The sequence below is a fragment of the Conger conger genome, chromosome 19 (genome assembly GCF_963514075.1).
Source record: "Conger conger chromosome 19, fConCon1.1, whole genome shotgun sequence".
In the NCBI taxonomy this organism is placed as follows: Eukaryota; Metazoa; Chordata; class Actinopteri; order Anguilliformes; family Congridae; genus Conger; species Conger conger.
The window spans coordinates 12,567,296-12,639,384 of NC_083778.1; the positions used below are offsets into that span (position 1 = coordinate 12,567,296).

The 72,089-nt window shown below is 46.8% G+C and overlaps 1 protein-coding gene across 2 annotated transcripts; it reads left to right on the top strand.

The window, feature by feature from the left end:
* The first annotated feature begins 10,848 nt into the window (after positions 1–10,848).
* Positions 10,849–42,421, top strand: LOC133119102 (kit ligand-like). Of its 2 annotated transcripts, none has more exons than XM_061229519.1 (10): positions 10,849–10,982; positions 28,615–28,722; positions 29,149–29,205; positions 29,626–29,781; positions 30,103–30,274; positions 32,556–32,618; positions 38,883–38,980; positions 39,233–39,339; positions 39,747–39,797; positions 40,516–42,421. In XM_061229519.1, exons 1-9 carry the CDS (start codon positions 10,956–10,958, stop codon positions 39,775–39,777), a joined length of 819 nt encoding a protein of 272 aa, XP_061085503.1. In that variant the 5' UTR covers positions 10,849–10,955; the 3' UTR covers positions 39,778–39,797; positions 40,516–42,421. The 2 variants fall into 2 exon arrangements, with proteins under 2 accessions (XP_061085503.1, XP_061085504.1); XM_061229520.1 differs by having other exon boundaries at positions 10,850–11,048.
* The last annotated feature ends 29,668 nt before the right edge of the window (positions 42,422–72,089 follow it).

Consider the following 72,089-nt stretch of genomic DNA (forward strand, 5'->3'; position numbering starts at 1 on the left):
GGTGGGTTAATGGGTCCTGATAAGGCAGCAGACGGACGTAGAGATAGGGACCGAGCTGCCCTCAGGGCTGAATCGGCACGTGCTCCAGGCCCTTACAGCGCAGGGCTGCTCGTTTTCTCCTCTGTGCTGCAATGGAAACACACCAGGTCCCTCACACCGGGAAAATCTCCCTGCCTGGACTGTGGGACACTCATCACATTACACTACATTAGGGGCATTACATTAAATTATGGGCATTACATTATATTCTGGGCATTACACTACATTAGGGGCATTACACTACATTAGGGGCATTACATTATATTATGGACATTATACTACATTATGGACCTTACATTACATTATGGGCATTACACTACATTATGGACCTTACATTATATTATGGGCATTACATTATATTCTGGGCATTACACTACATTAGGGGCATAACATTATATTATGGGCATTACATAAAATTATGGACATTATACTACATTATGGACCTTACATTACATTATGGGCATTACACTACATTATGGACCTTACATTATATTATGGGCATTACATTATATTCTGGGCATTACACTACATTAGGGGCATAACATTATATTATGGGCATTACATAAAATTATGGGCATTACATTATATTATGGGCATTACACTACATTAGGGGCATTACACTACATTAGGGGCATTACATTATATTATGGGCATTACATTAAATTATGGACATTATACTACATTATGGACCTTATATTACATTATGGGCATTACATTAAATTATGGGCATTACATTAAATTATGGGCATTACACTACATTATGGGCAATACATTAAATTATGGGCATTACATTATGAGCATTACATTACAGTTTAGTTGAGGGATAGCATTTGCTCTCCCTGTTATTTTCCTGTTTCATAATAAAAGTCTCAGCCCTCCAAATTTCATAATAAAATATGTAATTTGGTTAGTTTTGTTTGTTTTTTTGTGATTGATATAACTTTGTTAATTCTGCTGGGTTCTGGCGTAGTCTGCCCTACTAATTAGCAGCTCTGCCCTAGCTGTTGAGTGAGGTGTGGCTTTGTTAGGGTTGGAGTGAAAACCTACAGGATGGTAGATCTCCAGGAACAGGGTTGGGTAGCCCTGCTCTAGCTGTTGAATGAGGTGTGCTTTGTTAGGGTTGGAGTGAAAACCTACAAGATGGTAGATCTCCAGGAACAGTGTCGGGTAGCCCTGCTCTAGCAGTTGAATGAGGTGTGCTTTGTTAGGGTCGGAGTGAAAACCTACAGGATGGTCGATCTCCAGGAACAGGGTTGGACAGCCCTGCATTACAGGAATTAAATGATGGGCATTACACTAGATCACAGGAATTTAAGACTGACTAAGTTTTACATAATGTCACTTTATACAGCCGTACATTGAAGCTGGATAAGTATGCAGCTCAAGGGTACCACAGCAGTCTCCTACCAGAGAATCAGCCCACAGCCTTTCAGGCTACAGGGCCACTTTCCTCCCCATCATGCTCCATCGCTACCCAAACACTAGAGAGCTGCTTTGAAATCATCCATGAAAATTTCCCTGAAGGTTCTTGTTGGAGTGGCTCGCCGGGCCTGAACCCTGTCCAATAACCTCTCTCCTGTCTTTAATGGGCCAGGACAGCTGTGTGATGCAGACCAGACGCAGGGCGTACGTCCCCTGGGCCCTCCGGAAGGCCCTCCCGGGAGGAAGTGCTGCCGAACGAGACGCAGGCCCGAAGGGAGCGTGCCGGGCGTGGCCGCAGACGGACGGAGACGCACTGAGCGTGTGCGGGAGTGCTGGGGAGCCGAGCGCATGCGCAATCATCGCAAACGCGTGCTCACACACACACACCAGAGACACACACACACACACACACCAGAGACACACACACACACACACACACACACACCAGAGACACACACACACACACACCAGAGACAAACACACACACACGCACACACACACACACCAGAGACACACATGCACACACACACCAGAGACACACACACACCAGAGACACACATGCACACACACACGAGACACACACACACACACACACACACGCACACACACACACACACACACACACACACACACCAGAGACACACACACACGAGACACACACACACACACACACACCAGAGACACACACACACACACACACACACACACACACACACCAGAGACACACACACACACACACCAGAGACACACACACACACACACACCAGAGACACACACACACACACACACACACACACACCAGAGACACACACACTCACACACCAGAGACACACACACACACACACGCACGCACACGCACACACACACACACACCAGAGACACACATGCACACACACACCAGAGACACACACACACCAGAGACACACATGCACACACACACGAGACACACACACACACACACACACACGCACACACACACACACACACACACACACACACACCAGAGACACACACACACGCAGACACACACCAGAGACACACACACACACACACACACACGCACACAGGAAGACACGGACACACACACACACACACACACCAGAGACACACATGCACACACACACCAGAGACACACACACACACACACACACACACACACACACCAGAGCAACTGTACGTTGCCCTGGATAAGAACATCTGCCAAATGGCAGTAATGTAATATAATGTAACATGTACACACACAACAGAGACGCACAGACACTGACACACACACACACACACACCAGAGACACACATACATGCAGACACACACCAGAGACACAGACACACACATCAGCGACACACAGACAGACACACACACACACACACACCAGACACACACACACACGCAGACACACACCAGAGACACACACACACACACACACACACACACACAGGAAGACACAGACACACACACACACACACACACACAGAAAGACACTGACACACACAAACACCAGAGACACACACACATGCAGACACACACCAGAGACACACAGACAAACACACACATCAGCGACACACACACACACACACACACACACACACACACACCAGAGACACACACACACACACAGAAAGGCTCTGACACACACACACACACTCTCTCTCTCTCTGACGTCCATGAGGCAGGCTAGACCACAGCCCAGCAGAGTTAATTGCCTGATTAACTGGCTTGGCAGAGTGCTTCCATTCTCCCTTGTGCAGATACAGATATGAAGACCAATCAGGCTTTCACCAACCGCAGGCAAATACACACACACACACACACACACACACACACGTGCACCACACAATCACAACAGCAGTAGTCCCCAAACTGTCAGTCAAGCCCTGACTTTAAAGCGTCCATATGCATATTACATGATAACTACATTATTCAAATGAAAAAAACTGAACATGCTACATGCAGTGCATTAATGCTACTGTACATTTCTCACTGGTGGGTAGACTGAGCTTCTCCCTTTTACCATAATCCCCTGAAAGGTGTCATCATCCCCTTTGAGTAAGATTACAAATATGTAATCTACTGAATGATTCAAATTTTTGGAATGTTTCTTTTTCAAAATTCCAAGTCAGCGTTCCAGAACTCCGTAGCATTCAGTCAATTCTGACGTCATACATTACATTACATTAATGTCATTTGGCAGAGGCTCTTATCCAGAGCGACGTACAGTTGATTAGACTAAGCAGGGAACAATCCTCCCCTGGAGCAATGCAGGGTTAAGGGCCTTGCTCAAGGGCCCAACGGCTGTGTGGATCTCATTGTGGCTACAACGGGGAATCGAACCACCGACCTTGCGGGTCCCAGTCATGCACCTTAGCCACTACGCAACTCCAAATGAAACCAAAGTGCGAACGAGACGCGAACCAAACGAAACAACAGCGAACACGCTGCTTCAACGCTCAGCCATTCGCCTCTCTCAGAAGACCTGGGAGTGCCCGCTCGACGTCACGCCCGACACCGCAGCTCCGCGTGACTCACGTCAGTCGAGCGCGAGGTGTGCTAGCATGCGATTCGCATGAGTCACGATGCCTCCCAGTCGCGAAAGTGAAATCTGCGATCCGCAGTCGCTCTTAAACAAACAGCCGGGCCCGCTGGCGCAGTGTCGCCGTGATTTACACGGGGGGGGGGGGGGGAATATAGCGCCTCTACCGCCGACGGCGTACCCGCCTGTCCCGCTGGTATTTGCATACAGCGCGCGTGGAAAGAGGGAGAAACTCAACGGCCTGTTCCTCCAGTGGAGGTTTCTCCATGCAAATGCGATCGCCGGGTTATGAAACTGAACATGGCACTGATGAGAGCCGTGCGCAGCATGCCGAGAGCTTTATCCAAAACTTCAAAGCCCAGAATGAAATGAAAGGCAGCCGTTTTCCATGCGGATTGGCAAATAACTGCTCGCTAACGCCAGTTGAGCCCAGTTGAACATCCACGTAGCGATGGGATTTAGCACGTTAGCATCATGGGCTTTTTACCTCGTTTGACGCAAACTGAGCCTGCGAGGGAGCTGTTTCCATAGAAACTATCGCGGTAATCTCAAATGGAAATGAATGCTCGCCGCAATGAATTATCACACTGTGTCATTCGATAGTAAGAGGTGCAAAGTCCAGGTGTCAGAACCTAAAACTTCTGCAATTCTGATTTCACTTAGTTCTACCACCTAGCTGAAGAATTTTGCTACTTAGCGTATACAGGCGCTTGGAACGAAACCCTGGGGAGGACTTTTACGTTCTGAACCTGGATTTGACACCTCTTGCTTCGTTTCGTTTCCAATGCGGGACACGGTGCGTCCTTCAAGGGTAGGGAAGAAGGGCAGGACCGTCCGAAACGATGTGGACCGTTCAGAAGCGTCGGTGGAACATGACTTGGGGAAATAAACGCCGTAAAAGTGAGCTCTCCATCTCATGATGGTCAACACTGAGCAAGCCTTGGGTCTCCATCTGCAAGCCATTGAGGTGGCTTCTAACGTATCAACAGCAGGCCTGATCAGAACCCACAAGGTCAGTGCAGTGTCCTTAAGCACCGTTTAACCCTTTCGGTCCCAAGCCCAGTATGAAATGGCTCCACCCAAATCCCAAGGGGTTTTGACTTCGGTTGAGAAAATCGAGAAAATTGAGTTGGGTTTTAATAGGGGCTCAAAACAATACTATAGCAGCCATTTTTATTGGTAGAAAAGGTATAAGGACAAGAGAGCAGTATGGCACTCTTGGGATTGTATGGTAGTTACGCTATGATCGAGGCTTATTAATGAATGAAACGGTATTGAAAAAACAGCTTGGTTGTGTCCGCTTTATGTTGGTAAAATGTCCAGTTTACCAAAGTAAAACGTCCAGTGTTAATTCAACTCTAACAGAGTACGTATGCGTCAAATAGGGACCAGAGGAGAACCGTATGTACCCTGAAAGAGTTTAACACAGAACATTTTGCTGTGTACAAGGCGTGTTGGCTATCTGCCCAACCCTCTATATCATACTTTTTTTTTTTTTTTATGATTCAGAGGATACAGAGCTGCTAATAACGCCAAACCAGTTCAACAAGCTGACAACAATTTTGAATTATTATCACCCCGCAGAGATATGGCTCGACGCGGTCTGTAGAAGCACCTCTCTTCTCACACACCCCTCTCTGCCCGGTTCTGCCCGTCCGGCGCAAATCCCGCCATGTTCAGTCAAACTCAAGTCTCTTTGGGTCATCTCCATAGGAGAAGCCATCTTACACTGGCTTCAGAATGTACTCAGGCCTCTTCACTTTGCTTTGTCGTAGATTTTATTTTAAATGCTCATACCTGCCCATCAATCTACACTCAATTACCCAGAATGTCAAAGTGAAAACATGTTTTTACAAATTTGTGCTAATTAAAAAAAGAAAAAAAAAAAAAAAAAATTCTAACCGAAATCCCTAATTTACAAAAGTACTCAGACCCATTGCTGTGGCAATCCAAAATGGCCGCCCCGTTTGCTTTCATTATCCCCCATGCGGTAGTTCTTTTACAGACCCGTCTACGGTTGGTCAGATGCCCGACACAGAACCCTTGAACAGGACGCGGTTCCTGCTCTTCCGAGAGTGTACGTCACGCGCTGTTCTCGTGTGGGCGAGACACACGGCCAGGTCAAAGCGCAAAGGAGAGACACGCTCGGTCTCCCGCGCTGCCTCGGGCCAGATGTGAGACAGCTTAGCGGAGCCAAGTGAAAACTCAATTCTAATTTAAAAAAAAATAATTCTAAAGATGAAAAGTATCAAAGGCTGAAAGGGTTAAGCCTTTGCTGCCAAAAAGAAGAACATTCTCAGAATATACGCTGACAATTTGGACAGAACATTTTTATTATAAAAATGATTCACATTGAACTAATTACTCACCTGGGACTGATTTTAGTTTCTCCCGGGTCGCACAGAAGACTTTATTTTCATTCCTAATCAATCCCTCACATTTAGTTACCCAGGGTGCAAGCTCTGGTGTGAAAAAACATGGCCGCCTCCGTGAACTGGCTTCATGCACCGCTGAGCAGCTGCTGTCGGAGAATCCATGGAGACGGTGAGCAGAAACCGACTGCGGTTCTTATGTATCGATGCTGTGAGCCAGAGGCACAGTGAGACACAGTCAGGAGATCTGAGATTGTGCAACTGGGTCCATATCTATTGTGCAGCCAAGGGCATCAGCCCAGCAATTAAAACGCTTTATGTTTTACATGCCTTGTAACACGGCCATTTTGGTTTTGAATCCATTGTTTCAAATAGTCAGAAATGCAAGTTTTTCCAAAGGACGTATGTTCATTTTTTTTTCGACGAAAAACAGAAATGCCAAAGTGAGTCGGTGAGTGAAAAGCGTAACAGTTCCTTTTACTTGCAAATCAAAGGTAAGGATTTGATGTTTTCATCTATCCAAGCGCTCCTCTATCCAAGCACTCATCCATCAAAATTCGTCCACCACTCAACACCTCTCTCACAGCAAAACACAATGACTAAAAAAGTCATAACAAGCAGGCCTTCTACAAACGCGATGGAAAGGGTGAGTGAATCAAACACCCGTGAGAAAGCTCCTGCCACTCCGGCCGCTAACCGCACGCATTCCAGTCGCGTTCCAGTCAGGTTCCAGTTACGTTCCAGTCGCGTTCCAGTCAGGTTCCAGTTACGTTCCAGGTACGTTCCAGTCGTGTTCCAGTCAGGTTTCAGTCGTGTTCCAGTCAGGTTCCAGTCACGTTCCAGTCACGTTCCAGTCACGTTCCAGTCGTGTTCCAGTCAGGTTCCAGTCGTGTTCCAGTCAGGTTCCAGTCACGTTCCAGTCGCGTTCCAGTCAGGTTCCAGTCGCGTTCCAGTCACGTTCCAGTCACGTTCCAGTCACGTTCGAGTCACGTTCCAGTCGTGTTCCAGTCAGGTTCCAGTCGCGTTCCAGTCACGTTCCAGTCGCGTTCCAGTCACGTTCCAGGTACGTTCCAGTCGTGTTCCAGTCAGGTTTCAGTCGTGTTCCAGTCAGGTTCCAGTCAGGTTCCAGTCACGTTCCAGTCACGTTCCAGTCGTGTTCCAGTCAGGTTCCAGTCGTGTTCCAGTCAGGTTCCAGTCACGTTCCAGTCGCGTTCCAGTCAGGTTCCAGTCGCGTTCCAGTCACGTTCCAGTCGCGTTCCAGTCACGTTCCAGTCACGTTCCAGTCGCGTTCCAGTCACGTTCCAGTCGCGTTCCAGTCAGGTTCCAGTCGCGTTCCAGTCACGTTCCAGTCGCGTTCCAGTCACGTTCCAGTCACGTTCCAGTCGCGTTCCAGTCACGTTCCAGTCGCGTTCCAGATGCGCGGGATCCGGTCGCCTCCGATCAGAGCTGAGGCTCTGATTGGATAAATCAGTAAATAAACTGTGTTTGGGATGACTTCCTGGGCAGACAGGCTGAATCGCCGCGGGAGGCCAGGGTTGCGTCACCGTCGCCGGTTGCCGCGGGGACACGGCGGTAACGGAACCTGGGTCTCCCGCGGCGATTCAGCCTGTCTGCCCAGAAAGTCATCCCAAACACAGTTTATTTATTTATATATTTATGTTTTTATCAGGGACGGTGCACATTAATCAACATGAGCACAGTTTCGGCATTGATGTAAATGAGCCAGAGTTTTCATCTGCAGTCCCTACCCTGCGTGTCTGTGGACCGCTTGGGCCACTCGGCCTGGCGGTAGGCCCAGAAAACTCACTCCGCCCCCATGCGCCTCACCTCACCGCACAGGTCCACACGGTTAAGGCTCATAATCATTCCCTGCTGGATTAACAGAAAACAGGGAAATAACACTGAGGGGGTTTCCCAGGTTACAAAACACCAGACAGGGTCAGCAAAGCGCAGAAAAGTATTTAACGAGATAATTACGTGTTTGACCCAGGGTCTGGAACACTGAAACTCCCCTTTATCTCCCCTCCTAAGGTACATGACGGGGACCTGGATGGTCAGTAGTTCAAGCCCAGGTGCAGCCACAATAAGATCCATGCAGCTGTTGGGCCCTTGAGCAAAGCTCTTAATCCCGTATTCTTCAGGATTTAATTACCCAAATGTACCTTGAGAGTAGAGCAATGTTCTCTTTGGGTACAAATGAGTACATTTTCCAAGCAAAAAAGGTACAAATTAGTTAGGTGGCTCATTTTATGCACCCATAGCAACAAGCTTTTGTACCTTCTGAGACACGTTTTATACTTTTATTTCTGAGAGTGGATGCTGAGACCAGATTCAGCCACAAAGATTACATTGCATCGATGGCATTTGGCAGACGCTCTTATCCAGAGCGACGTACAGTTGATTAGACTAAGCAGGAGACAATCCTCCCCTGGAGCAATGCAGGGTTAAGGGCCTTGCTCAAGGGCCCAACGGCGGATCTTATTGTGGCTACACCGGGCATCGAACCACCGACCTTGCAGGTCCCAGTCATGTACCTTAACCACTACGCTACAGGCCTCCCCAGAGATGACGTGAGATAAACAGAGACGGGACGGCCATCTTCCATCTCCGCGTTCACAATCACTTCCTCTGATCTGCACTGCTCTGCTCAGAAACACTGCAGGTCCCAATTTAGCACGTTTCCAGAAGCTTCCGAGACCTTGATATCACCGCGACCCAAACGCACGACGCCCTCGTCCCGGAGCAGACAAACCAGCCTGTCGGCAAACCAACTCGATTAAGACCGAAGAACAAACCTCGCAAGATCGCTTCCTTCCATGATGTCATCCATGACATCATCCCTCAAGAGCCCCTGTTCTGAAAGGCTGGAAATCTTCACGGCGATAAGGCCACTCGGATTACCTTTGAAAATTATTTTTTAATCGTTTTATTTCATCAACTTTTTTTATTTATTCCATTTCCAAAATTGGGAACTTACTGGCGCCAATGCATACAGAGGCTTGGCTGGAGAGACAGATTTGTTTGTGTATCCATTTCCCCACGAGTTCCGACAACACGGCACACTGAAATCTACAGTTACACTGTTGAGAGTATATCTTTAACAGGATGCGTGCCATACAGGGGGCCACCGGCGATGTTGGGGCCCCACGAAATCATCTCAAATTGAGTCCAAGAAAATCTGATGTTCAAATATTTTTTGAGCACACCATGTCATAGCCAGGGAACTCTCTGAGAATTGCCCAACACACACCTCACTGTGCCTGATGTTATGCATCTCTGAAATAATCATTTCCATAACCCCCCCCCCCCCCCCTCTTCTGATCATGTTTTCATCACTGCTGGGGAGAATTATGGCTCTTACTAGTCGAGGTTCCAAGGGAATGCGAGAATTATTTTTCAAAAATTGAATTGATTGAATATTCTCTGAAAAGAATGGCGAGGCAGCCTTCTGAAAAGAACGCCAGAACACGCCAGGATTCACAGCATTTTTTATGAAGGACGTATATATTCAAAGCGAAGAGAGGGAGATGCATCAATCATTAATACGCGATGATGGCAAATGATTCATTAATCATTGTAGCTATTCTCGCAAAAACGCTTTCCTGAAAGGCGGGCTGAACGCGATGCGATTCTCCCGTGCTCGGCCGTCCTTTAACTCGCCGCTTCTGCTGGCAGTAAGTCTGTTGATTAAACGAATCGGCTTCGCTTCCAACTGAATGCATGATGTTAAAGCCCCAAACAAACTCCATCAAAGCAAACAGGGTTGCCAAAAGATTTTTAGCCATGTGACTGATTCGGCAGCATGTTCCAGGGTCAGGGGACCTGCCTTGTTGACGTGCAAGCGCTGACACATGCCACTCAAAACGTATGGTAACCATGCCAACCACCATTATCGTAAATGTGGTCTTGCAGTGGGCCGACTGCTGTTCGGATTATTAAAGACAATTATTGTTTATAACATCAAACTCAAATGCCCAGTCTCAGGTCAACTGAATTAATAAAATGAATAATATGCTGCATAATAATAATAATTGGCCTAATATTATTATGATTATGATTACTGTTATAATAATAATAATAATAATAATAATAATAATAATAATAATAATAATAACGGATTCTTCGGATGATAAGTCGCAGCTTTTGATCAAAAGCCGTAATTTAGTTATTCCTGAACAGGCTGTATGGTCAAATCAGTGCCTAGATAATTGGAGGATGCAACGACACGTTCTGTAAAGCGAGCGCTTTGTGACCGTTTCTGTGCTTTTTGTATTTATTAAGCGGTGCACTTAAACTCTGCGACTACATACGAAACGAGTCGGAATGATTCGTTTGGCACGACGGCCGCGCGCTCACTCCGGCTGCTACTGGGGAGTGACTCCTGATCCCTGGACTTCGGTGGCAGTATGCTGCTCGTGTGGGCGGCTCCTGCGAGGCGGATAAAAAGGGCGCTGCGGTCTGAAAATCCGTTTTCTGGAACCTTAAGAATTACCGACAGCCGTCGTCCGCGCTCACGGTCTACGTGTCTGCTGATCTGGATATTTTTCTGCTTGGAATCAGTTGCCGAGAACGTTGGACATGTGCACGTGGAACTATGAGAACTCCTTTCCTTCCAACCGAAGTAAGATCAAATAGGATTTTGTGCACATTGGATTAACCCCTCTCTTTCCTTATGAAGAAGTCAAAAGTAAGTCAACGCAGGGTTACACGCCTTTTGCAGGGTCCTTGCGTCTTGGTATGCATCAACCAACTCTGCAATGGGACCTTTAGTCACATAATTCTCACGGGTTGTCGCGCAAATATTTAAAAGTAGGAATGATTGAAATTGTAGTAGGCTACTTGCGCAAACGTTCATCTGGGAATGAAAACGAGGTTATGTTATTTACTTGTTGATGCTGAAAATCCCCGCACCAGCAAAAAAAAAAGAGAATAAAACAACAAGCATATTCTCAGTTGAAGTGAACATGCGTTGTTAACCTACATGACAACACATTCCAAAACATATGCTAAATGAGATTCAAATGTTATAAAAAGGAAACCCTATCAATTCTGCTTGCAAAAATGGAATGTATGCGTATTTATTTCATAACTTATGGCACGCGTGGACACAGAACACTGTGCAACGTAATATCAGAACTGGAAATTGCAATATGCCTCAACATTCCGGCTTAATCAACTATTTTTTTAATTTTTACTACGCAGCTCATGGTCAGCTGTATCGTATCCTACGCGCTGACAGTAACGATTTCACGGTGCATATTTCACCTTGGCATGGTTTTGCCTACCATGCGTGCAACTGACGACATGTCATCAAATTCAATTTTGAAACCGCGATCCACCTAATGCAACGCTGTCTCTCCCTTGCTGAATGGTGCTTTGTGGAGACCGTGTAGAGGAAAGCGACTTCTTCAGAAAGCATGCGTTCTTCGCCTTTAGCGTTTATCTCTTCTTGTAGATCTATTTCGCCAGAGGGATACCCCAGGTGAGCGCTGAAGGAGCGAAACTGCGCTCGGGAACAATCTCAGCTACATTAGCTCCCGAGCGCCCGGGGGTGACAAACGCTCCTTCTTTCGACGAGGCGCGGCTGCCGTCTATCTTGTCCAAATTGGGTTTTTTTGTGGGGTTTTTTGCAACACTTGTATCCAGGTAAAAAACATTTTTCTCAGTGACGGAGGCGTTTTGGTAGTATAATTTTGTTGAATTACCTGAAGGAAACAAATTCATGGAAACGTGAAATTTTCATTCACGTGAAAATCAATCGGTACACTATAGATCATACATGTTAAGTTAATAAAATATATTCTGCATAGTTATTCTGCATAGTTTGGTGGTATTTTAAAAGTTCTATCCAGTGTGCATTTTCATTAACTGTATCAGTGACGGCATGGGTGTGTGGAGGCGATTGGGGGGCGTTTGGCAAGCGTATGTGCGGAAACCTTTATGATGCATTAATAAAGCCTGGATTTTCTCGTGCATTGTGTCAGAGGAAATCTAACACAGGTACAGCCTGCACGGATTGCTTACACACAGATTTGCGCAACAAGCGCTCGCTTTCCTTGTAAGAGTATTTCCTTGGTTTATTTGTAGCCTCGCTGTGACCTTTCTGTTCTCGTCGCCACTAATGCTTTCTCTCTGGACGGTAGTTTGGACAACAAGACTACGGCTACATTATGTCTTTAACTGTGGCTGACATAAGCAAAAAACAAAAATATTTCCCTCCCTTCACAAACATAGTCACAGCAATTGCCAAGACAAACTCGCTGCGCGTAAGTCAAATACAAATATTGATAGAACACAGTCCTGGTGTTTTTCGACCGAGGTTTAGAGAGACGTGCATATTTATCAAACACACGAAGTCACTCCAACAAACTATCAACACTTGCAATTCGCTGTTAGCTTTGTGACAACTTGCGCGTTAGCGGACACGTCGCTGAAACGTCAAAAAGCAAAAAGCTTATCACTTGCAGCGAGTCACGGTATGAAGGGCTGGCAGAATGGTTGAAATGTCATACCTTAATCATACCCTCTACACAACATCCACTGCCATAAGGAGAAAACACACACACATACAGAAGGGCTGTGTTTCAGCACACAGCCACACACAGACACACACACATAGAAGGGCTGAGTTTGAACACACACACACACACACACACACACACACACACACACACACACACACTAAAGGGCTGAGTTTGAGCACATACACAAACCTTGCTCCAGTTTAAAAGCCTGGGAAGCTTCCAGAGAAAAGTGCATGGTGAGGTCTCCTCACCTTTACCTCAGGAATACTACCTCTCAGAAGCCAGCAGCTCCTGACTGTATTACCACCCGCATAAACCAGTGCCATGAGAAAGAATCTGACCTGAGTTCAGCTGCTGACCAATTTAGAATGCATTACCCACATGCTTAAAAGCAGAGACATTGTACGGAACTGACCACAGATCAGTTGCTGACCAGCTCCAGAACGTATTACCCGTACAGCATAGCAGCAATACGGCAATATGCATTAATGGATATACTGGTCCCTCACATTTTACACTGTTGATGTGTTTAAGTGAAGCTCTTGCTAAACAAAGTGAGACATAACAGTAAAATACAGTAAAACAGTTTATAGTGAACGAAATGACAACCTACAGCATATGATCCAACAAACCTTCTCTCATACGGACTGCTGAACCTTACGTTGTAAGCCTAATTTGAGGCCTACAACAAAGCTGAAGATTATCAGTGTAAAGACAGACATTTGGAGTGATTTGCCTAATTATATGCCAAATTTGTCTATTTGTTTTTGTGTCAGGCATCTGCCAGAAGTCCAACGAGCGATTTTGAGAGAGAGAGAAATGAGAAAGAAACCCATTAAAAGGAGCCAGTCCCTTATTATCTCCATAATGCACACAACAGGAACACTTTTAGCCTGTGCTAGGAGTGATAAACCATTAAAGCGAGAGTGAGATATAACGCAAGATTGAAATTCTGTTTGGTACGGGCTGCCTTGCATAGAGTACGGTTCAGTAACATATACGGCCATCTGTCACCTGTCACCTGTCACCTGAACATCAAGGAAATATTGTCTCTCAGCGCCATTATTCTTTTTGACGTACACTTCCTCGTTCCGGAAATTACATCCAGGTACATCGTGGTATTTTATTATTTTTTTGAAACAGAGAGCGGTACGCCTTATCTGACTTATAATCTCATAATTAACGACAGCTGTCATCAATAGAAAGGTGGTGAATTAGCTGTCTGTCTGCGGAGGGGGTTGGGATAGCAGACGATGCGTAGAGACAGTATGGGCAGAGGTGAGATTCGGGCAGCGTTGGAAACCGGAGCGCGAGTAGTACGCCAAATATGCGCCGTCAAACTCGGTCTGGCGGAGAAGCACATCGCCTCGGCCCCGCCTACCGGTGGAGAGGGCACACCCACCTGGGCTGCGTTGACCAATCAGCAGAGGTGCTTTAAGTGAGCTCGTGTCCACAGTACAGGGCTGAGCACTCTAGAGCGGCAGGTTTCTGGTGGAATTTTGATTTAATTTAATTTTTAAAATAAAATTTCGCTTCTCATTTGGGACGAAGATGCTGTTGAAAAGTGCCCGGCTCTCGCTCGGTTTTGACTTTCTTTTGCCTTTTTTTATTTTACTTTATTGTGTTTGTTTATTATTTTTGCCGTAACCCGTGAGGGGGGGAAGGGCGAATACTTTTTATCATTTGTTTTGTGTTTTGGCGCTCTCCCTCCGTGTGGCAAAAACATCCCGGAAGGGCCTCATAGCCTCATACCCACGGCGTGTGACAGCGACGTAAATCGGGTCAAAGGACTGTCAATCACCTTGGATTGAGGACTCAGTTTTGGGGCATGTCAGATGTTATCATTACTTCCATCATTACACCCTCGAGAAAACGATAGCCTCATCGTAGAGCTCCCAGCATTTCCAGAGGAAAGCGATGCTGAAGTCCACGGGCACGCAGAGTGGACAAATGTTGGGCGAGTGTTTTTGAAAAAGCTGAAGCTCAGGTGTTGCAGTGCTGCTGAAAGCTTAGACGGGGACGCAGAAGTTCAGGACCGACCGGCCGACACGTCAGGGTGTGAACTGTGAACTAGCAGCTATTTTCAAGCTCCATATTGCACGATGCATTAGATCTTTGTTATCTTTGTTAATAATCACTTTTGCAAGGGCGTGAGCATTGAGACAAACCACTACATCCATTTATAGAAAAACTTGAGAAATGCCTTTCTCGCTCTGACAAAACATTGTGTACGTCTAAAAATAAATGAGTCTGGTCAATGTTTCTGTGTTCATGGGTCTGGTCTCTGTTAAGGCACTGTTCCAGTGTGTGGTTTGGTCTCTGTTCAGACTCTGTTCCAGTGTGTGGTTTGGTCTCTGTTCAGGCTCTGTTCCTGTGTGTGGTTTGGTCTCTGTTCAGGCTCTGTTCCAGTGTGTGGTTTGGTCTCTGTTAAGGCACTGTTCCAGTGTGTGGTTTGGTCTCTGTTCAGACTCTGTTCCAGTGTGTGGTTTGGTCTCTGTTAAAGCTCTGTTCCAGTGTGTGGTTTGGTCTCTGTTCAGACTCTGTTCCAGTGTGCGGTTTGGTCTCTGTTAAAGCTCTGTTCCAGTGTGTGGTTTGGTCTCTGTTAAAGCTATGTTCCAGTGTGTGGTTTAGTCTCTGTTCAGGCTCTGTTCCAGCATGTGGTTTGGTCTCTGTTCAGGCTCTGTTCCAGCGTGTGGTTTGCTCCCTGTTCAGGCTCTGTTCCAGTGTGTGGCACGGATACACAGATACAGCTCCAGCCTGAAGGCTTGGCGTAATGCTGAGATAAAAATCCCATTTGGTTAATAGAGGAGAGACATACACCAGGCAGACTCCAGCGTGACCCTCAAAATAGCCAACATGTCCTCAATCCAAGGGCAAACAAGGTAATTTCATTGAGGGCTGTGTCCACAGGCTTTTATCAAGCCAGTTCCTGAAAATAGAATCAGTCCAATTAGCCAATTCTGTATACGTGTACACAGACAGATATGCGTTCAGAGGAAGACTTCATCCCATTTGGTTGGAGGCATGCGCCCTTACTTACGGTTTCTCCGATACCCGGCAGCTCTGGCTTGTTCGTTTTCATAAGCTTTTTAATGAAATTGTTTTGACAGCTGTCATGTGAGACAGAACACATTTGTGCATTATAATCCAATTCCCATGAAGCATTTCGCCGGCCTCTTGTTGACGTCATAGACCGAGACCGCAATGAACTATGGGAGAAACTCGGGGCTCTCCTTTTTAAAAAAATTTTTTTTTACTTCCGCTGACGATGCGTTGATGTTTTCTTGCTCAAAGGAAAGATTGGGAGTTCCTCACGTCCACTTCTAGTGCCTAGAAGATACGTTTAATGGGTTGAAACTAGACCTCTAGATCGATTTCTGTGTCAGGAGCCAGTAGAATTAAAAAAAAAAACATGAGGCTAGGCCATATTTTTATTGAGTGCAGGCCATGACCCCTGCTGTCTGGCTATGATTTTAGCATGTAGAAAAATAGGTGAGACCGCATATAACTGGTTGAATTATGAGGTTTCAGAGTAGAGGTTAGAGTGAGGTGCAGGTTTTGGGGGCAGTGTTGGTTCTCCAAGGAGGGGCTTCCCAGGAGGCAGGGGAACTGGAAGTTTTTCCTACTGAGGGGCAGGAAAAGGCAGGGATTGCTGGGCGGTATGGCCTGTAAGGTGTCGGCCTTATGTTGAGCTCACGACCCTCAGACAGGAAGGACGTCCGTTAGGCTCTCCGGTCGTGGCTGCCAGGGGCGGTCGTTCCCCGGTTGAAACCTCGCAGTCCGGAGACCGTCCCCCGACCGGGTCTCTGACCCTGCGGCCCTCCATTTGGGCGTGGCTGCTCACAGGCTCTCCGGCACGGGGGGCAGGTAGTCCGAGCTCCCCGTCATTCTGAACTCACTGTCATTCTGAACTCACTGTCATTCTGAACCCACTGTAATTCTGAACCCACTGTCGTTCTGAACTCACTGTCGTTCTGAACTCACTGTCGTTCTGAACTCACCGTCGTTCTGAACTCACCGTCGTTCTGAACTCACCGTCGTTCTGAACTCACCGTCGTTCTGAACTCACTGCTGTTCTGAACTCACTGCTGTTCTGAACTCACTGCTGTTCTGAACTCACTGCCGTTCTGAACTCACTGTCATTCTGAACTCACTGCTGTTCTGAACTCACTGCCGTTCTGAACTCACTGTCATTCTGAACTCACTGCTGTTCTGAACTCACTGTCATTCTGAACTCACTGCTGTTCTGAACTCACTGCTGTTTGAACTCACTGTCGTTCTGAACTCACTGCTGTTCTGAACTCACTGTCATTCTGAACTCACTGTCGTTCTGAACTCACTGCTGTTCTGAACTCACTGCTGTTCTGAACTCACTGCTGTTCTGAACTCACTGCTGTTCTGAACTCACTGTCGTTCTGAACTCACGTGAACTGTTGCGCCACGCCAGGCCCATGCGACGGGCTGTGACCCGCTCCCCAGCCTGGTGCCGCGATCTTTCCCCGCAGACGATCCGCGGCTTTGTGTGGTCATTTCACCAGATGACCACACACCTTCTGTTCCGGTTGGGCTGAACGCCCTGTTCACCTCGTTGTGTAGTCTTATGTTTTATATGGGCTGAATGACCTGTTCTTATTACATGTACAAATGTTATTGATGGGCTGAAAGGCCTGTTATCATCATTAAGTGATCTAGTTCAACATTACATTACATAACATGAATGGCATTTGGCAGACGCTCTTATCCAGAGTGACGTACAACAAAGTGCAAAGTGCATACCCATAACCAGGGATAAGTGCGCTGAAAGACACTAGAGGGAAGTACAATTTCAACTGCTAACAGTACAGAGGGAAGTACAATTTCAACTGCTAACAGTATAACAAAGATAAGGACCTGGGCCTATTTGATCATCAGATTATTTGTTATTTTATTTTTTATTTTTAAAAACATTTTTAATATAATAAAAAACAACCTCATATATCGTAATACCGCAACACGCAAATGTATGAACAAACCGCTCGCCTAGCCAAACCAAACATCCTAATACACAAGTAAATATCACAGAAAGACAACAATGAAGGTTTACATGGAGGTAGGGAGGGACAGGGAGAGGTGCTGCTTGAAGATGGGGGGAGAACAGACAGTAGTCGTGAGCGGGAGGTGGAAGTTCGGAGAGGGGGAGGCGCCAAGCGGCCTGTGGAGGCCGAACAAAGAGGTCTGGCAGGGGTGCAGGGTCTGATGATTTTTTTGGAGGTAAGCTGGGGCAGACCCCTTACCTGACAATTAAATAAAATTAACATTTCCAGCAGTCTTCCTGCCTCATCCTAAATGAGATTCATGGCAGTTACCACCAACTAACTGCAAACAGAAAGTTTGCTAAAACACTCACACTGATAGTGGTTTCTTTAAAAACGGTCAGTCCTTGCAATTAGCCATTCCATCTAAATGGTTGGTAAATGTCTGCATTTATAAAGCGCCTTTATCCAAAGCGCTGTACAATTGATGCTTCTCATTCACCCATTCATACACACACTCACACACACCGACGGCGATTGGCTGCCATGCAAGGCGCCGACCAGCTCGTCAGGAGCATTTGGGGGTTAGGTGTCTTGCTCAGGGACACTTCGACACAGCCGGGCGGGGGATCGAACCGGCAACCCTCCGACTGCCAGACGACTGCTCTTACTGCCTGAGCCATGTCGCCCCGTCTCAGGGCATAATAGACTCACAAAGAAAATGAATTACATTACATTACATTACATGGCATTTAGCAGACGCTCTTATCCAGAGCGACGTACAATGAAGTGCAAATCAAACACAAGTATGAGTGGAATTGCGTGTACAGTTTGTGAAGAGTGTGTTTGCACAAGCGGTGAGTCGGCAGATTCTGAAACACCCGGGCCTGTTAACTTAAGGAAAGCAAACACTGGTTAACTGTTTTCTAAGGCCCTTGCCGTTTATGGTGAATTGTAAATGGTTGGCATTTATATTGCGCCTTTATCCAAAGTGCTGTACAATTGATGCTTCTCATTCACGCACTCACACACCGATGGTGACTAACTGCCATACAAGGCACCGGCCAGCTTGCGAGGAGCATTTAGGGGTTGGGTTTCTCGCGTGCTTTTATGAGCCTGGTCGTGCTTGCGCTTTTAAAATGTGACCCGGGCGAAGTCGTAAGGCCGAAGCGCGTGTGTTTTTTCGATCCAATAAGCCTACATTTTTAATAGTTTTTACCGCGAGCGTTATCGCTCCGTGTTTTCCTGCTCGCTTCAGCAGCTCATTACCACCGAGTTCGCACTCTTCAGGATTGTAAAAACAGAGGCCTGCACCCAATTAGCCTCCTCGCAAAACCCACGCAAACCTCACGCTTTATCCTCGCCTCTTCCTTCTGCAAAGAAGAAGGGTTCCCGCCAGTGGAAAGTTAGGGACGGGCGGCGATCGAAGCGCCTGACCTGGGCACGGATTCGCGTGCGTTTGGCGGAGTGCGTTGAGCGAGGCGGAGCGATTCTGCAGTATTCAGGTCAAGTCCATTCTCTGTTCAGGCCTGGCTGCAGGGTACACGCCCACGCGCACGCTCCCTCGAGTAGAGAAGCGCCTCTCTCATTCTCCTTCCTCTGAGCCAGCGCTGGGCTCAAGCAGAAGGGCTTAAACGCGCCTTGTGGCTGCGACGGGCAATGCCGTGGAGCCGAGGCGGATTTTACTGTCGTATGGCGTAACGCAGGGAGTCCGCTGGCATGAATTCATCAGTGCGCCAGGTACGGTGCACTTAATGACTCCCTGATGCTTTTACAAGGGGTTTATTCCTGTCCCGCTGAAACTACACTCAGTGAGCACTTTATTAGGAATTTATTACTTATTGGTCTTCTGCTGCTGTAGTCTATCCACTTAGACGTTTAATGCATTGTGTCAGAGATGCTCTTCTGCACACCACTGTTGTAATGTGTGGTGATTTGTGTTACTGTCAACTTTGACCAGTCTGGCCCTTCTCCTCTGACCTGTCTCATTCATTAACAAGGCTTTTTTTTGCCCGCAGAACCTTTTTGTACCATTCTCTGCAAACTCCAGAGACACTTGTGAGTGAAAATCCCAGCTCAGCATTTTCTGAGATACCCAACCCACCGTGTCTGGCACCAACAATCATTCCATGGTCAAAGTCACTTGGAGCTCATCTCTTACTCATTCTGACATTTTCTTTTATGCATTTAGTTGCTGCCGCATGATTGGCTGATTAAATATTTGCATTAACAAGCTGATGTACAGGTCTACGGAATAAAGTGCTCAGTTGAGTGTACACTTTTCTGTCTCATAAATGCCTTCAGATCCCCAACGGCTAAGCATTAGCATGCCACCCTGCAGTTGATGTCTGTTACAGAGCTAAGCTAAGCTCCAGGGAAGTGCCGGTCAAACGCATCAAGCCAAACCTGAGATAATGGCCCCTGACAGATGCGATTTATAATCAAATCGCGCAACTGCCCCAATCAAAAGAAACTGTTTTATATGAGAGAAGTACAAGCAGTGTTCTCATAGAACCACGCACGCTGGCTTCAATTACCTTTTCATTTTTGATAATTTTTTCCTGGAAATGGACTCTCTAAAAAGGCACTTCTTTGTGTGGGAAAAGCAGTTCTCTGTGAGGCAGGAAAACATGACGTTGCCCTTAATGAATGACGTACGGCAAAAAGAAAACAGACAACTACCTACTGTTTGTTTTGGACAAGAAAATGTGGTGGAGACTTCGGCATTTTGTGAATGCGTGTTTCCTTGGTTATTTGGTGTCAAGAGCCTGTGGTTGGGCTCCACATGTGTTCCTCGCCACAGCCGTCCCAGATCCCGATGATTAAAGTCAAATACTAATTATTTGTTTTGAAGCACATTTTAATTGCGGAGTCAGGCCTGCAGATGGGAGAGCGGGGGCAATGGGGACACTTTGTCCTTGGCCAGGATACGGGGCTTACCCGTTCAATTTGTCAATAGATATATCGGGGGAGGGCTCCCGGGGCCTGAGAATTCATAACTGTAGCTGTACGTGTGGTTTGGCTATTTATGCGTCCGTGGCGATTGGTTCCCTGGCCTGTGATTGGTCCTCCTCCCCGGATTGAAGTTATTGCATAGTCGTCCCCAATCACAGATAAAAACTTTTTGTGCTCAGGCCGAATAAAATATCGACATCCTGCGCGTGTAGAGGAATATTAATACGGATGAAGAGTTCTATTGATTTGTGCAAAATCAAGAATTCAGAATCACAAGCTCAGGGGGACTCACACAACTGTGGATCCAGATATGGATATTTAGATTATTGTATTGTCATAAAAGGATGTTAATAGACAGTGATAAAGATTTAATCGCAGTGATTGCCTCGCAATACACTGCACTAAACAACCTGTAATTGCTGTATTTTGCCGCCTTGAAACTCAGTTTATTAGGTATTACATTAGTTCCTAACTGTAGCGATTCCTTTTATCAGTTGATTAGACTCAGCACAGGCCAATCAGCCGATCTCATTTCCACTACACTGGGGGCTTGACGCACCCACCTTCCAGGTCCCAGTCAAGCACCTTGGCCGCGAGGCTACAGGCTGCCCTGAGTTGGTGAATCCAAATCGGGTCAAGCAGATGGTTCTGACGCATGCTGATGACACAGAGCCGCAGGGCTATGTGTTGGCCTGTTCTCCCACAGTCAGAAGCACTGAGTCATTCAAATCACATTCCATTACAGTTCATCAGACGAAGCAGGGGACAATCCTCCCCTGGTGCAATGCAGGTTTAAGGGCCCAACAGCTGCGTGTTATCGTGGCTTCACCGGGGCTTGAACCACCAACCGTCCGGCTCCCAGTCATGTACCTCCGCCACTTTGCCACAATCGTATTTTTGCGACCTCACACCTTAAAGGGTTGGTGGAATCGGATCCCCGTCCGCCACGCGTGATTGGCCGCCCACGGGGAAGGAAAGGCACATTTTCGGGTGGCGGGGAAACGGGACGGGGCGTCCCTCTGGTCGGACCCCGCCCCCGGCCGCGGCTGTTCCGATTGGCCGCCGGCGTTTCCTGCCGCTCTGTCCAGCGATGTGAATGAGGCCATTGAGCCGAGCGGCAAAAGGCTCTGGACTCTCCCCGCTGCTGGGGCGGCTCCAAACTGCCAACCCGCTGCAGCCAGAAGAAGCACTTTGATCTCCAGGAGCGGTGACAAGGAGGGAGATGATGCAGGAACACGGCCAGATTTTGAATTCGAAACATAGGAGCGTGGCTCCGGGGCATGACGAGAAGACAGCTCGTAAACGTCCCGCAATAACCGCAGGTGTGGCGTAGGCCAGAGCGGAGATTTACCCCCCTTGTCAAACGGTAAAGGCGGAACCCCCGGAACGTGACGGACCTACCGAGCGGCGCGTCCGATAGGCTGTGATTTACGGCGCCTTCCCGCGGAGCGGGAGGCGAAACCCCGCTTTCGGCACGTCTCCCCGGCGAAGGCATTTCCGGCTCTTCAGCAGGCAGGCCTGGGCCAGTGAGGATGGCAGCAGGGAGGATTACGGCGATGTGTCTGAAGGCGATAACCACTACTGACAGTGTGTTCATATAGCCGACGCCAAAGGTAGATGAACCTGGGTCGAGGGTACAGTAAGAACATAACACAGCGGAGATGTGCGAGTTCGAGAGTGTGACCACCTGGGTGCGGAAACGGAACCCGATGTGCAGAGAGGACGTTGAGTTCAAAGGCGAAACATGTGTGCGGCAGCCCGACACGTGCTGCGTTGCTAAACGGTTTGCAAGGGGTGAAAAATTCCGAAAGAATGTCGAACGTGCATTCTGCGCGAGCTCGTTTTACTTAGCGCCTCGTTTTATTATTTTTTTTGGGAAGTCAAGAGTTCTGGAGCGCCACTGCTTTCAGTTAGCGGCTAAGAACACTCTGATCACATATTTGCGATCTTAAAGCCTCTTAAAAATCGCGGGCCCTTTCATGTGGCCCGATGCGGTCGTCGCCGTCTTCGCCCTCCTCCGAAAGAAGCCTGACTCACAGAGCGCTGCCGGGTATCCGCCCGTCGCCACACGCAGCAGTTCTAAGGCCATAAAGCTTTGAGAGAGGGCAGCGTCTTGTTGAATAGAGGCCTTTATGTCTGACAGTCCCCCTCCGCCGGATCGGACGTCCGTGAGGGCAGGGGTTTAACGCTGCGGCCGCTGCACAAGCGGGGCGGTTCGCCGTCGGGACGAGTCGGCTTCCTTTCTGGTGAGGAAGCGGTTCAGGACGCGCACGCGGAACGCATTACCGCCGCGTGCCGTGACGGCGTCCGGGGCCAAAACAGGAGTCTGGAATTCCAGCCAGGAACGTTCACGGGGCTGATTGCTGATGGTTGACTAGAAAAAGCCAAACAAAACAAAACAAAACAAAACAGACTGGAGTCCTTTTGGTTGAGGTGTAATTACCCTGCGCTGGGGGTGGCGGAAATTCTGTAAAGGGGGCGTGACAGAAGGAGTTGATTGGCCCTTCATATTTTTAGGCCTAAACGCAAGTCCACCAGGAACTGTGGACATAGACATTTACATTACATTTACATTTACATTTACATAGACCACTGAAATCAAACTGCCCTGTGGTAAATGGTCAATGTTCTGCATTTATATAGCGCCATTATCCAAAGTGCTGTACAACTGAGGCTTCTCATTCACCCATACACACACACACACACACACACACACACACACACACACACCAACAGAAATTGGCTGCCATGCAACTGTGACTACCAGACGACTGCTTTGTGCCAATATCACCCCTGTGAAATGGACTGAATTTACAATCCGTCAGAAGTAGGCTACAAAAAAGTAGACTTCTGAATCAGTGGTCTGTAACCCTGGCCCTGGAGAGCTACAGGGTCTGGTGGTTTTCATCGTTACCCTGTACTTAAATCAACCAATTAGTGCAGTTGATTTACACATTTAACTCGCCTGGTTACCTGGGTCTCAACAGGGTGCTGATCTTAACATGAAAACTAAATCCAGCAGACCTTTGTGACTCTCCAGGACTAGGCCTGGAGACAACAGGTCTGGATAAACCACATGTGTCACCTGGAATATAAACAAAATTGGTAACTTTATCAGAAAATGGAAACAAGTTTGTCAGTGCTATGTAGAACCAAAATAGGATTTGCATGTGCCATCAACACTGGTGGCTGAATTTGAATAATCTGATAAAGGCTGAGCCTCCATTTTATTTCAACACTCATCTAGCAGGTTCTTCACTTACTTTCAAATATTATTTTACAAAAGTGTACATGTCGACTTTAAATTGAAATTGAAAACTTTTTTAAAGAAAATATTTAATGTGCAATTTTGTATTTGATTTCAATTTGATTTCAACCATCATAAAACGGACAATTTGGATTCAACCATCATAAAACCACGACAGTATCCACTCCAATTACTAAAGATCACACTTCAAATGCACCCCAACACACTGAAAAACGATTTTAAGAACAAGACCCCAACAAACATATTATTTATTCTCTGTTATAATTTTCTCATGAACTTTCTTGATTATGTCCTTCATTAGGTAGACCTGTACACCAGCTTATTAATCCAAATATTTAATCAGCCAATCATGTGGCAGCAACTAAATGCATAAAAGCATACAGACGTGATCAAGAGGTCCAGCTGTTGTTCAGACCAAAAGGGGAAGAAATGTGATCTAAGTGACTTTGACTGTGGAATGATTGTTGGTGCCAGACAGGTGGTTTGAATATTTCATAAACTGCTGATCTCCTGGGATTTTCACGCACAACAGTCTCTACAGTTTGCAGAGAATTGTGCAAAAAACAAGAAACATCCAGTGAGCAGTTGTTCTGTGGGCAAAAACGGCTAGTTAATGAGAGACATCATTACTTGATCAACCTTGTCAAACCTCTTAAGTGGATAGGCTCCAGCAGCAGAAGACCAATATGTCTAAGAAATAAGTTGAATAAATACCTCATAAAGTATAGTATTTGATCAAGGGATTTTATAACCATATGTTATGTCATGTTTGAAAGACAAACTTGAACTTTCAAATACAAATATTAGGTTCCTCAAAAATTACTAAAAATACTTCTATAAAGCATTCATTGGGGCCGGCCAGTTTATGTGCAAATATTTAAAATACCATGAAACACACGATTTCCCAAACGCACACGTCACCCAGGTGGGCATTAGTGCCACAAAGTTACGACCGATGCTGTCGAGAAAGCGCTTAACATTTAACACTTATCATTTAACGCTTATCATATAACAATCACACTTAGAATTTAACTCTTAACATTCACGCTTAACATTAACGCTGCACACTAACGCTTAACATTTAACATTTAACATTTAACTCTTAACATTAACGCTTCATTCACGCAACATTCATGTGTTTTCCGCTGTGACCGGGGCAGGCCCATAAGCGGCTTGTTTGTCTGGTTTGCCGTGTGGAAAACGGCGACCTGGTGGAAACGGCCCAGAGCTCGGCACGGCTCTGCGGAGCGGCTGGAAGGGGGGGGGGGGGTGGGGCGACTGGGCGGAGAAGCCCCTTTCTGAGGGAGACTGTTGTTTTAAACCCAGCCCTGGAACAGTAGCCCCCAGTGCTCTGACAGCCCCAGAGAATATCCAGACCCGGGGACCGGACTGAAGACCGCATTCACACGAGGACGGTCGAACGCCAACGATTCCCTTTGACTCTGAGAAATATGTGGCTGGGGCGCTCCATTTCAATGTCCAGTAATCTCAGGATTTCATGTCCGCACTCCAAACTGATGGAACGAGAGGACACTGAAATGAATGAAGTTTCCATGCATAAAGTCACTCCACCCCTGAAAAGGCTTTGGGCATTGTGGCAGTGTTTATGACTGAACGGTGCTAAAGTTCATCTGAGGAAAGGGGAACCGCTTGGCGGTTGCGGTTCATGTTTAGCTGTGTTTATTTAGTGGGGATTCCCCCAGCGTACGGGCAGCTAGCGATCTCTCTACGCTTGCTTCCGTGAGCATTTCAACATGGAGGGTTTTGTTGTGCAGAGTTTAGCACTTGGGACGGAATGCCCAGAATGACATCAGCCCCCAATAGGATAACTTGCACTGCCATCTCAGTTATTTGAAGGTTTGTGAGCTTAACTTTTCTTGCTCTCTCTCATCCAAATCCGGCCCCGGTTTTCCTTTCTCCAAGGAAATTAACTGAACAATCAGTGCTCCTGATTGGCAAGACAGTCTTCATACCTGACTCCCAGGTGAAGGGAAGGTGGAAAACCAGCAGTTCCCAGCTCTCGAGGACCGTGATTTGATAATCCCTGGTTTAGGAGAAGGATTACGTGATGCCGGAATACTGTCCGATCTTCTCTGCAGAGTGAGAGACAGTTAAAGACAGAACTAAGCTCGACTAAGTTCAGAAAAGCTCAGAGTTGTTAAAACAGAAGATAATCCACAGAGACTGGATGATGATGGCATTTTGGGCAGAGCTCATCCTTTGCAATCTCAGAAAGGTATGAAAAATGCATAAAACAGTAAACACCCCTTGCTTGTTCCTCGATGAACAAAGATGTTCCTCCAATGTACCTTCATGTCTGAGAGCGTAGGTTGACTCATAGATTAGGTCTGTATCACTGGAGCACTCAGAATCCAGGAACCTTCCTTTCAGTTATGATCATTGTGTGCATTGTACGTTTTGCGTGTGTACTTTTTGTACGCGTGTGCGTATGCACGAGTGTGTACTTTGTGTGTGCGATTTGTGTGTCTGCTATTTGCATTGCATTATCTGCGCCTAGTTTTCCGCCCAAATAAAGACCACGTTATCAGTAAAAGGGCACTACAATGTACTGAATCAAACGCAGTATGAGTTGCTGTATTGTATCTCAGCGTCGATCATTGCTGCTTGGGGAGAGAAATATACATTCTGACAGGCCTAGTGCATAATGATACACAGATATTTTGTTTAGCCTTGCAAAAATGGCGTAGCTCATTTTTAATGCACCGTGAAAGCAAATTAGACGTAAAACTCGATGACCGTAGATATTTCACCATCATCCTTGTTCTTGGGCCCACAGGTCCGGCATTAACAATACATCTCTGCCAAGTGCTTGAAATAAAAATATTAAACTGACCTGCAATGAAGACCCAAGTACACTAAACACTAAAAACATCTGTCTGCCAACAAACCCGGGATGAATACGGACTTTAAAATTACGTGTTAGAAATCCCTACATCAGCAAGTTAAGTGGAAAGGCAAAGAACATTTTGGCAGAACGGGGACCGGAGAAACTGGAGAAACTCTCCAGTCACAGGGTCTGCTGAAACGGGAACATCAGCCAACGTGCCGCCTGAAACCGGCTTTGAGACGAGGCGCCCGAGAGGCGGTTCTACGTGGAACGTACGTGGTTCTACGTGGTTCCACGTGGGCTCTGCTGCGTTGTGTGTCTGCGTTAAGTCTCTGGTTTGGTTTGTTCTGCGTGAAATCGCCCGTGATGTTCAGTTTGCAGGGCCACAAAAAAGGTGGCTTAAAACTCTCCCTGTGACTGGCTGGCCTACTCTCCCCCCCTCTCTCTCGCTGGGCTGCTGTGCGGGCAGGCCCCGTTACGTCCCTCTGACGGACAGCGTAATGGCTTATTTACTCGCGTGAACCTGCCGAGGATACACACTGCCCCCCCCCCCATCAAACAGCCCAAGGTCTTCTCTGTCAGTAGTATTCACATGGAGCCCAGAGAAATGAATGGGAGATAAGAGACTGTTGAAAGCTAGGGAGAAAGGTTACAGAGATGGTCATCTGGGAGGACACGCACTGCCCAGAGAGGAGTTCCTGTAGCTCCTGGCATTCCTACAATGTGAAGAAGTTCCTCCGATTGACAGTTCACTGAGCAGAGTAGAGAGATAGGGGTACGGGGTTTGCAGATAAAAGCGTGTGGAGTTTGGACCTTTTTCGCCGTCTGTGATCTTTGGAAGGTGCAGAGAGCGGTAAATTGCGTGGATGGACGCATGGTCTTATCGATGGTCTTGAATAAGTGGACGGTTTGGAGACAAAGTGAGCTTGCATTATTACTGTGGATAAATGGTCTTTAGAAAGTGCTGAGTGTTTGCAGACCACATATATGGAGTTTGCATCTTATCACTGTTAAAGACCTTCGGAAAGCATAGAGGGCTTGTAGACAAAGTGTTTGCAGTTTGCATCTTATCACCGTTAAGATCTGAGGAAAGCTTAGAGGGGTTGTACACAATGTGCATGGAGTTTGCATCTTATCACCGTTAAGATCTGAGGAAAGCATAGAGGGCTTGTTGATAAAGTGTAAAGGGTTTCTTCGAAGTGCATATAATCGCTGATGATCTTGAGCATGTGTGGAAAGGCAAAAGCACCTGACACTGAACTGGAAGCTTCACGCCAGAGTGAACGAAAGCCATTCCAAGAATCCAACTATCTGACATTTTGCTGTGTGAGTGGCCCCTTGATCGTAATGACGTGGAGAAGAGATGATTCCGGATTATTCTGGGAAATGGAAACTGCACACTGTCACGTACTGTTTGGCATGGTTTTGTGGCTTGGCCACTGCTAAAATGTGGAAAGTAATGAAGATATGCATATGGACTAACCTGTCGAGGAAAATCCAAGTTGTGCGTTAGCCTGAAGATGTTATACAACTGTAAATAAAATGGACAAAGCAGAATAGCATGTAAATAAAACATAGTAGCAGCAGCAGGAGTGAACAAAGACACGTTCTCACCGCTCCACTCTGCGCCTGCTTTCACTTTCCAGATCTGGATAAGAGCTTGTGTCTGCATTTTACTCTGCGCCACCTTCGCTGCGTGTTCACGAGGAACTGGAAGTCAAAGAATCGACGATGACGACAGAATCTCCTTGCTGGTAAGATGTCCGTTCAGGTTTTTTGAAGTCCCCCCCCCCCCCCCCCCAAAAAAAAAACAAGGCAGGCCCAAACCCCAACCAGGCTGAGAATGCGTTGGCCCCAGACTTAGACAGCGGCATGTTAATCTCCATTCCTGGACGAAGATGCCAGAATTGGCCGATCAAGATGTTTGCGAACTGCCTGGATTTATCTCGTAAATTTCACACTTGGAGGGGTTTCAATCGCACCTTCTATTCTTTACAAGTCATATTTTATGGCCTTTTTTTTTGTCAGATCTTCCGTGCAGAGTAAATAAAGACGATGTGTGTGTAAAAAGAAAATGGATTAAGCCTGGCACTACCACATTTACCCATCATGCAATGCAGGAGCTGCCCAGAGAAGACAAGCTTTACACAAGCAGTCTGTTTTTTCTCCTTTTCTTGCAGAAACAGAATATACCAAAAGACTACAAGATCCCCGTACGTTTCATTCCCAAAGACATGGTAGGTTATGGACGTTCTTCCCTCTTAACAATAACAAAGCGTTGAACAATTAATACTTCTCATTGACCCTTTCACACACTCACTCACCAACGGCGATTGGCTGCCATGCAAGGCACCAACCAGCTCGTAAGGAGCATTTGGGGGTTCGGTGTCTTGCTCAGGGACACTCCAATACACCCAGGCCAGGATCTAACCAGCAGCCCTATGGCTGCCAGAAGACTGCTCTTACCTCCTGAGCCAATGTTGCCCCATGCATAACCAGACAAATTCTGGACACATCGTTTGCTTCCCCCGAAGACTAAAACACACGGTTACCTGTGTTGTCTGACATAATTGCTCCAGTTAAGTGTTTGGGCATGCTTGTTCTGGTCAGGCGGCCGGTCAGGTTTACGAACGCGCGGTTTCCCTCTTGCGTTTCAGAGCGGGATGTGCTGGATCGAGCTGAACACCTTTCACCTGGAGGAGAGCCTGAAGGCCCTGGCGGACATGTTTGGAAACGTTTCCTCCAACAGAAACAACATCAGCGTCTTCGTCCAGATGCTCCAAGACGTGCGTTATCGCATCGGCACTAATATGGTAGGTCTCCTCTTTCATTCTCCCAGCAGGCCCGGGTCAAATACGCGATTCGCTTTCGATTCAAATGCTTTTCCGTGCCTGATTGACCTCGCCTGGCGCAAATGAGCCAACCAAGAGGACCAGAAATCAGGGTTTTGTACTTTGAGAGGATTTCATCGGTTCCAATACACAAGGTAAGCTCAGATAAGCATAGACAAGTATTTGAATCCCAGAACAATGACGTATTTGACCCAGGCCTGTCTTTCACATGGTTAGTCAGGTGGTCCACGGATCCCGCACTGTGGTGCTGACCCTTTCTGGTGTTTCTTTGCGTCCACACAGGAGGCCATGATGCAGGACTTTGAGTGCCACTACATCAGAGAAGAGTGGCAGACGGAGCACTTCTTCAACTTCGTCAGAGACTTTTTAAGCGCCGCCAGCTTTAAAACGAAAAGCGCAGAGTGCGACTCGCCCCCCTGTGCCACGGCCGGGGCCACGCGCCGCTCCACGGAAGGTACGCGTCCCGAAGCGCCCGCTCGGCAACCGCCATCTCCACTAAACCACACTGGCCCACACCCTCGTGACATCCTGGGCATTCATTACATTACATTACCTTATTGGCATTTGGCAGACACTCTTATCCAGAGCGACGTACAGTTGATTAGACTAAGCAGGAGACAATCCTCCCCTGGAGCAATGCAGGGTTAAGGGCCTTGCTCAAGGGCCCAATGGCTGTGCGGATCTTATTGTGGCTACACCGGGATTAGAACCACCGACCTTGTGTGTCCCAGTCGTGTACCTTAACCACTACATTACAGGCCGCCATTCAGGAGCCCATCTTAGCAAACACTACACAAACGGACTCACATTTATGTTGCGAGAGGTAAGCGAAACTCAAACTAAAAGTTTTGAGGTTCTGCTACAAGCCTCCCCCCCCCCCCGGAGAATCCATAACATGCTAGATGCGTTTTTATTCAAGGACTCATTTTGGCTCCGTTGCGTCCTACTCCTCAGCTGGTGGGCGCATTGTTCAGCGCAACAAAAAAAAACAAAACAAAAAAAAAAGCCCGTGGCTCAAGTTTCCTCACTGCAGCGCCGTTCGCGGTCGGTGTCTGTCCGCTGTTCGGCGTTCCCTGGAATGTCTGATTCCTCCCCATGGCTTGCACACTCCCTGTTGCCGAGGAACACACACGCAGTCGCCCCGCCCCGCCCCGTTCCGGAATTCGGCGGGCCTCGCTCGTGAGGACGTCCTGGCGATCCCGACGAGACCCGGGGGGCCGTTCCCATGCTCCCGGCGCCGTCCGTAATTCGGAAAATAAAATGGCGAGACGAAAACAAACGGCATCCCCCGTGTTTTCATTGGCCCGTTTTATCACACATTTTATTTATTCCCGTTACATTCAGTGAATTCTGGCGCGAGAATATTTGCCTTCTCCTTGCTGAACCCAAGAAAGGAGGTCTCTCAATGCATTAGATTACATTACATTAATGGCATTTTGGCAGACGCTGTTATCCAGAGCGACATACAGTTGGTTAGACTCAGCAGGAGACAATTCTCTCCTGGAGAAATGGCAGGGTTAAGGGCCTTGCTCAAGGGCCCAACGGCTGTATGGATCTTATCGTGGCTACACCGGAGATCGAACCAGGTCCCTAGTCATGTACCTTAACCACTACGCTACAGGCCGCCCCAATGCATAAAAAAACCACAAAGAATATTCGCTTTTTCCAACTGAACCCAGAAATTACCTACGCATATTCAAATCTAATTGTTAAATTAAAAGAATTTACAAAAACCATACCATACCATGCAAACCATACAGATAATTTCTAAATATTTTTAGTGGTTGCAGAACAGTGGGCAAAGACTGGATTCTGCCAAACAGCAGCTTGTTTTCCACCCTGAACTCCGAGGCGGTTCATATTTGCTCTGGTAATAACTCTGGCTTTGAACTGTTAGTCAGAGTTAAGGATGGATTCTGACCGAATCCCAGCCATTGTGCAAAGGCACAATGGCAACACAGATCACACCCAGCTACGAGCTATAAATACACACGATCTCTTACAGACAGGATATTAGCAAAAGGCTAAATCCACACACACTCATAATGAGGACAGAGTCCTGGCTGTTAGCATTAGGCTAAAATCCACACACACTCATACTGAGGACAGAGTCCTGGCTGCTAGCATAAGGCTAAAATCCACACACACTCATACTGAGGACAGAGTTCTGGCTGTTAGCGTCAGGCTAAAATCCACACACACTCATACTGAGGACAGAGTCCTGGCTGTTAACAGAAGGCTAAAATCCACACACACTCATAATGAGGACAGAGTCCTGGCAGTTAGCATCAGGCTAAAATCCACACACACTCATACTGAGGACAGAGTCCTGGCTGTTAGCAGAAGGCTAAAATCCACACACACTCATAATGAGGACAGAGTCCTGGCAGTTAGCATCAGGCTAAAATCCACACACACTCATACTGAGGACAGAGTCCTGGCTGTTAGCAGAAGGCTAAAATCCACACACACTCATAATGAGGACAGAGTCCTGGCTGTTAGCATAAGGCTAAAATCCACAGGCTCAGTGACAGAGAACAGAGACAGGATATCCCTCCGTATGGCTGGTGTATAGACGGGGAATTTAAGGCGACCGCCCGGTTCTCCCTCAGATCTGTGACAGTGGCGACGCACCCCCCCCCCTCGCCCCCCTGCCCGCCGCCTCGCTGGCGAGCGTTATAAAGGTTCCCACGCCGCTTCAACCTGCCGCTTTAACGCTTCACCTTCTCTTTCAGGACCTCTCACCACCACCCCAGCCAAAGCAGCCGAGTGTGTGCCTGCACCAGACTGCCAGACAAGTAGGTACACGGTACTCACACACACACTATACACACTCACTATACACACTGACACACACACTACACACACTATACACACTCACTATACACACTGACACACACTATACACACACTATACACACACACACACAATACACACACACTACACACACTATACACACACACACTATACACACTATACACACACTATACACACACTATACACACTGACACACACTATACACACACTATACACACTCACGATACACACTGACACACACACTACACACACTATACACACACACACACACACACACACACACTATACACACTCACTATACACACTGACACACACTATACACACTCACGATACACACTGACACACACACTACACACACTATACACACACACACACACACTGACACACACTATACACACACACACACTATACACACTCACTATAAACACTCACACACACACTACACACACTATACAAACACACACACACACACAGGCGCACACACACACACACACACACACACCCTCTCTCACAAACACACACACACTCATACACTACACACACACAGGCACACACGCACACACGCACACACACACCCCCTCTCTCACAAACACACACACACCCACACACCCTCTCTCTCTCTCTCACACACACACACACTCATACACTACACACACACAGGCACACACACACGCACACACACACAGAATCAGCATGTAAAAAGCTTTGGGGAGTACAGTTTCCATACAGTTTCCACATTGTAAAGTTATCTGAGGTGAGTGTGTGTGGCGGTGAGGCCCTGCTGCTCAGGAATGCGGGGGCACCTGCTGCTCAGACTGAGGGGGGGGGGGGGGGGGGCGGAAAAGCCCGCCTGCGAGTCTGCCGAAACGGGGTCAAAGGTGAGACGTGAGAGATCACTGAAGGGAATCGGGGTCAGCCTGAGCGACTGAGGAGGAACCATGACTGGTCCAGCTGGCCTGCTCCCGCTCACCCGCATAGAGACATCCGAGGCAGCGGGTGGGGTCGTTTCAGAACAGTGCAAACACAGACACAGCATGCGGGCGAGAGGGGGGGGGGTTAACATTACATTATTGGCATTTGGCAGACGCTCTTATCCAGAGCGACGTGCAACAAAGTGCATACCCATAACCAGGGATAAGTTCGCTGAAAGACCCTAGAGGGAAGTACAATTTCAACTGGGTTTACGATCCTCCAGGAAACGTTCAGGTGAATTTGAGCTTGGGGTTAACCCGAAAAAAAAAAAAAAACGCATCAGCTCCCACGCTTCTGAAACGGCGTTTCCATGCAGGCCGGAGTGCCACAACAGGGAAGTTCTCACGCGATAAATCTGTGTTTGTTTTTCTCGCCGTCCGAGTGGAGCTGCGGGTCTCGCGTGCGACCGTGCCGCGTGAGCGCCTCGCCAACGGCACGGCTGTCGGCGGCCATCTTGCCCCGTCCGTGTTTCGACCGCCGGGTCGCCGTGCGGATTCAGCTTCAGTACAGATCGCCGCAGGAACTCAAATCCTGTCGTAAAAAAACCTGTGCTCTCTGTCAGAGAGGATTCTGGGTAATCCTCGGCAGTGGATTAGAACCAGACCCAATCAGGATGCCCGACGGGCGAGACCATCTGCAGTTTACCATTTCACCCGACACACAAGTACCACACACACCAGTAACTCGATCCAATGGTTTTCATTCCAACAACAGTTTGGCAGTTAGAGCACGTCTACCTAATAAACGAATGCGGGTCCAGGGCTGGCACCGCGGCTCAAATGAAAATCAGACGGAAGCACTTACGATCTCTCACATTGTACGACGCTCAGGATTACAGCGTCTGGTAAACGTTATGTCCAGCTCGGGCTGCGGTGACTAAGCAGCAGCTTCAGGACGCCATACGCATATTACAAGAGAGCTCAAAAGGGCCGACGTGTCCTCTGGCAGGAGTTACGAGACAATGAGACCGTTTTCGCTTCCCGTTGTGAACCGGGCGTGAAGTGGTGGGCGACTCGACTCTTTCCGGCGGCCCCGGGGTCGATGAACGCGCACCCAGAGGTTTTCCGCGTTGTTTTGTGCCGCGTCACGTTCCGGTGACCTCATGCCCGGCCCTGTGAGGGCGTGGATTCTCTGCAGGTCTGGTCGGGCGGTAAATAATTACACTTTTATTGAGCTTCAGAAGAGATGCGGGGCTGCGGGCCTGTTCCAGACTGAGCACTGTGCAGCGGTTCTCTGTCCTGGGGACCTCTGCGTCTTTGTTACAGCCAATTTCTAGCGCAGTTAAAGTTGTTGAAAACGGCGCGTATAAGTTTTCCTGAAACGTGTGAACCCAGTGCAGATTTGGCTGGTTATCATGTCCACACTTTCACCCGGTCCTTAACTTGATCAGTTACAGTTTTTGCTTCATCTTTTTTATGTAATCATTAACAATTTGGCACCATAAACAATGTTAGCATAGGGCATTCATTCCCAGAATGTCCTGTCAATGTAATAACATTGCTGCTGCATGCCAGCAACATCGCAATAATGTTTTCTGTTAGCTGGGTGTGTATAGCGTACACAGTGAAGTTCCCAGCGCAAATTAAACTCTTACAGAGTACATACAAGCCCGATAGGGACCACATGTACTCTGCAAGATTTGGTTTAGCGGCTGAACATTTTACTGTGCAAGAAGAGAGAGGCGCAAGCTCCGAAAACGACATTTTCAAATTTGCTAAACTAGGCAGTTAATCTAATGATCCTGTAGTGGGCTTTTCAAAACAAACATTATTCAAAATGTTTAGTTTTTTTCTGGTTTCAGCTGCAGCCGTATGCTGAAGAGAGTTTGCACAAATCCAGATGCTTCCACTCATGTCTTTGTGTGCAGCACAGGATTTGTTCAATACGCCAAAAACCAATTATGGGCTTTTGCGGGCTTTACAGAGAGTAGCGTTGGCGGGGTCGAAGCGAAGACATCGACATCCCTCCAAAAAAATCTTATTTGCGGCATTTATCTTTTCCGGCCCTGTTGTACATCAACTTTAGAGTACATTGGATAACAGATCGAGTACATATACATGTTCAGACGTGTCATAGCTGCAATTTGGCAGCCATCTTGAAAACATTCAAAACCATTTCAGATGGGTTTTTCTCAATGCCAAAACTGACATTCAGAAACATTTCAGATGGCAACAAATGATGTTATGATAAGATTTGATTCTGAAGTAGATTTTCAAATTTCAGGTATGTCACATCCATAATGCTGATATCTCCTCATACAAATCAATACCAAGATATAAATATACTCAAAACAGCTGTTTTTATATTCAGCCAAGCCTCCTGCATAACATGGATATCAAACTTTCTGCATTAGACTTTAAAATTCACAGTTTTTAGAAAGTGTATGGTCTCCCTAAAATACCTGCCTTTTTGCATCACATCCATAACGCAAGTTATTGGTCACATTTCTTCTGGCCTAACAATATTTTTTCAATTATATAATTATTTATTGGCCCTTCTCCTCAGCCAAGTGGGTGCTATGATAATATGCATTAACATTTTGTGTCCACATGTTAACATCCATAACTCTGGAATTACCCAGATTACTTCAAAGGAATCGCAGGGCTCCCTTTGGAACCACTTCGTCTGCGAGCGTATCGTAACTTGTATCGTGTTTTTATTTCATTTTAACTCGATTCGACGTGGAATTTGATCGCAACTTAATCGATTCAGCGTTTAGGTAACGGTCTTCGTTACTTCGACCCTTCACACTCTGGACTGCTGCACTCACTCAGGATATCTTCGGCGTAAACACGTTGTTATTTTGCTTGGCCAGGGAGCCCAACAGTTGGTGTTGATTTTCTCCTTTGGCGGTCTGGCCTTCTCCTTTAGGATGTTCTCATGACATCTGACATCGGCCCCGCACGCGGCCGAGGACTGCGGTTTCAGTGCGGTGTCCGGAGCATTCCGGTCTTAAAGGCTTTGTAGTTTTACGTATCAAAGCCGCAAGGAGAAAAAATAAAAAACAAGTGAAAACTCAAAACAGGGCACTGTTCGCACACACGACTAATCTGTCTACAGGAAATGGTGTTCTCATGTGAAGGACAGGATGTTGCTGTCAGTGTCCTCCCGAGATCTGCCAAGGCATATGTGTCCCATGTAGGGGACATGAGTATCTGGTCCTATTTTAAAAAAAAAAGAAAGAAAGAAAAAAAAAGATGAGCCATGTTTGGCTGAATGCCCTGTTCTCGTCACAATTTTAGTTTTTATGTCTTTATCATAAGAACCATTCTATGCTGAAACACATTATAAGGGACATTCAATTTAAAATATTGATCTATTTTTCATACATTTTCACTGCAACATGTGAATATGACACTTGTGAGATAAAAGTAAGATACTTAAACTTTGTTCTGCCAGCTCTCGTGAGCTTATAGAATACTTTACGGTTCAAATAAAAATAAACACTACTTAGTTAGTTTGCAGTTGCCATAAATGGTCATTTTCTTTCCAAAGAGGAAATAGTCCCGCTGGGACTTGCTGTAACTCACCGCAGTGCATTACAGTGATTTACTTAAAAACGTTTTTTTTAAGTCAAAAAGCATTCATCAAACAGATTTTACTTCTGTACAGTACCCCAAAACTGCATCCCAACATCACCCAATATACAACGCCCTTTGAACGCCATGTGCTATGAATAAAATGCAAGTGGTTGTGTCTCCAAACCCCGTGTCTGGTTCTCTTTATGGCGGCCATGTTGAGAAGTGCTTTAACGAGTTCTTGTCTTGAGGGCGAATTACTGAAAGTTCTCTACGCGCTACGGAAAGACCCATCCGTTACACAGTGTGATATATCACATTTAACAGTGCAATGTTGCAAGTATTTCAAATATATTCCACATATTTGCATTTACATATAAATAAAATACCATATAATCTCAGTGTTTTACATTTTTTCCATGTCCTGTGGGGATAATTTTGAAAACAGCCCCTAAAGACAAAGGCCTGGATTGAATCAAACGTTTGTCCGCTGGCTCATGATTAAATGATTAAAGCTTGGCTTTTTCCCATTTCGAGATGTCAGCCATAAGCAAAATCAACTGCGAAAGAAGAAAAGATTAACTAAAAGTCTCACATTTAACCTTGCGGACTTAAAGAATATAAATTTAAGGGAAAATGTCGTTGACTCCTGGCCAAATCGTTTCGGGGTCTACTCTTAACGATATTTCACCCGGGTGCCAAAATAACGGGCGTGGAGAAACGCTGATTGGCAGTTACCCGGCGGCGTGCTGTGAGGGCGATAAAAACAGCACTTTACTTCACCGTCGGCTCGGTCTTAATGCCCTGGGGTCGCAGAACTTGTGTGGAGTAACATTTAATGAAGGTGTAGCGGTAAAAGTAGTGCCACGCATGATGGCAAACTGGAGCAATGCTGTGAGCGGGGCGCTAAACCCGAACCGCTTTAAGACACCTCCAGCCGCGCAAACGGACCGTACGTGTTCATGAAATTAATAAACAGTATCCTTTCCTCATCCACTGTAGCTCAGTAAAAGGGGCCAATTTTCAGTGCAGTTGTGTAAAACTTTTTACTGGCTTTTCAACCCAGAAGGTCCTTGAAGGTACAGGGGGGGGGGGGGGGGGGGGGGGGGGGAGTAACTTTGGGATTATGTTTCAAAATATAAAACCTTTCTTTGAAATAAAGCACTTTGAACTTATGATGGGGGGGGGGTCTTCAGCCGAGCCAGCAGTCTTTGGGATCTTTGACAAGATCTTGAAAATAATAAATAATAATAAAATATATTTAGAAAATGCCACATATGGGCCCCTTAACCACGCCAAGGTCCGAAACGGTTGCCGATTATGGCCTAGTCCTCAGTCTTTCCCAGAAAGGGCCGGTGTGGGTGCAAGCTTTTGTTCCAACCAAGCAGCTACACACCTGACTCTACTAATCAAGGTCCTTAGCATTGACTCTAATTGATGAGTTGAATCAGGTGTGTAACTGCTTGGTTGGAACAAAAGCCTGCACCCACACCAGCCTTCTCTGGATAAGAGGATCCTTAGCCTAGTCTCCAGACTACCTTTAAGCCTGGATGGCCTTGGGTCAAAACCAGTTTAAAACCCCACTTTCAAGATGAAGAGGAAAGCCCACTGCAGGCCGATTTGGAACAGGTGCCGGCTGCCATTTTAATTATTCACCCAACATGGCTGCATGAGCAAGTCCCATTAGTTTGCCATTAAAATGCATTTCCATTGGCGCTTCAGTGATTGACGTTTGTCTTTTCCCGTTCGTTACAGGAGTGGAACAACAGTACCTTCCGGAAGAAGCTCAGAAAGGCCTGCTGTCGCTGTTTCTCGTTTCGGTCGCTGCAAATATCTGTTTGCTAATTTGGATGGTAAGCATTTCGGAGGGCTATCCCACAATGCATCAGCACACCGTGCCAGTTTGAAGCTCAGATCCAGTCTAACACCATAGTCTTTGTCCCTTGAGCTGGAAAACCATTCTATGCGGGAAAAAAATACACGACCCTTGTGCGATTCTGTTACTCGGCTGAGGGCAGTTATCTGTGGTTTAGCACAAAGCGCCTTGCTATCAGGTTTGTGGTTTTCGAGGTCTGAAAGACTGCCGTCGCTTTTTCGTTTGTCAGGTGAGAGGACGAAGACGGCGTTCCCGGGAGAGAAACGCCGACAGCGGAGACGTGTTCATCGCCGTGGAGGACGACAGGGCCTCTTCGGATCAGCGACTATCGGAAAAGTCAGTCAGATTCGGTCTCCGCAACCTTCAGCATACACGCTGGACGTGGATAATGCCAGACACGATGTCAAATACGCAATCGTTTCGGATTCAAATACTTAAAGCTTTACCTAGCTTGAGTCTGGTGTATTGGAACCTATGAAATACTCTCAAAAAGTGCACACCCTGCCTTCTGGCCCTGTTGGTTTGGCTCAATGGTGCCATCACAGAAGCACAGAAAAAAAGTACTTGTATCCAAAACAATAATGCATTTGACCCAGGTCTGGTTAGTAGCAATATCCTTGAATTACAGGCTATATGTACCTTTTTTTATCTAATTTCTGATATTTTTGTTTGCTAAATTATTCCACTGTCTGTATTTCTGAATAGTTTTCATCATCATCTAATGTAGATGTATCTTTTCACAGGAACAGATTGAACACCATGAAAGCCATTTAGTTCCCACCGTGTGAAATTTGGTAAGGAAGCACATCTTTAACTTCACCGCCTACTGTAACTACTGTATGTCAACTACGTCATTGTTTTGGATTCAAATACTTTTCCACGCTTTACCGAGGTTGTCTGGTGTACTGGAACCTTTGGAAACCCCATCTTCTGGTCCTCTTGGTTGGCTCAACTGCACCAGGCAAAGTATTTGAACTGCTGCAAAGTATTTGAAGCCAAAACAATTACGTATTTGACCCAGGTCTGATAACCCAGAAGAGACAAAAAGTGCATCTGACTGAGTCTATAATCCTGGGCACGATAACGGCTTCTATTCAGAGGGCACAACGATAAACACTGGGGCAGACTGTAAGAGGTGTGTCCGAACCAGTTTTGGTACTAACGCAAGTGCCTTGGCAGAATTAGCTGTTGCCCAGCATTCCATTTTACAAAATGAACTAACGCTAAACAATAATAAGTGTCACTTTAATACACGCCTTCATGGTACATGGTGCGGTCTGCTTGCTGAAGAGTCTTCCTCCACCGAGCATCTGTGCGAGCTTGGCTTGCCGTGTTGCTGCATTGCTTTACTTCCAGCTATGCCAGTGGACCACCCGGCTGTCTGTCATTGGCTGTTCAACAATGGGGATAAATGTAATAAATAGATAAATGACCTGACGCTTTCTTTCACAGGTTTCTCATTTCTAATGCTTAACTTTACTCTTAATATCTCTCTCGTTCCCTCTCTCTCAGGTCACTGTATTGAAGCTCCCCTTCACAAACAAGAAAAAAAAAAAAGCAACTGATTTCTTACTGTTCTGTGAAATGAAGGACTTTGGATTCTGGTCTGGGACTCCGGCGCGGACTCTGAGGACGGAGCGCTCCCGCGGCGAGAGCGCGGCGTTCGGAGCAGGAAGGGCGGCGCTCGGCGAAAAACCGAGACCCACCGTTCCGCTTTCGGCCCTCGCGGGCGACGGGCCGCTGAGACCGGATCCGGTTTGGGGTGGGCGTGGCCGGACTATACCACCGTCTGAGATAGACGGGGGGGGGGGCCCCTCACCCTGCCTTTCCACAGACCTTACAGAGATGGAAAGGAATACTGATAAATAAATACAAAGTTAATAAAGACTCCAAAAATGAGTGAATGAGTGAATGAGTGTCAACAGAAATCCACAGGAACTCTTCTGAGAATATCTTTCATCGTCCGGACGACAAATTTACCAACCGGAAGAGTTTCGACGGCGTGGGCTTGTTTCTGAGAGCAAAGCGCCACCAAAGTGGACAAGAGAAAATAAACTGAAAAAACTTTTTTCAATGAGGAATATTATTGTTTCATGACTACCTCTAATGGCCCTGGTCTTTGTTTATCTCACCGCGTAACGCAATCCCCAGCGCTATCGCGAGCGCAATTGCTACTCCGCTTTCCACGGACAGCTTCACCGTACCATTGTCAGAATCCGTCAGGCAAGCTTCTTCCCTCGTGGAGTGTACGCCGATTACTGTACTGGTGTTGAAACTTACTGTCAGAAAAAAGTTTCTTTTTTTAAGCCGACATAGTTACGTTTATTTATTTTTTTTGTCTGTGTTCGACAACAACATAGCGGATTGTTACGGCCGCTCTGTAAGAATTGAAACAAAATGCACCGTCACACAATTACACATGCTCTATCATTTGACAGGAATCATACGGTTATGAAGCTTGGACTTCATTCGCTTTGTCAGCGCTTTGGATAAAGGCGCTATATAAATGCCAAACATGTACATGTAGAACGCCACACTGGAGAGCGTAGATTCTCATTAAAAGCGAGTTTTAAATGTTCCAAAAAATGCACGTACTGATTCGCTCTCGTAGTCGAGGAGATTCAGCTTTATCTTCAGTAAAAAAATAAAAAAACACATTAAACTTCGTTTTTCAATGCTGTTGAGGCAAATGAAATCAAAAGCCATTTTCTTTCATTTCCAAAGACAGCACAGACTGTAAGAAGGTCATTGTGCGAAACGTGCATGTTTCAGAGCACATTCAAATGTAAGTATAGTTCAAACTATACACACAACATGCACTTAAAGGTTCTTTTCTACTGTACTTGAGTGATGGACTTATGGAGAAATTAATAGCCTAATATAATAACCGCTAGGTGTGTAAACCTGTGTATCAAAGCGCAGTAAGCTTCAAGAGTTTATTTTATTTGGGAAACCTTCTCAAAGCTTTGTTGCTAGCACTGTCAGGAAATAGAGGCACACGTCCGCATTGTGGCATTTCATGACCGAACGTGCATGCCTTTCTGTCGATAGCTGAACTTTTGTGAAGAAAAAAAGCATTCCCGTTGCCTGTAATCGTGAATCGATGTTGGGATCCTAGCCCCGTTCTGGCGCCACGCTAATGAACACTGCCTGACCCGGTCAGTCGCTGGAGTCCATCCCCAGACCTTCCCCCTGAAAAACACACCCCGCCAACCGCCTTCCTGCTGTTCCCCCTCCCCTCGCCCCACCGGAGCAAATCCTGCATGATGTAATACAATAAAAGACAAAACATTTAAACTGGGAAATGATACAGTTCAGACAGGACTTGCATTGTCCGCACAGATATTCACTTCATTTTACTTTGCATTGGTCATATGTTCAGTATACAGTCATTTAATAAAGGACTTCATTTATCATGCCTTTTGTTGTTGGGGTTGTTGCCTCTTCTGTCCCTGTTCACCATCAGACACATATTCTGCTTTAGAGCAAAACACACAAATCTTCTGACCCTGCACCCAGGCCATGCTAAAACAAAGAAGAGGAAGGTAATCATGGAACTTTCCACCACCAGGCTTAATTGCCTTCATTAGAGTGCTCTTAGCTAATGTACTATGGAACTACGTACAGCAGGGTTGCCCAACCTTGTTCCTGGAGATCGACCGTCCTGTAGGTTTCCACTCCAACCCTAACAAAGCACACCTCACTCAACAGCTAGAGCAGGGCTGCCCAACCCTGTTCCTGGAGATCTACCATCCTGTAGGTGTTCACTCCAACCCTAACAAAGCACACCTCACTCAACAGCTAGAGCAGGGCTGCCCAACCCTGTTCCTGGAGATCTCCCGTCCTGTAGGTGTTCACTCTGAACCAACTGACACATTGTGTATATTTGACTGAATGTAACCCAGGGTTAATCTTTGGTTGGCCACACGTAGCAAGTTTTCTAACACAGGTTTGCACAATGGCAATTACGATGATTACCTCCTCGACTCTAAGCCCCTGTGATGGTGGTGTGTGCGGGCCGGCGGGATGAAAGAGCGGTGAGCGTGTTCAGACTCGTCCGCCCACACTGCCCAGGCCCCACGCTCCAGCCCCCAGTGAAGCGGCTCGGCCGTCGCGGGAGCCCGCGGCCGTCTTCCCGCCCGGCGTCTGGGTCAGAGGCCGACGGTTTTTTTCCCAGAATGCCGTGCGAGGATCGACGTGCGGAAAAGGCCCGGAGCGGCTCCTCCGGAACGCACTTCAGCCGCCGCCGTCCCTGCGAGACCCCCCCCCCGATTGAGAAACCGGCCTCTCGCAAGACAGTGGCTTTCTTCTCTTTTAAAAAGACTGTCATTCTAAAAACAGGAATGTTTGACGGCTTTCATGCTATCCAGTAAGGGGGGGGGGGGGGCTTATTCAAACCTGACACACAGTCAGATTTATATCTCTAATGCTATTCCTTTTAACTGCAACATAGCCAAGACTATTGTCAGGCCAAAGCATTCACGAAATAGTTCTCCGCAAAGTCTCTCAGTCACACCATTGTTACAGAGTGGAACAGAAGAACTGTTGAGGTTTTTCGAACAGAATACGTGCCCAAACTTCACACAAATCCTTTTGGAATGTTAATAATCACTAAGTATTGCATTTTCACTTTTGTTACTGTGCAGTCAATTGTGTCTGTCATTCATGACCGGTATAACTCTGCGAGCACAAAGCAAAGCATTTTACAACAGATGTAAAGTAACCAACAAAACAATTTGATCCCATAATAAAGTAAAGAAAACATCCGTAAGTTCTCATTCTCATTCTCATAGCCTGTATTCCACGTCTGCAAATAAATACAAGTCTTTAACTTGTTTTTTTGCAAGCTCAGTTTGGCAAGTGAGTTCTGGTAAAATAAAATAACTATTATTTTAAATGTTCTGTTGATTGTTTCTGTGCCTTGTTGGACAGAAAAAAGTTTTCATTTTATTTACATGCCTCCTTGTGGTTAAGCAGAAACATAATGACACAAAATGACTGATTTTATCTTCTGTCAAAAGGGAAGTAATAAAAAAACATTTTGGCCATCGTTGGAATGAACTCCAGATGAGAGACTTTGATGAGACTGACTGGGGCCAGATAGTTTGAATGCAAAAGAAAGAATCAAAACAAAATGAGTGACACGTGCATTAGCCATGTTTTTAGCTGGATGAGCCCTCGGTATAGTCTTTCTGACCAAACTGAGGTCCTTACGCAGCCTTTTGTCCAACCAACCAGTCACCTGCAGTATAATCACCCGATCACCTGCATTCTAACCAACCAGTCACCTGCATTCTGATCACCAGATCACCTGCATTCTAACCAACTAGTCACCTGCATTCTAATCACCAGATCCCCTGCATTCTAATCACCCAATCACCTGCATTCCAACCAACCAGTCACCTGCATTCTAATCACCCAATCACCTGCATTCTAACCAACCAGTCACCTGCATTCTAATCACCAGATCACCTGCATTCTAATCACCCAATCACCTGTATTCTAACCAACCAGTCACCTGTATTCTGATCACCCGATCACCTGCATTCTAACCAACTAGTCACCTGCATTCTAATCACCAGATCCCCTGCATTCTAATCACCCAATCACCTGCATTCTAACCAACCAGTCACCTGCATTCTAATCACCCAATCACCTGCATTCTAACCAACCAGTCACCTGCATTCTAATCACCAGATCACCTGCATTCTAATCACCCAATCACCTGTATTCTAACCAACCAGTCACCTGTATTCTAATCACCCAATCACCTGTATTCTAACCAACCAGTCACCTGTATTCTGATCACCCGATCACCTGCATTCGAATCAACCAGTCACCTGCCGCTCCACGAAGCCACGTACTGCACCCACACACGAATGCACCACACAGTCCTCAATGTCCTCATGTACCCCCCATGCCCCACACTGAAGTCAGAGTCCGCCGGCGGGAGAGATCCCCACTGCGTTAGGGTCGCTGCGATCGTCACTGTCGGCGGGGGCGGCCTGAGAGCCCTCGCCTGCTGTCGCGGCGACGCACACTTCCACAGAACACGCATTATCCTCCGCCGGACAGCGCCACAAAGCGCTTCATGCGCTTCCCCCGACCTGTGGGAACTGGTACAAGATAATAGCGCCGGGTCAGGCGGTTTAAGGTTACTAATGGTCTCCGCCGGCGTGCCTCTGTTCCACACCTCCCCCACCTTTTTCACCCCCAACAAAGCGGCGGGGAATCGGCGGGGCGGATGAAGAGCGGGCTCAATGGGGCCCGTCCCGAGAGATGGAAACCAGAGGCTTATCGGAGCGGCTTCCCGGGCCGCAATACCCCTGTGAAAACGCCGTTACTCCGAACGCGGGAGGGCTGGGAGAAACGGCCCGGGCCGTGGGAGAGGCGGTGATGGCGCTTTTCTCACCGCGCCGCCTTCTCTCGTCCAGCCAGCGGCGGAAACGCGCCTGTTGCCGGCGGCAACAATGAGGGTTTTCACACTCGCCCTCTCAGCAAGACGTTTTTTTTTATTTTTTTATTTTTTTATTTGATTTATGACAAGTTGTGAACATGCCGTAGAAGCAATTGTCAAGGATGATGCTACATTACATTACATTAATGGCATTTGGCAGACGCTCTTATCCAGAGCAATGTACAGTTGATTAGACTAAGCAGGAGGCAATCCTCCCCTGGAGCAATGCAGGGTTACGGGCCTTGCTCAAGGGCCCAAAGCTGTGCGGATCTTAACCACCCTGCTACAGGCCGCCCTCACTAAAAAACAAAGTCTGATTTCCATTGTGGTCCTTGGTTTGAAATGCACGTCGCCCGTCTCCAATCCTCCAGTTATCACTTTGGCCGTGGAGCCAGAAAGTTCTGGAACAAGTTTGATTTCAAAGATCCCAATCTCCAAATTTTACATACCTCAAAAAACATTATGTCCAGTAGTTACACTCCAGATCAGAACACACGTCCAAAAAAAACAGACCAAAGACCCAATTATTACTTTGTTGAATGGCTCCTTTAAAAGGATTTCCATGACAAAGCAAAATAAGTAATGAAAGGCGACTCAGATGTCGCCTGAAATGCAATAGGTAGAGTAGCGTTTTATACTCCATCCCCATGAAAACTGTTTCTATCAGACCACTTATCACACACGGGATCAGCCGTAAGCTGACCCGCAGGAGTCCCCTCCCACCAGGCTGGATGTCACGCATGAGTCGAACGGGAGAGATTCTCCCCGCTTTCTCCGAGCGCGGGGGGGGGGAGGAATTTCACTCCTCCGACACGGAGGCTGTCGTGTTTTGGGGCCTGTGCAAAATTGGGAACACGGGGTTCCCGCTGAGCAGGGGGATGATGATGATGATACACGGTTCCTCTCAATCACCGTCTGACTTTAAACAGGCACCAGGCCGCTGTGCACGATGCCGCATAGTACAAACTGTATATTACAGGAAGAACAAGTAAAAAACATCATCTTTGAAATTCATTTTCCAAATCAAATGAGATCCATGCGGCTAATGTAACTGAACAGAGACCAAGACTGAACTGAACTGAATGGTGGCATCCCGTAACTAGGGCTTTTATTGCCAATGAAATAGTTCCTTTTTTTTTGAGAGAGAGACACAAAAAGGTTTGTGAAATCAGAAGCACAAACAAACCTCGATAATAGGGATTCCTGGCGGGGTTGTTTTTTTTTTTTTTTTTTTGAGAAGACGGAGCTACGAGGTCTATTGTACCGTCGCGGCTGAAAGGGGTAACTCGATAACGTCGTGAGCCGTGAATGCCACCTAACAAGGGAGAACATACCGGAACAAAAGGCATCCTCCATTTCAGCGTTAGCTGGAGTGACATGCAAGACACCGCATGACAAAACACAATCCGCTAATAAAGCGGGGGCTTTGAAAGGGCCGACCGCCGACTCAATGCTCGCATCTCCGCGCGTCAGATTGTGTTTCCTCTGATGAAGAAGCCCAGCGGGCACAGAAGGAAATTATTACACGAAGGTGCGTTGTTTAAAAAAAATAATAATAATAAAAAATGTCCCCGCTGAGATAGTGATAATAGGGCTGGGCCCTGCATCAGGGGTCTGTTTCACGGCCGTCTTTAAATTAGTTCGGCGGTGCGGACGGCGACGGACGCATTGTTGGAAGGTGTCATTCGATACGTTTCCCGTGCGTTACGGACCGCGTCTGATGTCTGAAATGAAATGCTGCTGAAGAACAGAGGAAGAAATGGCGGAACGCGATCCGGCGGATTTCAAAGTTCAAAGAACAAACTGCAGCTCAGATAATTTCAGACGTACTGGTCTGTACATCAGAATTGAAAAGATAAGGGGGAAACAAAGGCCTCGTACATGGGTTTATTTGTTAATCAAAGATAAGGACAAATGTTGACTTAATCCAGGCCACAAAGCATTACCAAAGCCTGTCACCAGGGTAACCATGCACCACCAATCACCTTCCATCTTCCCTTTTCCGTATCCTCAGCACTGAAAGTGTACTGCTGCTTCTTCCCATTCCCAAGAGCCAGGCCTGGACCATTCACAGGAACCAGGCCTGGACCATTCCCAAGAGCCAGGCCTGGACCATTCCCAAGAGCCAGGCCTGGACCATTCCCAGGAGCCAGGCCTGGACCATTCCCAGGAGCCAGGCCTGGACCATTCCCAAGAGCCAGGCCGGGACCATTCCCAAGAGCCAGGCCTGGACCATTCCCAGGAGCCAGGCCTGGACCATTCCCAGGAGCCAGGCCTGGACCATTCCCAAGAGCCAGGCCGGGACCATTCCCAAGAGCCAGGCCTGGGCCATTCCCAAGAGCCAGGCCTGGACCATTTCCCATTCCCAGGAGCCAGGCCTGGACCATTCCAGCTCAACTTTGATGAATAAATAAGCAGAAGTTCTCTCAAAGACACACAGGCGGGTTGGTCCCAGAAGCCGCAGAGCTGTGCATGCAGAGTGTGATTCACAGACATAATGAGACTGAACACGCAGCCAGAACTCAAACCCCTCAATTAGTGCCCGCAAATCCCCACCGCTGACATGCATCTCTCTCACGTACACACACACATACACCTCACTCTCACTCCCCACACACGCACACACACAAACAGACGCACACACCTCACTCTCTCTCACACACACTCACACACAAACACACACACCTCACTCTTTCTCACACACGCTCACACACAAACACACACACCTCACTCTCTCACACGCACACACATATACATATCTCTCTCTCTCATGTACACACACGCACACACATATACATATCTCTCTCTCTCATGTACACACACACACACACACACACACACACACACACACACCTCACTCTCTCACACACGCATACACATAGATACATCTCTCAGTCACTCACATACACACACACACACATATCTCACATCACACATCTCTTGCTCTCTCTCTCTCACACACACACATCTCTCTCGATTCAATTAAAGTTGCTTTCCTCGTGAGCCAAACATTTTGTTTTGCCAAGGCATACAGCATTGAAGAGCAATACTAATACATCAAAGGCTCGAGACAAATTAAAAGCCACCACATGAAAACATTAACTTTTCTTTGATTCCCTCTCTCATCTCTCTCTCTCTCTCTCTCTTTCCTTCTGTGAGATGTATGGGAGTAGATGGGTTTCTGTGCTGTGTGCAGATTTGTTGTAGCATTACAATGAAGCTACGTTAAGTCTCTCTGTCTTTGTCTCTGTCTCTCTGAGACAATAATAGCCCAGGACTTCAAAATGTAATAAATGGTAGGCATTTATATTGTGCCTTTATCCAAAGCACTGTACATTTGATGCTTCTCATTCACCCATTCATACACACACACAACGGCGATTGGCTGCCACGCAAGGCATGCCAGCTCGTACGTTGCTCTGGATAAGAGCGTCTGCCAAATGCCATTAATGCAATAGTTAGAACATCTTAAATGTTTGCGCCTATTGGATCTGGCCCTGGTGAAAAATAGTTTAAACAGTCTCTGTCAAGAGGCCTGTCTGTTCATCCGCTCACATGGCAACATCTTCATTTAGCTGTTGACAGACGTCAGCCGGAGTCACAAGCGGATGATTTATCCCCGGAGCTGATGAAAAGCAGGTCCCGCGTTCAACAAATGACAGGAGTTCCACGTTTCCACCCAGGGCCTCTACCCCAGCACGGCGCGGCCAAGGAAAACAGCCGGGGGGGATCAGCGCTGCTCTTCCCGTTTTTTAACCCCGCCACTGAAACCCTTTCATCTGACGGTAATGACAGCGTTTCGACGCGAGGCGCGAACGCCGCCCCCGTAAACACGTCCGCGGAGACGCTGAACCCCCGTCAAACTCGTTTACAATATCTCCATCGCTGCCATTATATCATTACTGTCATCACTGTTTATAGAAGTAAAATTAATATGAAAATGTGTAATAAGGGGTTACTTGCCCTACTTACTGTTAGCTGAGCCTGACACAGTATCTGCGCTCTCCCTAGCAGCTTAAAGCACGTCCTCCCTCCCCAGTTTAGGCTTGTGACAGCAGTGCAATGTAAGTGCCGAAATTTACATTTATGAAAGCAAGTGACTTAACGGTACAACAGGCAAGATTTTTGTGTTAAAACTGTAAATCCCTTCCTGTCATTGGAAAAGGCTCACTGACTCTGCCTGTGTTCACAGTCCTGAAATTTGGGTTTCAAAATATACAGTTGACGGCCCGACACTCTGTACCAAAACACTGTATGACTAGACAATAAGTCAAGCTCATTGGTTCTAATTGCCACAGCCAGTTTCAACATCAGCACTTTTACAGAGAAGGGAGGGATAAACAGTGTTGTGGTTTGAAGGTGTTTGTTGCTGCTATTCCTCTCTTGACTGTTAGAAGTCCAAAATTACCCATTGTACCTTGAACATGAATGGATAAACGCAAGAGCCTATATGCAAATGCATACACGTTAGTGCCTGCATAAATGTAAATGTTGAAGTGCAAGTGCCTGTATGTAAATGAAATAATGTAAACGCAGAAATGTATGTACACAGATGCAAATATCTAATTTGCCTCAGCCTGTAGCCTTGTGGCTACATTACATTACATTACATTAATGGCATTTGGCTCTTATCCAGAATGACGTACAGTTGATTAGACGAAGCAGGAGACAAACCTCCCCTGGAGCAAAGGTACAGGACTGGGACCTGGAAGTTTGAGAAGGTTGGTGGTTCAATCCCCGGTGTAGACATAATAAGATCCGCACAGCCCTTGAGCAAAGCCCTGAACCCCACATTGCTCCAGAGGGATTGTCCCCAGCTTACTCTAATCAACTGCAAGTCACTTTGGATAAAAGGGTCGGTAATGTCATGTAATTGTATATGCCGAAATGCGAATGCACAAATGTAAATATATAAACGTAAATGATTAAATGTATATGGCAGCGTTCATAGTCTGGGCGAATTGCCGTGCTCCAAAAAGAACGTGCAAAGCCTTGTGTCTCCCACAGTGCGTGCAGTCATTTCAAGTTTTAATGATCTAAAATGTCAAAAAATTTTCACGAACAACTCAGAAAGACACTAAAAACATCAAAATTGAGGGGAACAGTTGCTTATCTGAGGAGAGGAATGCAGACAAGCTGAATTCCTTTCACCGGCTCCAGAAACGTCACATTTCTCCCTGTTCTTTACAGCTGTGAAGGTGCAGAAATTGTAGGGGTATCTGTCCCTTTACGACGGGTGTTCATGGGTCTTCCCACACAGGCCTGTAACAGAGGCTAATACATTCACTCGCCAACCCCTACCTGTGAAAGTTTACCTCCGAAACACCGCATTAAGCAGTGCCTGGCAGTTACGGTGTCGTTATGCTACCGTATAATTTAGCCTTTAACACAACCGTGTAATCATGACTGGAGTACTAATTAGCGTACATCTTAGCATTCGTGACTGTCCCCAGGTACTGGCAAGCACGAGCATAGCAGCGGCATTTAAAAAAGCCTTTTAGCGATGATTATCGCTTGTAAGCAGCTACCTACTAAGAGTCAACACAAACCACTCCACGTACGATGTCCTTAGGACTTGAGCGAAAATATCAAAAGGGTTTATATCTCAACATAAAACCTGCCAATTTGTTGCTATAATCCGACTGCAGCCCCCAGTGAAGATCTCAGTTATTACTCTGAAGGGGGTAGAAGGTTTGTTTGATTAGTATAAAGCAGACATGGGCTCAAATAGTATTTGTTTTGGATTCAAAAACTTTTTTTGAATTTGACTAAACTTACCTGGTATTTTGGAACATATGAAATGATCCCAAAGTGCAAACCCCGCCCATCTTGCAGGCTCACATTCACCAGGCAAGATCAATAGAGCACAGAAAAGTATCCGAAACCAAAACAAATACTATTTGAAACCAGGTCTGGTATAAAGGAACTCTGGGTGGAGTTATGGGTGGAATGACGGGTAAGTATGGGCAGAATTACCCAGAGGCATCTTCCCAGATCCTTCCAGTAGGAAGACACCCACTTGTTGATCCTGTAGACAAAAGCGTTGAGTTATGTTGCGCACGTGAGCATGGTCAGGATGGCACAGTCGGGATGATGAGAATTTGGGAGGCGTTTGGGAGGTCCTGTGCTGTGATGGACGTTACCCTCGCACGGGAAGCTTGAAGACCCATCCCGGCGACCCCGCGGCATGCTGGGACTGGAGAGTGGAACTTGCAGGCGGTGCAGTCGAGACAGGGCCCTGTCCCAGCCAAACCTCTGCCCCTGTGTTCCTGTCCTGTGTTCCTGCTGCCCCCGTGTTCCTGCCCCGTGTTCCTGTCCCGTGTTCCTGCCCCGTGTTCCTGCCCCGTGTTCCTGTCCCGTGTTCCTGCCACCGTGTTCCTGCCACTGTGTTCCTGCCACCGTGTTCCTGCACCGTGTTCCTGCCACCGTGTTCCTGCCACCGTGTTCCTGCCACCGTGTTCCTGCCACCGTGTTCCTGCCCCGTGTTCCTGCCACCGTGTTCCTGCCACCGTGTTCCTGCACCGTGTTCCTGCCCGAGGTAGAATATCTCTTGCGCTTGTCGTCGCCAAACCCGATTGCGGTGGAGAACCGCCACACGCTGCTTTACGAGCGTTTCGTTTACGTAGCGCCCCGCCGACACTGCAGCACAGAAATAACACAAACACAAGATCAGACAAAACCACAGCCATAAAAATAATAGATATTACACGGCTCACCAGATGGACAAGCAAAACCCGTTTGAGGCAAGTCACATAAGAAAACAGTCCAAAAACAACAAGTCAAAACAACGGTACAGGCAGTTGTATAAAAGTGAGTTTTTATCATCGATAAACTCAGTATAAGATTCGGGTGTTGAGAGTCTGTGATAAACTCAGTATAAGATTCGGGTGTTGAGAGTCCGTGATAAACTCGCTTTGAGATTCAGGTTAATGCTCCTCGCAGGTGCTCCTCTTCCCTCGATGAGAACCAGCCGCGGATGAAACGCAACACCACCTGAACCGCGGGACGGACCAAACCATCTGCTCCTACGAAAACATCTGCTACTCATGAAGAGGAGCGGGCCAGAGGAACTACAGGCAGGCAGTATTGGGTTTCGTTCCAACCAGTTACCCTGGCTAAGTGAGCCAGCTGGCTGTGGACACCAACGCCGGTTCACACGTATATGACATTTATTTCTCTTAATCCTGTATACAGGGAATGAGCACTGTATTAGATATTTATGAGACTTATTTTTGAGACTTATTAAGTGTTCCGCTGCTGTAGCCTATCCACTTAGATTACATTAATGGCATTTGGCAGACGCTTGTATCCAAAGCGACTTACAGGTGGTTAGACTAAGCAGGAGACAATCCTCCCCTGGAGCAATGCAGGGTAAAGCTACAGGCCGCCCTTGCCACTTGTTGACGTGTTTCTGAGATACTCAAACCACCCGGTCTGCCACCAACAATCATTCCACGGTCATGGTCACATTTTTTCCCATTCTGATTGGCCGATGTGAACCTTAACTCAAGCTCCTGACCCGTATCGACATGATCTATATGCAATGCACTGCTGCCACACGGCTGCCTGATTAGATAACCACATGAATAAGAAGTGAATAAATTGCTCAGTGAATGTATAACCTGGGGAGGTCCACTGAGAACATGTTCCTCATTTCCAAGAGAGAGAGAGAGAGAGAGAGAGAGAGAGAGAGAGAGAGAGAGAGAGAGAGAGAGAGAGAGAGAGAGAGAGAGAGAGAGAGAGAGAGAGAGAGAGGGTTTTGGTTAAGGACCTTACTAAAGGGCCAAACGGCAGAGTACTTATTTTCCTTTCGGGGCCCGACCTTAGGGGCCTGAAGTTCGAGGCCCCACAAGGAGCTAAAACCACTACCTCTACAGATGCTAGTCGAGCAAGCAACCTAAGCCCAAAATGTAGACGTTTCACAGACAAAAGAAGAGTCTTCAGTTATCATTCATGCGCCCAAATGCAGCAGATTGTGTCAAGTTCAGGGCTAATGATGTAACGGACACCAGAAGATGCCACGGCACACAGAAACCGATACGGCAACTCGTTGCCCACTTCTGATATGGCTCGTATTTTCACACCAAACACGCCTTCCAGAATTTGGGTTGAGGCTTCTAGCGTTCCTCGTGGGCGTGATTCAATCGATACTTCTGTTACCGACCATTCTGTGAATGAATGAATGAATGAATGAATGAATGAATGAATGTCTCTTTATTTCGAACACTAACATAAAAACATTTTGAAAATAATAATAAGTACAATACACAATACATTAAAAACATCTTAAAACAAGTCTGTGGACCGACTGTTGAATTTCAACATTCACAAACAAAACCATTCATCTTAATTTTGTCGTTTTTTAAGGACTAATGCTGGTTAAACACAGACCAGTGTCAGTACGAAATCCCAAACAAATAAAATGGGATTAAATTGAAAAAAATCACAGTCGATCAAGTTAAACAAGTTTTCATTGTTTATTTAATCTGTCAGAGGTGTATGATTTGCACACCATTCTGTTTGGCAAGGCTCCGTTTGGCCTCATCAAAGGAAAACCTTCATAATATCTCTCTTTCAGTTTGTTTATTTCGGAAACAAATTTCATTTAAAGGTACAATAGGTAAATTTTTTGTGTTAAAACATTGCTACAAGACCATTGTAAATCCCTTCCTTTCATTGAAAAAAGCTCACTCACATGTTGACTCACTCTCTGCCAGTGTATATAGTCCTTGAGTTCTGGTTTCAAAATATTCCATTTACGGACCAAAACACTGTATAGCTGTACAATAATTAAAGCTCATTGGTTGAAAATTGGTACTAATTGCCACAGCCGATGGCTTTTCAACATCAGGGGGGGGGGGGGGGTGAACAGTGTTGTGGTTGGAGAGCGTTTGTCGCGGCAATTCCTCTCTTGACCGTTAGAAGTCCGAAATGACCTACGGTACCTTTAAACTGGACAGTGCGCGCGGTTGAGTCCTTGTGGCACGGTCGGGGCGGGCTGCTACTGTGGGGGATCACGCTCTCTCTCCTCTGAGGCCTGTTGGGTTTGGCACCGCGCCCCCCCTGTCTGTGCAGGGCGGCTTGTGTTCCCCTTGTGTTGCCTCTGACTCTGCGTCACCTTACAAACCTCACTCATGAGCTCCATTTCACTCTCATGAAAGTGCTTTGCCAAAAGTACCATTTATAGCCTTTATTCGGGTTTATTCCTTTATTTTATCAATACTTTTATATTCGTCCTTTACGCATCATACTCCTACATTATTATTGTTGTTGTTTTTCTTCTTCTCCTGAGTATTAATATTAATATTGTCAGTATTATTATTATTATTATTATTATTAATGTTAATCTTATCATTATTTAAATTTAATATCCAGCTCTGCATGTAAAACCATTAAAGTTGAATTTCAGTGCATTTTACAAGCAAGTAAACTGACTAAGTAAGTGACAAACAAAACAATCGATTCTTTCTCCACGGCATATTATCAGGCGCACGCATCTCCATCTGGCTCTGGAAAAAAAAGGCCTGTTTTGTGTACGGAAATGGCCCACTCTGCCATAATCGGCGCAGCTGATAAACCCTGAGGTTTAAGACCGTAATGGGCCCACTTCACACATTCACAGTAACTGCAGCAAAGCACCCACCCTTAAAAGCTTGGCTGTTATCACAGCAAACGCCCACTGTGGGACATTAACCCTTCTGACCCTGCTGCTGATCCCTTACACAACCAGACCGAAAACATGAGCTGGAAACAACCCCCCACCGCTCCCTTTTCAACATTGCGCAACTTAATCTGTCCGCGGCTGAAACGGAATGGTAATACGGCGATATTACATAAACGTGGGAGTGTGCATTTCAGGAATTGCACACAAGCAAATTTCCCGGTATATAAGGCAGTGTTCTGCCTCCGTGCTCCAGCACATCGGACTTGAAATGAAAAAATGACCAAGTGCAGACCTTTGATTTCATTGGCATTTACATGCATATCAGGTTATCCGTGTATATATAGCCCCCCCCCCCCCCCCATTTTATGGGGCCGTAAGTAATTGGACAGTTGATTTTTTTTTAGCTGTTTCCGATTTGTCAAGTCTACTGTATTTAATTGCTGGCATAAGAAAGCTTTCTGTATCTAGTCTTGATTTAGGCTTTGATTGCATATTGCATTTGTCAACATAAGGGCCAGAGTTGTGCCACTGACAGTCAAAATTATGAGGCTGAGAAATAAGAAAAAAAACTGTCTATAAGGAGAAAAAAAAAGTCTTGAGTCCAAACAATAGGCTTACAGAAATAAAGTGTTTGGAACATCATTAAGAAGAAAGACAACACTGATGAGCTCAGGAATTGCAAAGAGGCTGGCAGGGCAGGGAAGACCTCAACAGTTGATGACCAAAGAATTCTCGCCGTTATGAATAAAAACCCAAAAACTCAGAAACACTCTTCAGGAGTCAGGCGTGGATGTATCAGTGACAACTCTCAGCAGACGACTTCACAAACCTTTCCACAGAGGCTACACAGCAAGACTAGCTGCAAAAACAGGATGGCTAGGTTACAGTTTGCTGTGAAACATGGTGGTGGGGGTGCTATCATTGTGATAGCAGCAGTAGAGTGAATTCTGAAGAGTATTATCTTATCATAAGTTCAATCAAATGCCTCCAAACTCATTGGATGGTGTCTCATCCCACAGAAAAGGCCCAAATGACCCAAAACGTAAACCAGTGCTCCAGTTTCTTCTTAATGCTGTTCCGAGGAAACCTATGCCTTACCCAGCCTTATGTCTCAGAATTACTTTTTTTCTTCTTATCTCTCAGCCAAGACAAATGTAACACAAACTTTCATGTTCTCACACACGCTAACACACAAACATGCATGCGTGAACACGAACACACACACACGTGTACATACACACAAACATGCATGCGTGAACACAAACACAAACAAAGGCGCGCACGCACGCACGCACGCACGCACGCACGCACACACGCACACACACACACTCGCACGCGCACCACACACACAAACACACACGCACACACACACACACACACACACACACACAGACACAGACACAGACACACACACACACACACACACACACAATCACAGGTTAAATCACACACAGTGTGGACTGTGCTGGAAACGTCTGAAAGACGAGAGGGGGAAAAGCGCTAGCGTAGCCGCGGTGCTGCTTGCGATAAGGCAGTGTGACGAACCGGAGCCCACACACCTGAAGTAGGTCGTCGAGCCCACAAAGGCCGAGACACAAAGGCACGACGGACCGCGCCACCCGGGACCCAAACAAAGATAGCGGATCGGGTTGCCGGGGGGCGGGGGCAGACACTCGACCCGCTCCAGGTGGAGCGCTCGCCAAAAGCCCGGGCGGGTCCGCGGCTGCGTTTCCGCGTGGGCCGAACGGCGAGCCTGGCATCGACACAGCGCTCCCGGCGCTCGCCGTATTGGGGGGGCGGGAGATGTTCCCACATGGTCTGGGGTTTCAGCCCGCAGTCTGGCACTCACAGACAGGCGGTTCCGATCGCGCCAAGGGGAGAAAAACGAAACCCCGGGTTGTGTTAGAAGTGCTTTGTTCGCGTTTTACGGCGTGCGGGAAACGACACCGCGCGCTAAAACGAGGGTGCTTAAATCTGACCCTCGAGGTCAGCCTCGCGGTCCAATAATGTCGGCGTTTGGCCACAGGCGGGGTTTAAATCAGTCCTGATTGGAGGAGAGGAAGGATGAGCAGCGGCAGCCCTGGAGCGAGGGACAGATTTGAGTATCCCTGGATTAAAGAGCGGTTCAGTTAATGAGCAACATTAAAACCGGAGCATTAGGAATTTATGAAGCCTTGCGTGTGTTCAGGCGATAAGGCGCCTCAGCCAACAGGAAACGGAGAGCAGTCACGCCGGGCAGAAATGGCCCTCTTCCGAGACACCCAAACCAGCTCAAAGACAAAACGTTGAAAAATGCTGTTGGTTTAATTGTGTAGAAATTACCAGTTGGCGGCCAGGCCATGGCAGGGATACTGAGCTGGAGGAATGGGGTCCCAGCGGCCCGCCATTCCGTGTCATGTTTCTGCAACATCAATGCAATTACAATGGCTAAAAGTGCGACTGACGCCAAATTGCTCGCCGTAAACCGAATCCATGAACCGCTGGATTCATAATTTCTCCGTTTTAATTGTTTGAATTCGAGAAAATGAAAATGTAATCTCCATTTACAGCATGTCTACATCCAACTCGTAAAGTGTTTTATGTGAACAGGCTTACGTATGACTCAGGGGTGGTCAATTCCTTCCATGGCTTGGACAGTTTTTGAGAAAGAACTTGGGTCGCCTGGGGTTGGGTTGGGAAGGGGTTGGAAGAACTGCCGCAGAGCTCGGTCATGTATAACTGCGATTTCAATTACTTTTCTGTGGCCCGATAGCTAGAAACAGAGAACTGAGCTCAATCAAACTGAACTGAGCCATGCAGAATCAAACTAAAATGAGTCGTGTTGAATCAAACTGAACTGAGCCGCATTGTAATTAATCCGCAGAACAAAAGGTCCAAAAAGTCAGCAGGTCCTGGACATGAATGGAAGGGACAGTGTAGGTTATGTAACAGGAGCATAGCAAGCAACTCTCAGCATTATCAATCCATCCCATCAAATATAAACTAAACAATCACTCCCACGGGTTTTGTTTCCGCGTGAAAAAAAGATCGACATGCTTCCAGCATATTTTGGCAACGCAAACACGCTCATGAACCTGCAAAATGCAACTGAAGACCTGAAGACCTGCCAACGGACGAAAGCTAACTCTGGGACGAGCAGGTCTGAATGTACAGACAGCTACTGCAGATCCAAAGTTTGAGTCTACAGACAGCTATTGCAGATCCAAAGTTTGAATCTACAGGCAACTACTGCAGACCCAGAGTTTGAATCTACAGACAGCTACTGCAGATTCAGAGTCTGAATCTACAGACAGCTTTCCCAGACACAGAGTTTGAATCTACTGACAGTTACTGCAGATCCAGAGTCTGAATCTACAGACAGCTACTGCAGATCCAAAGTTTAAATCTACAGACAGCTACTGCAGATCCAAAGTTTGAATCTACAGACAGCTACTGCAGATCCAGAGTTGGAATCTACAGACAGCTGCCCTCAGCCCAGGAGAGGTTCAACGCAACCCCCAGGTTCAAATCAGGCACCCAGTATACGCACTGTACATCCTTGGGAAAGTAGGATCAAAGAAACCCTTCATTACATTACACTACATTAATGGCATTTGGCAGATGCTCTTATCCAGAGCGACGTACAACAAAGTGCATACCCATAACCAGGGATAAGTGCGCTGAAAGAGCCTAGCATTCATTTCAACTGCTACCTGCACAACAAAGATTTTTTTTTTTTTTTTTTTTTTTTTTTAACAAACAAACAAAGCAAAGGTCAGACCAAACCCCTTGACTAGCCAAACTAAAAATACTGATACACAAAAAAGTAATCTTGCCTTCATCAAGGCAAACGCTTCCTTTCTTAGCCCCGGTACATCACAGTCTCATATTTTACACAGGTACACAGAGATAAATGATTAACGACAATGATAAATGAAGAGAGGGGAAGATTTGCCAAAGCCTTTTTTGGCAACAACACGTCGCAGAAACCCAGCGCATTAGTCAGACAACAACCCCGACCGTAAAGTGCGTGATATCGAATGGCACGTCATCGCTGACTGAAAGCTGCAGGCTTCCTCAGAACACATCTTCTGTGGAAATGGAGGGTCAGAACGTCTGGCCCTGTGCCTGAGATAAGCCTCTGCTCAGCCGCCCGGTACCTGCCATGGCAGTTGGGATCGTCTCATTCCTCTTCTCATTTCACTCCGGCTACAGGAAGCACATACAGGAAACGTTCCGGGACGTGTTCTCATCGTCACACGCGTGCTCGATTCCCCAGGCCTCCGTAAATCGCACGCGCAAAAAACACCGCTCGCAACTGAATGCACCCCTTCTTCTCTGCGCCATTATCCGAAGAGTAACTTAAGAGTTGAATAGACTAAGCAGGAGACTAAGCAATAGTGGTTAAGATACATGACTGGGACCCACAAGGTTGCTGGTTCTCCCCGGTGTAACCACAGTAACATCCACACAGCCGTTGGGCCCTTGAGCGAGGCCCTTAACCCTGCATTGCTCCTGGGGAGGATTGTCTCCTGCTTAGTCTAATCAACTCGCTCTGGATAAGAGTGTCTGCCAAGTGCCAATAATGTAACGTAATGCAGGCCAATGCCCTCCATTCAGACACAGGACTGGCCCCAGCCCACAGAGAGTGAAGGTTGATACGGTGAACACGGCTCTTTTACTCAATATTTGTGGCCTTCATTCCGTTTTATTTAGAACAGAATGACTGTGCACTGCACCACGTAAGACAAGAGATGGTTTTCTGCGGCTGTTTCGAATGACAAGGAAAGCGCAGAAAAAACGCAAAAAAACGCCCTCAGAGATTGGATGGAAAACTGATAAGATCAGAACGCACGATCAGGAACACGACTCGGGAGGTCGCTCAACGCGGAAACCTCTCCTGGCGTATCGGATTTGCAAACTGTCATTTTGGTGGCAGAGGCCGATTAGGCCGATTGACCTCGACGTGAAAAACCAGTTTGACGTTCATTTTTTAAAATCCTTTTCACACCAACTCTGAAATGAAAATGTTAACAAAATCCACGCTTCGATGCCTTTTGCTAACGCTAAAGAGATTAAATGAAAGAGGTGCTTTCCCCACATCTTTCCTTTCATCGTACCCCTTTCACACCAGGAAGCGGTTTAGTTCCTCATTAAATATTTAAATTTATTTCTACTTTTATTTCCCACACACAGAACCTTGCACTTAGCGGCACAGAATGTAACCTTCCAGGTTTCTGCGCACTTCTGGATTCTCACTGTTATTGGGTTACTTTATTGGAATCTAAACTCTGAATCAACTGAAAATGTATGTAACATGACTAATGACCCAAAAGATCACATATGCACAGTAGTGTGCAGAAGTCTTCGGCACCCAAGATTGGGATTTCCGGAATTGCAGAAAACAAAAGAATACATGGAAAAAAATTAAGGCCGAATGTCGTCTGAATTTGTTTGGAAAATAAATGTTTGGAAAATGAATGTTTGGAAATCCCAAATATTTTCAAACATATATTTTTTACAAATTCAATGTTACGATGAAATTTGGGTGCTCTTTATAGTAAATTTCCGTATTTTAAACTTTTGCCTTATGGATTTTTTTTGCCTCAGACTTGCAGCATACAAGGGAAAGTCCCTGTATCCATATCCCAGAATGCACTGCTCAGACAGCATCCCTTCAACAGTGACTCTCAACGTTCACAATCCGCACCCACTCAGAAACAACCCTGTAAAAAAGAGTAAATCCTGCACTGTGGAAGAAATAAGCCACTTGGGTGGTACTGGATTGAGTTTTTATGTCTAAATACAGTGGGGTCCAAAACCCAAAGTAATCCTGGCATAACAGGAATGATCAGGTTTTAAACAGATTTGTGGAGTCCATGCCAGCTTGAGTGCATGTTGCCATGAAAGGAAAATTTGGACATACCAAATACGAATAAGAAAATCTGAAATTAATGTTTTTTTTTTTGTTATGCTCAAATTGTTATGCTGATAATATAATTAGTATACAAAAGTTTGTATTACATTAGCAAGGAATGCAAAATAGAAGCATTTTCACTTGTGGTCTCAGACTTTTGGACCCCACTGCATGTAATGTTATATGGCTTATTTGCATCAAACTTTGATTTGAGTCCAGCTGGTTCATTTTGACGTGGCCTTTCCTGACAAAAAAATAAAATCCTTTTGATATACTGTAGTTTCACGGATCTGACTTTTGAAACTTCCGACATACCACCGTTCTCAAGAGGGTCGGACATCTGGGATGACATAGATTTTTTTTTTTTTATGAATCACATGGGGAAAATGCTATCGTTAACCCTCTGTGAAGAGTAGGTTTTTTTTCAATGTTCTTTATCTTCAAAATTCTAAATCCGCGTTCTGGAACCCCATTGCTATCAGGTACCAATAGGAATGTTCAGTTCAGAATATACTAATCACACGTTTGTGACCTCACACTTTAAAGGGTTAATAAACCTCACTCGGCCTGTTGCAGATCTTTGGAAAAATTGCCATAGCAACGCATAGGCACTGAAGCTTATGCATTGGTGGGGTTATAAAAAGGGTAAAAAAAGAGGAAACTTCACCTTGTGTGCCAGGAACCCCCATAAATAATAACCAGAAGTCATGATTTATAATAGGGCCGAGCCATTTCACCCCTCAGAAATTCTTCAAAAGGTTGCTTGTAGGAACAGAGGCCGCAGCACGAGGATGAACGAAATCCTATTTGAATATTGTAGACGTCGGTGGATTTGCCGCTGAATGGCCGCCTTTCAGCCGGGCCGGAACAGAAAAGTCCCCAAGGTGTTTATCCGGTAAACGCTTATCCGGCACATGATAGACGTTCACAAGCAATGCCTTTGTGCGACCGGCGAGGAGGAAGTCAGCCCGCTCCGGGGATTACGGGCTTGGTGGTTTGGTGCAGGACAGAGCGACGGCAGCATTTTAATGGATAACTTCCATTCAAATCTTCATGTAAAACAGCGGCGGCGGTTGTGCTGCATTCCGTGCTTTGCAGCAGCACCGGCCCTCGAGTCCGTAGGGCCCTGGGTCAGATCTTGAATATGGGCCCCAAAATCCTAATAAATAAAAACTATTACGAAATTTATTTATGAAAAAAACACCACGTGAGGGCCCCTAAACCATGCCAGGGCCGGCTCTGCTTTCTACTCTTAAGTGGCCAACAATTATTACGGTTCATCTGTCCAGAACAGACCTAGAGAGTCTGGAGGCCTGCACAGAGGCCTACATTACCCACGATCCCCAGCAGACCAGACCTAGCGAGAAGTTCTGGAGGCCTATAGAGGCCTACATTACCCACGACCCCCCTCCCCTCCCTGGAGCGCAGATGTGCTTAGTCAACATGTGTGACCTCCCCGTTCAGGCGTGGGAGCCCAACTCCCCAGGCTCCGTCCGTAAATTCCCACAATCCCGCGCTGGTTATTTACGGGCCCACGTCTCCCAACGCGGGATCGCACGCTCAGCCCGCTCGGGACAAAGGCTCGATTTTCCTGTTGTTGTACGATATTAGGAGTTCATCTATTTTTAGAAACGCACGGAATTTGGCCTCAAGATGTCTTTAGGGAGTTCTACTGTGCTTTGCCCCCCCCGCCCCCCCCCCCCTTCTGCTAAAGCGTCTGATAAGCGTTTCCATTTCTGTATCTGAACAGTACTCAGCCGTATCAGTGAGGCACACTACTTTGTACAAACAGAACACTGTCTTTATGAATTAAGAGGCAAGCTCGGTGAATTGATTAACGACCATTTGACAAGTCCAATTCTTGCTTTGTGTTCTCGACACACTGGACATATAGAACAGCGAGTCCAAAATTAAGGTCCTGCAGGGACAGTTTTGGCACATGCCTCGGTCTTAGCAAGCAAAAAAATAAAATTTTGTCCTGGCCAATCACACAAACGGTTATGTGAAGGACACATAACTCAACCAATCAGAGAGCGAGCGCCACACATTATTTGTCTAGTCCCGATGACGCTGCAAAATGGCGCACACTCTCACGAGAGGTTGGCGGTTCGATCCCCGGTGTAGCCACAATAAGATCCGCACAGCAGTTGGGCCCGTGAGCAAGGCCCTTAACCCAGGCCCTTAACCCTGCATTGCTCCAGGGGAGGATTGTCTCCAGCTTAGTCTAATCAACTGTACGTCACTCTGGATAAGAGCGTCTGCCAAATGACAAAAAAAAAAGAAGGAACCCTGTTATTGAATTTCACTCACCTCTTACACTTGTGCAAACTGCAAACTCGACAATTAAAAGCCGAAACCTGAAACAGACCTGTCCTGATAGACTGGCCTTACTTCATTCGATGTTTATATTAGCTGAGTTCTGAAATCCCAGCTGTCACACACTGCCGTAGGAAGGAGAGCTCGGAGACTCTGTGTTCAGTCTCCATTCAGTCAACATTTGACCCACACTCTTAGTCAAATTAAGTTGGTAGTCAAATTAACCCTTTTAATAACCCTCTCCCCCTTTGCAGTGCTCTTAAATAAATCCTTTTTTACCTAGATGTGCCAACACAGCTAGACTTGGATGATGACATCCAACATAAACATAAAAAACATTTTTTTAAAAAGGTTTGGTCTTGAAACAGAACAATTAGGTGTCTTCATGCTGGACAAAAACAAAAATGGAACACTGATCTTTTCCTTCGATCTCCATGGCGACAGAAATAAAATATTTACCATGGCGAACACTGAATATCCCCCAGCAATTCACTGAAGTGGTAAAAGACAGAACAGCCAAATTGCATCTACTTAACAGGAAAACACAAACACATTTGCAGCACTCATAATCAAAGACTGTCAGCAGGATATGCCGAAGGGGTATTAGATATTAATCTTCTCAGACAAATTGAAATCAGAAAATGGCCGCCTGATCACAGGACTTACTTAAAGGGAAGTAAAATCCAAGTCATTCATCAGAAATCTCTTAATTCCATGAAACAACTTCCTGGAATTTGGCTTGTAAGGGTGTGGACATTGAACCCATTCTGCAGTGGAGAATGACTTTGCTCCCTCTTGGCACGAAAGGGCTTCCTGTTACTTTCTGTACACAAGCTACAAGTGGGATCTCAATTCGCTTTTACAAGCTGCTTCCCCCGGTGCGGTGTCTCAGAAACGTAGATAAGCCCAGTCTTCCCCCATCCCGTCAGCACAAGGTTAGCGCGAGGCTAGCACACCTCTGACACGCATAGGAACTCGCATTCGACATAGCCGAGGAGGCCTGAAAAGTCAGAAGTACTACATGCAGAGAAAAATCGTTCAATATGACCTAGTGTCCTCGGTTGTTAAAAGATGTGACCCACACTTAGGCAGGCCTACTTAGTTTTAAACTGCGTCATAAAGGTGCAGGAAAGCTTGAAGAGTTTCTTCCTTCCAGGGCCCTGAGGGAGTTTCACCCTCTCTGTCCCCATTTCAGCTTCCCGGTTCAGTTTGGATGTCAATCGATACATTTTTTTTTTTTTTACCTCTTTCAACTGTAATTATTTCCCATATTGTACAGGCCAATTGAAAACCCAGATCTGTGAATACTGGCCATTCCTTTTTGACATTACATTACAGGCATTTAGCAGATGCTCTTATCCAGAGCGACGTACAATGAAGTGCAAATTTTTAGTACATGCATAGCCATTAAATTGCCCTTCAATAGAGTCTAACTGGTAACAATCTGTGTCTAATTAAGAATGACTACCAGCTCATGACAATGTTGCCATGGCTGCAACAAAAAACCAGCAAAGGAACAGGGTTCAGAAGCACTGCTAGATATGACGTATGTCAATCTACTGCATATGGCTAATGTCTACTCTATACTCCACATCTGTATAACCTGATGCACTTTGATACTCTTCAGTATAACTGCGTTTCATTGCCATGACGTTGCTTCTCTTGCGTAACATGTTCTCTTCGACGCATTGCAAACGTTTTCACACCGGCATTTTCAGTCTTGCCATTTTTCGTACATCAGGGTCTGAACAAGATGGAGATGCGCACCTCTTCTGTTGTTGTGGCTAAACAGTTCAGCAAAGACAGCGATGTGACTTGCTTTGTGTATCGGTATTTTTAGTTGGCTAGGTAAGCAGTGTTTGGATAGTTAACTTTGGTCACTTTTGCTCTGTTGTTTGTTTCTTTGTTCAAAAAAAAAAAAAATTTTTTTTTGTTGTACAGGTAGCAATTGAAATTGTACTTCCCTCTAGGGTCTTTCAGCGAACTTATCCCTGGTTATGGGTATGCACTTTGTTGCACGTCACTCTGGATAAGAGCGTCTGCCAAATGCCAATAATGTAATGTAATGTAATGTTCAGGAGCAGCACGCGACCGGACGAACGGCCTTTGAAACATCAGCGCTCAGAGACAGCTGACATTCATTACATCTGCCAGAGGCCCGGAGCTCTCCTCAAGCACGATTAAAAGATGAAGAAGAAGAAGAAGAAGAAGAAGAAAGAAAGAGAAAAAAATGATTCTTCCAGGATTTCTACAGACGTGCTGCGAGCTTTCACTGCCGCCCTGCAGCCACGTGCATGTAGGACTGTTAGCGATCCGCCCTTTAATATAAACACCCATTGCATATGTTATCCTTTAACATTATCACCCAGGGAGGGGAGACACTACGTACGGTCATATATAAGACAGAGGGAACAGTCAACAGCTGTTTTATCGGTACATTTGCACCAGTGGGGCGCAGATGGAAGAAGTTTAAACGGGGTGGGCGGTTGCCCGTATAAACCTCGGGGTCAACCGCAGCAGGCAATATATTACATTACTTTACATTACATTATTGGCATTTGGCAGACGCTCTTATCCAGAGCGACGTACAACAAAGTGCATACCCATAACCAGGGATAAGTTTGCTGAAAGACCCTAGAGGGAAGTACAATAGCCTGGGAAGTGCCGACAGACACAAAAACGGCTTTATGGGGAGTTGGCCCGCCACGGTTAGCCAATTTCGTCTGTGGTTCCAGGGCCGTTCCCCGTAGGGTCCTGGGGGCCCCAAAATCTAAAATGTTGTCGTGACCCCGAAAAGCGGTCAAACATAAATCCATATGCATAAGTCACATAAAAAAATCAAAAGAAATTGATTTGAAATTGAAGAAACTGAATCACTGCACAGAGCAGGGCTGCCAAAACCCTGTCCCTGGAGACCTACCGTCCCTGTAGGTTTTCATTTCAACCCTCACAAAGCACGCCTCACTCACCGGCGAGAGAATCTCACCGGGCTGCCAGTTAGGATAACCGGGTTTGCCAAATTAGTGCTGAACCAGACAGGACGTTTGGCCTCCAGGGACAGGGCTGGGCTTTAATGCCAACGACCGGCTCTGCAGGAGTGTGTGGTCCTGATCATTCCTTCCCTCGCGGTTCCCCGCAGACGTAACCTAAGACGCGGCCTGTAACCTTACACACTACTCTAAAACCGTAGATACTGCTTGTGAAATCTCAATGGGTCGACCGGCCTTTCATCTATGAGGCCACCATTTTCTCTTTCAGGCCTCCTGTTGCAGCCACGCTACAGTTAGGGTTGGGGCCATGATTTAAGACATTTAAGCCCATTGCATGCTGGGACGTAAAATGCTGCCCATGTCTCTGCTTTGTATAAAGTTGGACATACCAACATATGGTGTGTATAAAGCAGAATGGAAATATTATGAAGGATAACTATACGTTAAATCCATGTGGCACTACGCTGTTAAAGGAAGCTATCTAAATTCAGATGTTTCTCCTTGACCAGTGTAACGTTTGGCTGAGAAGCATTCACACTGGAACAATACGTGTTTATGACTGAAATCACTGAGAAATACAGAAACAAAGAGTCATCCGCTCCGATTGGCTAAATCAGGAGGTCCCGTTGATATTGACGTCACAGCGAATCCTGTGACTTTGATGGAAAGCTCTTGGAGCCCTCAGGCAAAGGCATATTTCATGAATGAAATGGCCTCTGTTGATATAATCCAGAACAAGATGAAAGGGTTATATATCGAATCATTCATGCGCATTGGCCTCGCTGAGCTGAAAAGTAGGTCAGTTAGACTCTGTGCGAGTGCTGAACACTTATTCTCAAAGTCATGAATGCTGGACCACACATATATTTTAAATGTGTTCAGAGTCGGAGGATTTATAATAGCGTCAGTTCTCGCAGCGTCGTTGGCTACGAAGTCAACGCAGTTTGGTTTCGCGTTCACACCGCTGCAAAAACCTTTATAACGACTTTATGACATTGACCTGCTGTCCAGGTGGATCAGACTTGAAGAACGGCGTTATTGAGGAGAAACGGGAGTTAACTCGCCAGCTGTAAACAAACATAAGCGCGCACGAGGCCTGTGTTCTGAAAATGAATGCAACTGCAAGACTCAAACACAACCCCTCACGATCCTGTCAATTAACAGGAGGTATGAAGAGGAACTTGAAATAATTGAGGACTACAGGACTGGAGATGGCAATTATGTTGGGTTCCTCTGTCTAAACACCTCGTGTGTCATTGCCTTGACAATCTCCCCCAGCTCAGAGGGGACTTAATTAACCGGCCTCGGGGGGTTCTTCAGCTAGCCTACCGCAGGCATGGCCACTCTCTACATGCAAATCAACGCGGGGTTCGGAGAGATTGTATCTCGCTGAAAAGGGTAAGAAAACAAAAGAATGCCAGAACGTCGGTTTCTTCAGATTAAACCCGCCGTTATCGAAACCCCCCCTCCCCCCGACGCTGAGGCCGTGGGCAAAGCCGGGCCGGTATCGCGTCAAACTGCCAGAATCACGGCGCGGAGCTAACCGCCAATCCGCGCGTCAAACCGGCGGACGCTGTCGTTCGCAAAAAAGGAAGCGCTTTGAAGGGCCGACCCGAATAAATGATCGGGAGGCGTGAAGGCCGGTTTCATTCGAGGCCGCAGGGTCCGCTCAGGGAGCTGTGGTGCTCCAATCGATCCGGGGCGGCAGACACGACCGCCAATCGCGTCCGCGACGCTTCAGACACTCCGCTTGCTCTCTCGCGGGAGGCGTCTGGTTCTGGTCCCGTGACTCTGGGGTCCGTTACGTCCCGGGGGAGGGGAGGCAGGCACCTGGAGGCGCAGAAAGAGCCGGACGTGTTTTGTAACCGCTACTGAACATGAAAACTCAATCCAGCCTCACGTATTCCGGTGCGTTCACCCTCCGCTTCAAGAAAAACGGCGACATAATTACCGGGTCGCAAATGAAAGGTAAGAACACGAAGATGAATTATTTTACTTGAAGTGAGCAGACGGGAATCATGAGGGTAAAATGACACGTTTCAAAATGAGGTTTTCCTTTCAGACGGATGTGATAGGCTGAATAAAAACACACCGTGCACGCTGAGAAGTCACCGGGTCAATCTCAAAACCATTGGTTCAGACCAATATTTCAGCAGTGGCCACCAACCCTGTTCCTGGAGATCTACCATCCTGTAGGTTTTCACTCCAACCCTAACAAAGCACACCTCATTCAACTGCTAGAGCAGGGCTGCCCGACACTGTTCCTGGAGATCTACCATCCTGTAGGTTTTCACTCCAACCCTAACTTTTAAAACCATTACCAATAACTGCTGGTCTCACTATTAAAAGCATTCCTGGTGTTCTAAAAACTTTTAAAAGCATTACTGGTGTCCCTTTCAAAACATTTACCGCAGTGAATATTAAAATTACTGCGCACACTTTAAAAGCATTACTGGGCTCTACACTAACTTGGAGCACAGGTGCCCCTCAGTTGATAAATGCAGGCGCACACTAATGCATCCCAATCAGGAGATGAGCTCCCAAGTAATTGGAGTGGACTGACTTGCCTACCACAGTCAGGACAGCAGAAAGCCTCCCCATATTTCAATTCAGACCGAAAACACACCTTTTCGGACTAAACCTTAGTCCCCCCCTCCTGATTTACCCCCCCCCCCCCCCCCCAAAATCCCGATTGTACACCCTATATTATTAAGAAATCAGTCCTACCTCCTGATTTACCCCCTGCCCCTTCTGATTTCTCTTTTGCGCACCCTATATAAAAAAAAATGCACTTAAGATGACTGGTTAGAACAGCCGTTCATGCGTGTTTTGCTATTTATGGACGTGATGTTTTTAACTTGCCGAAGAACCTACGCACTTACAAATCTCTCTGGATTAAAAGCGAATGCAGTAATTCTTTGCGGTCAGCGCTGCACCAGCTTCCGGGAGCGGACGCAGCTAAAATGGCCGCACTGTTCGGGCTTGCCCTGCGGCTCGGCCAGAATCCACCGGAGAATCAGCGTGAGATGAAGGGCTTCCTCTGAGAAAGACCGGGGAATGTCACAGGGGGGTTGTGGCTTCTTACTCGCTGCAGAGAAAAAAGCCAACTCAGGGATGACGTCGGTACTGGTTTCCTCCGAGGTTTTTCCCGGTTTTGTCTCGTTCTCTGATCTTCGTACTTTCATTCTTTCTTTTCTTTTCTTTTTAAACAGACGTTCACAACCTCTCTCGTCATCAAAGTCAAAAAAACACTTTCATGAGCTAATAATCTCATTTATGTATCGAAATTGTGCTTCTGGTCAAAGGCAAATACAGTAATTCAGAATTCCTTTTGCCTATTGGCCAGGGTCTCTGGAGGGCCGCAGCATCTGCAGGTTTAACTCCAGTCCTGGAGGGCCTCAGCATCTGCAGGTTTAACTCCAGTCCTGGAGGGCCTCAGCATCTGCAGGTTTAACTCCAGTCCTGGAGGGCCGCAGCATCTGCAGGTTTAACTCCAGTCCTGGAGGGCCTCAGTGCCTGCAGGGTTAACTCCAGTCCTGGAGGGCCTCAGCATCTGCAGGTTTAACTCCAGTCCTGGAGGGCCGCAGCATCTGCAGGTTTAACTCCAGTCCTGGAGGGCCTCAGTGCCTGCAGGGTTAACTCCAGTCCTGGAGGGCCGCAGCATCTGCAGGTTTAACTCCAGTCCTGGAGGGCCGCAGTGTCTGCAGGGTTAACTCCAGTCCTGGAGGGCCGCAGTGCCTGCAGGGTTAACTCCAGTCCTGGAGGGCCGCAATACACAGTACTACAGCAATATGCCAAGAAAGGTTCTCACTCAAATTCTTGATGTATTCATTATTCAAATACCTTGATCTCAGCACAGTAAACGGTAAAATATGTTCTGGGCCAATATTCAAAACCATAATTCACTGGGCAAAAATTAATTGCGTATGTTTTGAATGTTCTTGCTACTTTACAAATGTTGAGTCAATTGCGCTTTAACATGGATGCAATTTGTCTTTGCCCGTTTTGGCCGACCTGTCACAAACATGATACGTTTAAGAGAACATTCCGACTATAAATCGTCTATATTTAAACGCGATATGGCTCCCCGTGGCAGCCAATGGGCTGAGCGGCTACAATTCAGAGCTCATGTAAGTACATGAAGTCAGCGGCTACAATTCATGGCGAATGAAAGTACATGAAGTCTTAAGAGCCACAGTGTCTGCTGGTTTAACTCCAGTCCTGGAGGGCCGCAGTGTCTGCAGGTTTATCTCCAGTCCTGGAGGGCCGCAGTGTCTGCAGGCTTAACTCCAGTCCTGGAGGGCCGCAGTGTCTGCAGGTTTAACTCCAGTCCTGGAGGGCCGCAGTGTCTGCTGGTTTAACTCCAGTCCTGGAGGGCCGCAGTGTACATGGTAAATGGTTGGCATTTATAAAGCACCTTTATCCAAAGCACTGAACAATTGATGCTTTTCATACACTCATTCATACACACACTCACACACCGACGGTGATTGGCTGCCATGCAAGGCGCCGACCAGCTCATCAGGAGCATCTAGGGGTTAGGTGTCTTGCTCAGAGACCCCGGGCGGGGGATCGAACCGGCAGCCCTCCGACTGCCAGACGACTGCTCTTACTGCCTGAGCCATGTCGCCCCTACATGAATTTAGCGCCTAAAATTCAAAGCTCATGCAAGTACATGAAGTCTTAGCGACTGTCGTTTAGCACAAAAGTAATGGCGTGGCCCGCACAATACGCAGGACCGCGTTCAAAATAAATGTTGACGTACAAACAACAATTTTTTGGAACAGAATTTTTCAACGGCTGGAGACTCGACCTAAAACGTAAAGGTCGTCGGCCCTTGGCGGAAATCTTTCCGTTCGGTCGTCGGCGAGCGAAGACCGGGGGTGAAACGGGTTTTAGCGGAGCGACTGCTGCGTTTGAAGAGAGCGGGGTGCGTTTGAGCTGGAGGCCGGGGGCGCTGAGAGAAAGGTACAGGCCGGTCCAGACAAACAGGGGCGTCAGCCTCCCGGAAACTGCAGCTTCTAAACCGAGCGATGACATCAGCCGCGAGGGGAAACTCCGCGCTTCCAGGCTAACGAGCGGGGTTCGTTAGGGGCAGGCTCACTCGGACCCATTACACACTCCTGCCGCGAGACGCTTCCTGTAATTGTCGAAGTGTTTAGGCGGACTTTCAACACCGTGTTACTCACCCGAACGCGACAGGAAGACTACAAGAGGATCGTGACTCATGAACAATCTCGGACAACTTCCTGGTCCAGGCTTCTGCCTGAGTGTATTTCAGACCCCAAGCTTTCGTCCCAAACCGCTCCAGACATTAACCCCCGCTCCACCGCTCCCAAAAAGCCAAGAGGGCCTTTCGTTTCAGCCTGCTGTCTGAAGCCCTGCACGGAGATGCCACAGCACAGATACTGTAGGAAGGAAATCAGACAAAAAAACAAGGTGAGTGACAAAGTCTGAGTGTTATCGACAAAGAACGATATCTGCAGATCGATTTTAACAACTGCTAGGTTAATCGCCTCTTAATGTGAAATCACTGACTCAATACCACGGAAGCCGGCTTGTTCTGGGGCTCTAATCTCATTCGCTATCGGGACTGGGAGCCGCCGCCCACACCTCCTGCTCGCTCTCCGCTCTCACTGCACCTTCCGCGGGGGAGGATTTTAGGATTTCCACCAATTCTTCCTGCACTGACCGGACGGGAACCCCCCCTCCTGCCACAGCCCCCTCCCTCCATCAGCAAGCACAGGAGGCCCTCTGCTGGTG

Bases quoted from the DNA above. Each gene is read 5' to 3' on its own strand.
- LOC133119102 (XM_061229519.1), top strand. From the start codon at position 10,956: ATGAGAACTCCTTTCCTTCCAACCGAA. The intron at 29,206-29,625 runs GTAGGTTATGGA...CTTGCGTTTCAG, and splicing joins GTTTCATTCCCAAAGACATG to AGCGGGATGTGCTGGATCGA. The intron at 38,981-39,232 runs GTAAGCATTTCG...TTCGTTTGTCAG, and splicing joins TCTGTTTGCTAATTTGGATG to GTGAGAGGACGAAGACGGCG.